Genomic DNA, 72,089 nt, shown 5'->3' with positions numbered 1-72,089 from the left:
GGTGTGGGATCAATGCCTGTTAGCCAGTTACTTTGATATCATACTTAAGTCAAAAGAAAGATAAAATATTAATTTCAAATGTAAAGCAGATGTCACAACTGCAAAAGTTTATGGAAACAAAAAATAAACTGCTTAATCTGCTGTTACCAAGATCAACATCTAAAATAAAAAATCTCTCTCATTCTCTACCATCAGTGTTTTGTAGGCACACTGGGTACCTCTAGATCCCATTGTTGTCCTATTAAATGCTTTAAGGAAACTAAGCAATTTTGGCATGAAGGGGAAGTGCCAGCATGGATATATAATTGCTTAATTGTCAGCTTACCCCTGATTCTACATTTGACCACTCTAAATTATTCTCTGCAACATAAAAACCCAGATACAGTTTGGGAGTAGCTCAATCCAGAAACTGATTCTAGCAGTCAGTCAGAAAAAGACTATCGGGTTCAACTCCCTACATAATCCTCCAGCAAAGTCTTCTAATAAGCTTGGTACCCTTTTTGCTTCCTAGGGAACACAACAGAAACCCTCCAGTTTCAGACTCCAATGATACAACAGTGATAGGCTGCCACATAGTCCTGAAGTTATTTTTGAGACTATGATTGAAAAAAAAAGGCACAGGATAATGATTATGTCTTAGGATCTTGGAGGAAATACATAGGATCCAGAAGAGACTCGAAGCCAAGTACTCTGTGATGTGAACATGGTTTATTTCTCTACAGGGCACTAGCCCTAAGCAGTGGGCACCTTTGTTAATCCATGCCATCTGGCCTCAGGGTCAAGCATTGGTCCCAGTCCTCTCCTATTTACCAACATAGATGTACCTGTCTCTTCACTGATTCCACCTCCTTGTATGCCCTTCTCACATATTGTGTCCCACTGTGTGAACCACCTTGTAGTATAGCATCCTGACTCCTACAGCCAATACTGTTTCTTCAGAGGTTTCCAGGGAAGACACTCAGATTCAGTCATCATGACCAAAAAATTACTTGCACTCAGTTATTCGAGAGATGATTTTCCTCCTGTTGATTCAGGAATAGACTCACCTTTTCAAGGATGGAAATGTCACCCTGCCAGAGTACATAGGTGTCATCTGTACTTGGCTGACCTTGACTTTGCATGGAGTAAAACATCAAAACATCTTCCTTTGTCGTGACTCTGTGTGTACATTTCAGTGTGAAGTGTCTCCATCTACTGAGCTCCTATTTCATATCATCCTGTAAATAGGATAATGTACTTTTTACACACATTTGCATGAGTTTACTACACCCCATTCATTATAAATTCTTGACTGACACAGGAAAAGATGATAATCTACCACTTTGAATGAAAATGTGTTTGAGGTTCTTTTTTTTACAAGAGGAGACAAAAAAGTTTGGCTTGGGTAGCTTAGCAAAATAAGAATTGAGATGAACAGAACTGTACGATAATTCAGGTTGGAAGGGATCTCTGGAGGTGGCTCAGTTCTACCCTCTTCTCAAAGGCAGACCTAAATTCAAAGTTAGATTAGATTATGCAGGTTTTTGGCCAGCTGAATTCAGAGTATCTCCAGGGACTGAAATTCCACTGTCACTCTGGACAACCTGGTCCAGTGCTTGGCTATTCTCCTGTGATTTATTTTTATTCTTCTTTTATCCAGTCAGAATTTCTTTGTAGCAATTTGCGCCTGTTGCCTCTCATCCTTATTTCTGACTGTCTTGAGGAAGACTCTGATTCTGTCTTCTCTATAAGTGCCTAGTAGTCCCCTAAACCTTATTTTCTGGCTTAACAAGCCCACATCTCTTAGCCTGTCCTCATATGTCACATGATCCATGTTGAACTTGAAGATACAGGATGTCCCTTTCTCTCCTCTGTTTTGATTTTTATAGAATCAGTTTTAGTATTTTTGGCTAGGGCAAAATTTTCCAATACTATCTTAATCAGTTCCTGTCTGCAGTGACCTCACCACTGTGGACAGGAGAGGTCTGAACATGTAGGGAACATTTGTGAAATCATTATTTGTTACAAGAATCATATATTCTAGCTGCAATTAATTCTAACCAAAAACATGTAAAAGTCCCCCAAGTTGTGGCATTCAGAGATAAACTAAAAAAAAAAAAAAAAAATATGGCTCCTAAGACTGCTGGATGCATTCAGGTCTTGCTTTCAAGACTTATCTGTACAAGCATAAAAAATGTACATTACAAAAAAAAAAAAACAAAACAAAACAAAACAGCTGTGACATCTCAGGTCAGTTCTAGAAGCTGATGCCTCACAGAAAGTCTCTGGCTTTGGCAATGATGTACACATAACCCTGAGAAGAGGAGAAAAGATTGCTGAGTGTTTCCTCCTGTCCTCTTGCAGAGATGAAGTAGTTTGCTCAGTTCACTCCTATGATCACTTTATATTTTCAGTAGTAATTATGAAAGGAAAAGAGAGAGATGAAAACTAATATCTGTGTCTAAAACCATGTATTATATCTGTGGTCCAGAATGAGCCACGTGCAGCCCATCGTTAGACAGACTATGAGGAAAAAAATACTACATTTCTTGCATTAATTCTATAGCCTGAAAAAATTATGTGAAATGGAGATTAAGAGATTAAAGTTCAAAAGCTCTTGCTGAAGTGGAGAGATACAGACAGAAAGAGTTCACTGGAATGGATTTCTGGCTCTTGGCAATTGCTATCCTCCTTTCTTGGGAAGCTCAACCTTTGCTAAGCGAAGAGTTAATGCAATGCTCTGTGTTACTGTGTTGAACATCCTCTAGCAGCGCATTTGGTTTGACATTAAAAGGAAAATAATTCAGCTAGTGAGCTGTAGAGCACTACTGCCTGCTATAAAATTCTGGCTATGCTTACTGTGTTCTCTTGACATTAGTGATCAGATCATAGAGAGCGTACTTTTTTTTACAAATAATTTATTTTTGAACTAACAGCATTAATGTTGTTAATATCTTTGGGCTGACTGCAGATATAATCATGTCTCTCTTCCATGCCTAAGGTAATCAACTAGAAATGAACCTTGGTGGGCAGGTTCTCAAGGGTGGCCATCATAATGGACCCCTGTCAGCAGCATGGATTTCAGGAGCATTTTTCATGCATATAACACTCTGTTGATATGGATTAGGTTGTACAGTTAGGGTCTATGAATTTTAGAGCCTCAGACATTGTCAGTAGGAAAAAAGCTTTTCTTTTTTCAAGCAAAAAGAATTCTGCTGGTGCGTTCTGAATAAAGCCCACTGAACCACCTTGTTAGCATCTCTTAATGACTTTCCTGCTTCTCTTGACTCCCACCATGAATACTTTTCCTAAAGAAAAAATGGATACAGCAGATATCTGCTTTACATTGATAAGAGAAAGATTAATTACACAGTAGACCCCCAGTATTTGAAAACCTGTGACCCAAACTTCTCCCTCTAAGAAGCTACTTCTTCCACTATTATCTTCCACTTTTGTATTGATTTGTACTTAGCTGCAAATCCTTGATGTCACCTAACTGATTCAGACAACCAGGATTTCATTGCAAAGCAATGATGCCCTAGTAGTCAATAACTTGTTAGAGTATTCTTTCTAGAGCTACATTAACAAAAGAAACATGAACTTGCTTCTCTAGTGTTATGGCACTGTTAAACTGTGCATACTCCCATGTTATATTGCATTAATTGACTTAGGAAAGCTAAAAAAAACCCTAACCAAAACAAAAACCCAGCCTAAGAACAGATTTGTGAAATAAATACTTAGAGTTATTCAGAAGACAAGATGAACTCCCAAAACATAATTATATTTTCATAGCTTGTTCAGCTTAAGCAGCAATTTGGTTTCAGTGGGACTTTAATTTATTCCTGAATTGTTTGCTCATCATTTGATATTAGATTGCCTGGTAATACATTATTCTCTGCTCTTTTCAAAATGTGAGGTTTCAGCTCAATATATACTGAAAGAAAGGGCTCTATCAACTGTATGTTCTCTTGTCACCAGGACCACTAAAAAAATGAAGAAATCTACAACACAACTAATCATGCCAGGCAGTAAGACAGTAAACTGTCTTTCCTCTGTTCTTGGGAGCAGCACCTTTTTCCAGCACTGTACCTACATTTTAAATCATAATAATTATTTTATTATTTATTTTCTCTCAAGTTCCAGCCACTGGCCGCTTCCTCATCACTGTTTTGTATTCTTGACTTCTTGTCTTACGGCATTTCTGAAGACAAGGCAGGAATAGAAACACAGTATTTGAGTTCACCAGTGACTAAAGCAACCTACTAGGTGCTCATTAAACAGAATAATTAAGGAAACCATTAACAAAACATTTGTAAGACTTGTTTTTGTAAATTATGTACTACAGATCTATTGACTAATATAGGCAGATTATTTAGATTATTTAGCTTGGAGAAGACTCTGTCCTCTCTTTTCCATGTGCATATGTTTCAGCTATAAACTTGTGCCAGGCTCTGTCAAGCTTTTCACCCACTTAAACTGTTCTTTATTTATTTTGCAAAGAACTAACTAAAAAAAATCAAGTGTTGTGTTGCCCTTTGCTCGGGAGTGTCAGTCCTCTAGCCACACCCTCGATGCTGTACATCCCGCCCAGCAGCACAGTTGATACTTAAAAAGTATTACAGAATGATAGAGGATGTTCACCCACTCATTTTCAAAATGCTTTGGGGAATAATGTGCTCCACTTGACAGGGCATTCCTGCTGAATGAAGCTTGAAGGAAATAATGTCAGCTCATGCTCTTTGTCTTTGTTAACAGTCCTGTGTTTTCCCTTAACATTAGCTGTGTACAAAGCTCAATACTGAAAGATGACTCTATGCTGATTTTCCAGACTGGCAAGCAGAAAATTGGCCAAATATATATTACTAAGCACTTGCTAGACAGTGTTAAGTACTAGCAGTTTAAAAAATTGTAAAGACAAAGAGGCACATCCATCTTCAACCAATGGATTTTCAAAGGATGATCTATTGCTGAAGAGTCTCACTAGCACTCAGCGTTACCCTTGAAGAAACTGCTTTACACCAGCACCATCATGAGTAGCTTCCAGCCCTGGCAGTCAGAGTGTGGATGGGGAAAGAGTGCACTGAGCCTCTCACTCATACGTATGTCAACATTATAGGTTTAATGAACTGCCTTGTCACAAATCCTCTGAGCATATCTGTCCTGTGGGAAGATCTGTTTGCAGGGCTTAAGTACAGAGCTTGTGATATATGCAAGAGCCTCGTCAACAGGGCTGTCCCACAACCACAGGCAAAGTCAAAGCTCTTTATCAACCCCTGCCTCCCATTCCCCTCCAGTAGCATCGGAGCTATCTGTGTTTCCATCACCCTTGGAATGAGAGGGAAGGATGGCCATTCTGGAGGGGGAAGAGAGGGCGACAGGCTTAAAACCTTTCATTCTTCCCTTTCCAGAAGCTGCAGATACTGCAGAAATAGAAGACCCTTCAGTCTGGAAAGGAGAAAGCTAAGGGGGATTTAAAAAAATCATGTAGGTGGTAGATAAATTGAACTGTTATTCACCAAAACCTGCAATACTGGATCTAGGGAAATTCACTGAAATAAGTGATAGAGCATTTAAAGCACATATAAGAAAGTACGTCTTTACACAATGGATAGTGAACTTATGTAATTTGTTGCCACAGGGGGCTGGGGGAGCACATGGTATCAGCAGCTTCAAAAGGAGCTGGACAAACTCATGTCCAGTGTGTTAATAGCCAGATACTAAAGAAAATGATCAAGGCTATATCCTGTGATACAATGAGTGTGGCCTATGGTGATGTGTGAGGGAATGAACTCCGAAGGTGGGAAGGCTCCTGTGCATTCCCTAAACAGCCTCTCCCTCTGCTGTGCTCAGAGTACAGAGTTAGTACTGCAAAACTGGTGTGATCTATTTCTCATGTTCATACCTAGAAGGACAGTAGCAACAGAGGGACCCAAAAGTCATGTCCCACACTTTGAAAGTATTGATATGAGATACAGTTTTCAGAATACATCTCACACCATATTGCTGAGATTCAATGAGGCTCAGTGCTGGTTCCTGCACTCGGGTCACAACAACCCCATGCAACACTACAAGCCTGGGGAAGAGTGGCTGGAAAGCTGCCTAGTGGAAAAGGATCTGGGGCTGTTGGTTGACAGCCAGCTGAATATGAGCCAGCAGTGTGCCAAGAAGGCCAACAGCACCCTGGCTTGTATCAGAAATAGTGTGGCCAGCAGGACTGGGGAAATGATTGTCCTCTGTACTCGGCACTGGTGAGGCCCCATCTCCAATACCGTGTTCAGGGTTTGGGCCCCTCAATACAAGAAAGACATTGAGGTGCTGGAGCATGTCCAAAGAAGAGCAATTAAGCTGGTGAAGGGTCTAGAGCACAAGTCTTATGGGGAGCAGCTGAGGGACCTGGGGTTGTTTAGCCTGGAGAAAAAGAAGCTGAGGGGAGACTTTATCACTCTCTACAACTACCTGAAAGGAGGTTGTAGTGAGGTGGGTGTTGGTCTCTTCTCCCAAGTAACAAGCAATAGGACAAGAGGAAATGGCCTCAAGTTGCACCAGGGGATGTTTAGAATGGATATTAGGAAAAATTCCTTCACCGTCAGGGTTGTCAAGCATTTGTACAGGCTGCTCAGGGAAGTGGTTGAGTCACCATCCCTGGAGGTATTTAAAAGACCAGCAGATGTGACACTTAGGGTTTAGTGGTGGACTTGACAGTTTTAGATTAACGGTTGGACTCGATGATCTTAAGGTTCTTTTCCAACCTAAATGATTCTGTGATTCTATGATACTGTAAGCAATGTCCATTCAAGACCAGGAGTCTCAGATAACTTCTGATTTATGCTCAGCAGCCAAGCACAGCTGTGACATCAGCTGTATTACAGTTTGGAAATGCACCTGTGGGGACTGACCCTACTCTCTTTAGACTGTGGAGACAAGTCTCTGTGCTTGATGAGGTTGCCTTAACAGCCACACAAACAGCCACAAATGATTGTGTTTACAAAGACTGTGAAGGGAAGATACGGCCAAGTCCTCGTCAGTCTAAGCATGAAGAACATCCTTCCTGGATGCTTCCCTTGGCTGCAAGAAAACTGTGAGTTAATGTGATACTTTAATACTATACAGCTCCGCTTTGTAAAATAGCTTTGAAACTATTCTGATTTACAGCAAGTAATCACATAGCTAATGATTTTTTCTTTTTAATTGAAGAGAATAAGCATAATCTAGTTATAACAACTTTAGAAGAATGTGACCAGTTTTTACACTAAAGCCAAACAGAATGACCCAGGTAATTATAGTTCTGGCAGCCTGTTATCAATTCTGAGGAAATTAATAGAATAACTGATACAGGACTGGTTTCTTTGTTTCATCGAGAATTAGAAGGGGGGAATATAATTAATACTAGCAAACAGGAGTTTACTGAAAATAGATTGAATCCTACTATCTTGATTTTCTCTTTTTTCCTAAATGAGATTTCATGTTTGATCTATAAAGGTAATACAATAAATAAAAAAATACATGACCTGGTATGTCACAACACTTTGAGAAATCATACACATCTAAACTGTACTGATATGTGTATGATATATAATAAAAGAAGGATAAATGGTTTAACTGACAGTGTCCTAATGTAGTCATAAATTTGAAATCACCAGTGACCTGGTGCTTCTTACAGGTCCCACAAGGTTCAACTGTGCGGCCCAGACTTGTAACAAAATTCTGATGCTAATGATGTTTGAAGATCAGACAAGAAAGTGTAAAAGCAACGAGTAACAAAGAGACTAAGGCAGACAGCAGTGTGGATTACTCTTCAAGTGTGTTGAACATGTGCTTCAGGACAGTTGGAGGGAAATTGTACATCCGTGGGACAAAAAATGTGGGCAATGCTTGAGAATGGGGAAATCTGTCCTGTTGGGCAGTGGCTGTGAAAAGAAGTGGTGGATTGAAGTTGCAAAGACGTGACTATGAAGTCTGACAGGGGTCAGTCATAACATGTGGTGCAAGCTGGTGAGAAACCTTGGGTATCATTGCTGCACCGCTTAGTCTCCCTTTCTTGATTTCTTAGATTTGTTTCTGTAGAAATAGCTTTTCTATAATGTGCTTTCGTCTGCTCACTCTCTGTGAAGTGTATCTCTTTTACCCTTAGCAGCCTCATCAGTGCTGGACTCTTTCTGGAGGAACACAGCACAAGTTTCTATGACAGACAGGATGAAATACTGTGCTGGTTTTGGCTGAGATAGAGTTAATTTTCTTCATACTAGCTGGTATAGGGCTACGGTTTGGATTTGTGTTGAAAACAGTGTTGATAATTCAGGGATGTTTTCATTATTGCCGAGCAGCGCTTACAGAGTTGGGGCCTTTTCTGCTTCTCACACCCTCCCACCAGCGAGTGGGCTGGGGGTGCACAGGGAGTTGGGAGGGGACACAGCCGGGACAGCTGAGCCCAACTGACCAGAGGGAGCTTCCATACCATATGACATCATATGGTCAGCATATAAAGCTGGGGGAAGAAGAAGGAAGGGGGACATGGTTGGAATTATGGCATTTTGTCTTCCCAAGTAACCATTATGTGTGATGCAGCCCTGGTGATGGCTGAGCCCCTGCCTGCCGATGGGAAGTGGTGAAGGGATTCCTTGTTTTGCTTTGTTTGTGCACACAGCTTTTCCTTTACCTATTAAACTGTCTTTATCTTAACCCACAAGTTTTCTCACTTGTACCCTTCCAATTCTCTCCCCCATACCACTGGGAGAGAGTGAGCGAGCGGCTGGGTGGGGCTTCGTTGCCAGCTGGGGTTAAACCACGACAAACACGTTCTGGGTGAGCCCATCTCTCTTCACTGAGAGAAGGCAAAATGCAGAAACTAGCTTAGACTAAACTCCTTCCTTTTAGAGAGCTAAAATTGAATAAAATGAATCCTGCCTGATAACTGGAATTTTAGACATACTTAGAGACCACAAATTCTTTTAAGTGTGAATGGTGATCAGACTATCTGTCACTGAAGTTGATTAAGCTTTCTTTCTAGTCAAGATAAAATGACAATACTTGTTAAAATGGTTTGAAGTGGTTGTCTGTGTTCCCTGGAGCTGTCTATGATCCTTCAGACCAAAAGAACTTCAAAATTGAAATGAATATACTTTAAACCACAAGCACCCACCATATGACATGAAGTGCAAAGATAATGTGTTACAGAAGCTAATATGCTGCAAATTATTTTCAAGGGCTTGAGTGAGTTCAGCAGCAGAAACAGGTAAATTAGAACAGTTTTAGAAATGCATTAAGGAAGTTTTGAATTGAGAAGCTAAGAGAACATTCAGACAGAATTCAGTGAAACAAATGTTGGTTATAATCAAAGCTATGTATCATAAAAGAGGAATTGCTGATACAATGCGAAGATATGTGTGATCATGTTTATTGTTCTAATTGGCTACATTTCAGTTAAATACCAGGAAATGATTGATCTCTCATCACAGGTGCTTTGTGAGTTTGGTTTTGGTACATCATAAGCAATTTTAACAGCTGGGTATAGTTATGACAATCCACTAACTGAAACAGCAATTTTCTTCAAATATTTCTGATTATATAAATTATCTCTATGGTTGGAGTATTGCTTTTCCTCAGGTATAGTGCAGATGCATAGACCAGATAATAAAAAATATCTTTCTTGCACTTTGAGTAAAATCTTGTTTCACTGAAGTTAATACATTATCTTCAGTGGAGGTGGATTTTAATCCACTATACTATTTCTGACCTTTTATTAACATTGAAATTTATAATTTTGTATTTTTAGAAATCATAATTTATGAAATTATGAACATTTTTATTATTTTTTTCTGATTTTTATGATCATTGAATGAAATATGAACACTGCATACAGTGGTAATACTTGCCTGTGCTTGTGGAGTGGAACCTATGTGTAGAGAAACTGAAGATCTCTCACAAGGGAATATTTATAGAGCTTGCTCAGGGTTTTTGAGAAAACTGTTAGTGTTAGAACACTTGTAAAACTCTTAGCAGGAATAGTCTGATTTCAGATGGTTCTAAATGTACTGAGAGGATATTTGAAATATTTAATTCCATTCCTTTCTCCTGAATAATCATTAATCTCAGAAGAAAAATTTATAACATAACATTAATGCCATAATTTTAGAACATCCATAGCTTGGAATGACTGACTTGTAAAATGGCAAACCTTAACATACATATAGTGATAAATACTGTGAAATTCTACTCATTTGGGCCTCAAACTTGACTGAGTTAATTCAGCCTCCATGTAGAGACTATGCTACAATGATATTGATAAATGTTAAATAACTACAGTGACATACAATTCAATTATGTCTTTAGATCCAGCCTCCTGCCATTCAGGGATCATAAAAGTAATGGCTAACTTAAAAACATATTTCCAATCAGAGTAATTCAGCATATTGAACTATTTGTACCACAAAATGAAGCAGTGAGTAAATTAATGGGAGGGCCTAGTGATAAAAGTGATTATTGGTAATAGGAAATAGCTATGGCAATCTGAATTCAAAACAAACCTGTACACTGAAAAAAACTCCCAAATCTCAGCAAGCAGAATGATGTGTTTTTCAGGCGGCCTTCAGAATCTGTTTGGTAAAATTTGTAGGCAGAAGTAAAACTAGCCTATATCATCTTCCTTAGACACAAGACATGGAACTGAAGAGGACAGAGAATACTAAAGAAAAGCTTGTTTGTTTTTTTGTTTTGTTTTGTTTCCCTAAAGGAAATAGTTAGACGTAGAGATACCAGGCCATGCAGCAGCATTTAGAATTTTAAATATTTCATAAATGTTTGTATCAGTTTATTATCCTATGCTCAGCTTAAAGGACGTTGGACCATTGAGGAACGTGTATCTTAAATGTATGGAGGCAATGTTGTTGAAAGTCTATGAGTCTGAAGAGGTTATAAATATAAATATGAGGAATGCCAATGTTGATATGTGTATTGAAAGCATATTACAGGCAATCATTCAGGAGTATGTATCATTTCATAGCTCATGAGAAGGAAGCAGGTGAGGATTTTTTCTTCAAAATAAGGCAACGTTTTAGGTGTTTAAAATAAAACCTCCAAGTCTTTTCCATATTTACCCCAGCTGGAGAAGAAACTAGTATGGGAAGTTCAGTTACAATGTGCATCTCCATGATAACAGCTGATTGAAACTTTTTGGTAGCACAGAAGTAAACTTTCTACAATCATTCCTCCATGCTCCCATTTAATGTAATTAATTTGGAAAGAAAGAAGAACAGTTTTCCCGAAGGAATTTCCTGACTGACAGCTGTTTTGCATAATCAGTGCAGAAACAGCAGTGGTGGAGCATACTCCAGCTATTACCTCCTAATGGACATTTATTTTGCTTTACTACTGTCTTCCTCAGCAAGATAGCTGGGGAGATTAAATTTAAATTCCTTCCCCTATACAATTAATTCTTTAGCTAAGCATGTATGTTACAGAACCTTTTGCTTTGGGGCAATAATGAACACCCAGTGCCCCGTCAGTCTGGGTATTCCCCTAGGTATTCCCCGAAAATATCAGCATCACGAACTGAGTATCAGTTCAAAAATCCTCCTTCCCAATGAGAAAATGATAACATCTTAGATACTATTAGCTTTGTGTAACTGTGAAGTAAAGAAAACACAAGGACCCAAATAATGTTTGTAAAATGATTTGTGAGCACTTAATGAGGGAAATTTTAATAATAATTCAAGCTTATTTGACTGAATTTGTGAGGTGAAATGGAAAAGCACTACAAAGAAAAAACAAATAATCATTTGACACTTTTCTGTGGCAAAGTGTTGTGAAGAAGGGGTGGAGAGTAGTAAATATGTAATAAATCCAATTTTTTATTCCTCCTGAATAATGTTTACCTAATTTGCGAGAGGAAAAGAATCACATCTTTTCCTCTTGCCTTATGTAATAGACAGGTGACTTGTGGAATGTGTCTCTAATATTACACGTTTGTTTTAAATGAAAAGCTGTGTATTTTTCTAATCTAAATTTGGAAAGAACCATCAACTTGGTAGTTCTTCCTGCACACTGCACATATAGATGTTCAACAGTAGGATGTGCTCCCAGGGTAGAAAAGTGCATAGTCTAAAATGCAAATTAAAGAGGGTTTACTGAGGAAGGAGAGCTCTTTGGGGATTTTAATATGGTAACTGAAGAGTATTTAAAGTGCAAAATCCCTAAAAAGATATTAAATATGATACTAACTGGTTTTTATATCCTATGCAACTACATTACCACTCAAAGAAACATGGAAGATGCACATTTTTCAGTCTGTTCTTTTTCTTCCAAACATTCATTGTTCACTCAACTTACACCCTGACTGTGGAATATCTGTCCATGTGTTTATTGCGCAGATGTCATTCACATTTGCTGAGAATGTAAGTATAAAATCCAAATTACCTATATGGCTTTCTCAGTTGTTAAATGTTTCATCTATTTTATTAACAATTGTGCACTTTAAATATTATTTTTTAATTACATCCTAGATTTATAGCACATACTATGGGATTCTTAAAAATCCTAGAATCTGTTCAAAGTTAAAAATAGCAATAGAAGCTGGCATTTTCTGTTGGGTTTCTTTGCTGTAGGCATTCTTCATTGAATATATGTTTGCTTTACAGTTTTGTTGCTTGAATTTTGTGATACAAATATGGTCTCATACATTCTTTATACGACCAGAGAGCATCACATGGGGGACATAACTTCGTACTCTCAAATTCCAGCTTGAATGGCATTTGCAGAGCATCCTACAGATTTTTAACAAACTATAGAACTAAAGTTAAAATTGCAGTTGAAAACAGACTACAAAGATCAAGTGTTCCAAAGAGCTTTCAAAGAGGAGGGTGTTGGTTTGTTGGTTGTTTTTTTTTATATTTTTTAGTGAATATTGGACTTTCTTTGCCTGTTTATATTTCTGTAGGAGTTCAACAACATTTGCATAATATACTATTTGTTTATACACAATCTGACAAATCTGGTAATTTGCAAACAGTGCATTTTGTTAATTATAGTAGGTGCTTTGGCTATTTATGTATTTGAGCAGCTTGAGCTAAATTGAGAGAATAAAACCAATGAGGCAGGAAAGTCCAATTAAAAGTACATTAATCAAATGCCCCCCAAATGCCTTTCCTCTCTAATACGTATTGTTGCACTTTATGTAGATTGCCTGTTTGATGTCAATTGTCCTTCTGTATCTAATGCTGTATCTTGTTCAGTCAGTGTGCAGTAATAAATGTGATTGTCAAGTGCCTGGTTTTGGATATTTCATTTTATATTTTTATAGATTTTATAGTTCATTTAAATTTTAAACTTGTCTTCTTTTTAAGATTAATTATAACCCAGAAACAAAGAGAAATGAGAAAATGACTACCATGTTAAGAAATGACTGTTTAAAACACAGACTGCTTTTGATCTACCATAGTTTCAGCAGACTATCTTCTGATCTGCACTGGCATAAGTAGAAGTAGACTCTGTTGGTTTTCACATAAAATTCAAAATAGAAAAGCACTTCAACAGAGCCCTTAAAATTTGTTCCCATGATATCTGATGAACAATATTAGCTTGACTCAGCTTCTAGTATAACACCATAAATCAAGAATAGGTCTGTGGAAGCCCGCACGAAAAGTTTATTTTGCTGTACTGATGCATCTCTCAATAAAAAAATGAGGACTTGCAGTTGTTCTGAAACACAAATTCCATAGTTAATTAGTCTGAGAGCTGAACACAGAATTCCAGTTCTTTGCTCCATCACAGCATCTTTATGTGATGTCAGGCAAGACTTTTAGGACCAGATCTCAAAAATATATAAAAAAGGGAAATTAAAACAAGATTAATACAGAATTTAGAGTCTGAATCTGTTCTGTCTAACCCTGGAAATACTTCAATCCTGTTACGCTTTTCAGTTCCTTATATGCCGAAGACACAGTCCTGTTTATTTTGAGAGCAGCCCTACATCAAACAAGGCTGAGCGGTTTGGTGTCTGCCCAACTGTAAGACCATCCAGGGAAGACAGTGTTTGTCCCTGGGGGGGTGTCTGGCAGGCACTGTCAGCACATACTGAAGGCATGCTGACAAGACGGGGCTCCCTACTGTGCTCACTATCGAAATGTAAAGCCTCCAGGAGCGTACTCAGGTGCTGCTATAGAGAAAGAAATAGAAGATTTTGAGAAAATGGTACATCAAGTTCAAATATCCGTACAGGGCTGGAAGCTCCTGAGGTGAGTGATTGGAGTTCAAGTTGTCTCAAGCTGGAGAGAGATCTGGAACCAGTGCTTGGTTTAGGTTTCTCACTGTTAGACGACTGTAAGAGGTGAGAGAAAAACATGTTCTTTGGGTGAAAGGGGTGTCGGAGTCTGCCTGCAGAGGGTGAGCTGTGGGTGTGTGCACCTGTGTGAGGCAGGGGAACCAGGGAAAGGGTGGGATTACAGCCACAGGTGCTGTACTCATCCTCTGCTGTACGCTAGTGCTACCTGGTGCTGCACTGAATGTGGCAGCTTTAGATAAGTTCCACCACGTTCATCCGTTGGATCCCTTTCTGAGCTACCTTGCCATGGACACATCTGCCTCCAGTTTCAGCTGAGTCAGTTGGAGAGGTTTCACTCCCTATCCCACTTCTCCCACCCTCATTCCCCTTTGCATGCCCCCTCAATACAAACACATGTCCCTTTCTCTCCCAACCTCTTCACACCTGAGGTTTCCATCCTCCCCAGCCTCCCAGCTGAGCTGCTTGTAAGCCATTCCTGATAACAAGAGTCAAGTCGGCAAAGACCTAATTAAATTCTGCTCAAGCCATCCCAGATAATTGCACTTAAGACAAATTGACGAGTGTTCATATGAGCAGGTCAGATTATAGATAGAAGATTTAAGGCATGAGGGCCCTGTAGGCAGCCCAGTCAGTGCTGAAAGAGTCCTTGTGGACAGGAGGAAGGAACTTCCAAATAAATTTTGGTAGAAGACTTGGAGGTTTTGCTTCACACAGGCATTAAACCTGGACTCATCTTTAGTGTCCCTGTAGCAACAGCCATTTTGCAGTCTGTTCACTATTTCTGTTCAAATGACTTACACAATTGTTTGCAATAGCTGAGCATTCAATAGCATGCAGTAATATTAACTATCGAATTTCCCTTTAGTAAGAGGATTTTCATGAGGAGAATTCTGACTTCTGAATTAAGTTAGAAGGGCTTCATCGTAAAATTTTATGTAACTAGTGATACAATTACCTTTGGTGGTTGCATTGCCATAGGATATTTGTAACTGGAGAAATAGCATCCCATGTTAAGCTAAGCCTTAACAGGGGAGGAAGAGGGTTTTCTGGAGTACATGTTCAGTATACATAATAGGTACCATTTCACAGAATTAAAAATGTGGCCTCCTGATCATTAGACATAAACCTTTTGACGTGCTTTTCCTAACTAACTTTAGCAGCTATCTTAGAAATAGTTCAGAGACTCTGATGTCCTTGTTTCCTGCTTACAGAGCATGGAAACTGGATAAGTCTAAGGAGAATAATAAAGCTTGAATAGCACCTTCAACTCAAAAAGCCCTTAAAACAACAATTACCAAAATCTGTGAAGAAATAACAAGATAAGATCATTACCAATGATTTTTTGATGAAATGAATTGATTATATGAAATTCTAAATAAAAACACAGGTATATTGTGTCCTTACTGCGGACTAAATAAAATATGCTCGGGTATATGATTGCCTTTTTCATTAGTAATGCTTCTCTACAATCTGGCATGTATTAAAACCCAGGAAAAAATGGTTGATACTACTTTATGCTTTTGGCTAATTTGTTTAAATTTGAAATATTGTACTGAACTGAAATTAAAACATATGTTCTGTGCATATGTTATGCAGGCTCAAAACATTATATATATGAAGTATTGCAGATAGATATTATTGTTATAAGTAAATGAAGATGCTTTAAAAAATGTATATCTGATTTCTTTCTAGGGATATGCAGACTAAGCAAATGTGCCTTGCCTCAGTGCTGCTTTTAAAGCAGACTCATAGAGAACCTTGAATCAAACATTTGATACAAACTTCTGACAGTGAGATATGTCATAGTAGCTTTTAAGTTTATTCTCTTATTGCCATGTCTTGAAAAAATAGCAAGAACACTGGCAAATGTTAAATATATATATCTATCTATTAGTCCATTCTGCCTCTAGCAAAACATAGAGCTTGTTACATATTTTTAAAGCACTATATCTATTCCTCCAGCATTCCAGCAAGGCAGTTTGATTTGTTGTTTTGCAGAAAGGGAAGACTGAGGGACCAAGAAGTTAGGAGGACTTGCCCAAAATCACAGAGTGGGTAAAATAATAGAATCAGAAAGCAAACAGAAAAAAACCTGACTTCTTATCTCCCACAGCAAATGAATAATTCTCTCCAGTGCTATCACTGAATTATAACAGAGAGTCTTACATTCTCAATTTTCTTACCTCCAATAGGATTCCCTCATTGTCCAGTAATATTTTGCTGCTTAATTAGTTCAGTGGTAATCAGAGCCAGGAACCCATTCCTTGGCCTATAAAATCCTCCTGTGTTTAAAATGAAATAAGAAAGAATCATTTAAATGAGAGAGAACCCAAAATCAAGGTTTCTCTCACCAGAAAAATAAACACTGTAGGAGGCAATTACTGATCAACACATGTGCCACATATGGCTGTAGGCTTCAGCTGTAGGGTTGATTTTTCTTGTCCAGGCATAAAAAATGGTACCTAAAACCAACATGAATTAAAGAAGTTAAAATAAAATTATCATCTCACAGAATAATTCACTTTCCACAGGATCTTCTGAACCTTGCAGTGTAGATCAGTGTTCTCAATGTGCTTGCAAACTTTATTCTCTGAATAGGCTCCTTGGCTACCATGCTACTTCACTGAACTCAGCTGTCCTGCTAAATAATATATCCTCCCACAATACATCCACTGTTTTATTTGGCATGTAGACCTGTGGGACTCATTCCTTTTCCAAAATCATAAGTTATGGGGTCATGTACTGATTATGGAGCATAGCCAAGGGTCTAAATACAGAGCAACTAAAATTACAGTTTCTGAGAACATATCAATAGGATCTAATTCCATTGCTTGATTCTTGACTGCCAGGTGGCTCCAGTCTATATTTAAATACAAAAAATAAAAGTTTCAAAGTGGACTAAGTATGGTTTTCACAGTCAGCCATTCTTTAAACCTTGGCCTGTGGAGGGCTGTATGTCCATGCTGGGGTCCTGGCTGTCTCTGCCACTGGCTGCATCCACCTTGTACCTGGCAGAACTTCCCTGGCAGCATTCTGAACTCCGGGCTATGACCCAGAACTAGGCATCTGTTCCTCTAGGCAGGCTTAATTCAGCTAAAGCCCTAGAAGCCTACTGCTGTGTCTGTTCCTGGGACAAGAAATATCAGCACTTTTTAAAGGAGGTCCCACTCTGCCTTCTCTCCTCATCTCAGACCATCTTTTCCCCCCCTCGTCTGGACCATGGCAATTGGGACAGCTGGAAAAACTATGGAGAAAACTCTGCCTGATCACATGGCAGACAACTGCACACTGGAGAACAGTAAACGTAAAAGCAACTGAGATTTCCTATAGAAGTAACAAGCATACTGGGTGTTTCTGCAAATAACTGATTTATTTTAGCTTTAAGCTCATCCTAGGAGTTTCTGTGCAGCAGTGTAAGGGAAACCACTGACAACCAGAGGTCCATATGTTCTATCCACATAGAAGTAGGGATTTAATTTTTAAAAATCTTAATCAAGTCTTTAAAGCCAAATATCTACTCTGTAAATTGATGGAAAGTATGTTTTTTTGGCCTAGGCTTGCATTAATTCAGAAGTTGGGCAGACAATTGTTCTTTTTCTTTTTTTTTTTTTTTTTTTTTTTTTTGTTTCACTATTCAAATTAACAGATGCACTTCCTATCATTTGGTACTTTTTCTGTCAGTAACACACAAATCTCATGGAAACATGCCAAAGATTTTCTTAGCAACCAAGCTTCTTGCCTGATATACACAATTAACTATAACAGTTTGTTAAAAGCTTAAAATAAACCTGTCATTTTTATTTAGAAATTCATATAGTGAAAGAAGATTAATTGGTAATGAATTTAGCACATTTTCAAAAGAATTTCTTTATTTTTATGGAGGCTGAGCACCCAAGGGATGTCATGGCAAAAGCAAGTGTTGCTGTAAAGGCAGATCTGCTGGGATCAGTCCAATGGTTGTGAGTTTAGATAAAGTAAAAGCACTCTCACCAATTGATGGTATTGGCTTCCCTATGAAAATGTAAATTGATTCATGCCTTGCTCGTGCATAATACTGCTGCAGAAAGTATCCTTCTCCACCAAGAAGTAGTAAATTGCATTATGAAAGATGGGATTTTGGCAAGGTGTTTCTAGTTCCAAAAGGGTAAACATTTTGGAGAAGAGTATGTGGACTCTGGGCACTACTTCCTAAGTCTCTGGAATGTGAAGACTAATCACATTTTCAGAAAACAGAAGTAGTTTTTATGTCTTCGCATTTGGATAAAGTAAAATAGAACAAAATATCTCAAGTTCTATCCTATTTCTAGAGAATCTTTTTATCTTTGCTGAGAGTAATCTCCACTGACTTCATGGTCTTTGAATTAGACCCAGGGTGCAGTCTGAGGGTATACAAAAAATAATTATTTTTAAAAGCAGTGTACATAACTGATATGAAAAGAAATAAAACAACAGTATCTGAGGTAAAGACTGACACTCACTTGAACTCAGCTTCTTAGAGGATTGTGTGGCATGCTTTTGTGACAAGCTAACTGTCCATTTATGTTGCAGCTATCAGAAGACTTAGAGACCTTTAAATCTCTCTGTAGGTATTAGATGGAGCTAGTATTTAAATACCTTCTTTCTCCAGCGGTCCTGAAAGTAGGTGTCCATGAGCAGAAATTTTTCTGGCACTGAGAAAAAAATAACTATTAAGTAGGAGAATAAGAAACAGAGGAACAAGAAAACTCAGCATTAAGCCTTATCAGCTGAAGACCTTAAGTAGCCCTTTATTCAGGTCTTTTAAATAGTTTATGGACAATGGCAGCTTTAGTGATCTCATAGGAAGAATGACTTCTCCAGTAAACCTGTTTGTTGAAATTTAATGATATGCCTCCAAGTACAGTTCTCCTGATTTGTGCCTGCTGTCAGCAAGTACAATACATCATAACAACTCTTCTCGTCACAAGTGACCCACAAGATGTAACGCAAACAGCTGCAGTATAGTAATGTGGAATGATCTAAATGGCTGTGATAAAGCTTACAGCAAGTTAGACATTCTTAAAGCTCTGTAAAACTGTGCAAACCAGTAAACAAAAAATTAGAAAAAGATTAATTCTTGGTTTAGCAGGTTTTATAGCAAAAAGTTATTAGAAAAGTAAATATCACATGTAACTGAAGACAAGGAATACTTCAGGTACCTGGAGCTGAGTGGCTTGAGCTATGCCCCACTGCAATCATTAGGGACCCGTGAAATCATAATGGTGCTAAATGTTAGCATGGAGAATCATATTTGCCTGTATTATGGCATGGTAATAAAACGCAATGACCAGTACCAATCATCCCTGTTATTCACTTCTGCTGCCAGGGGATGGGAAAAAGGCTTCCACAGCCATTTTGACAAACACACTGGCATGCCTCAGTGCACTGCACTTTTGCCTGATGCTGTTTCTAACCTTCAGACCTCTGTTGCAGAGGTATAAAATGACATTGAAATAACAGAGTCTTTTTTGTTAAGATTTGGTTTATGCGTACATTTCTGAAGTAGTATTGTAGAAAATGGTCTTGTAGGTAAGGAATATATTTTCAGCTCCCAGTCTCCCAGAACAGAGAAGGCCATCATTTCTTACAGATCTGATACGTATATAGGGAAAATGCTTCTGCAGGAATCGAGAGAAAGGTCTAACTTTTTACTCCATGTGATATTTACTGGCTGTCTGAAATAAGACTAGTTTTCTGCAATAAAAACAGTGTTTATGGTAGAAAAAGAAGATAATTCAAACTAAGCCATGCCACCCCTGCAGCCAAACACTTTTAAAGCTGGGGAAGAAGTCTCTTTTATGCACAGTGCAGTAGTTCAGTTCGCATTAATTTCAATTAGAAGTTGATGAAGTTCTTCAGTTTATTACGCTGTCATTTGCACTACATTTTCAAATTGCAGCAAGACATTAAATATTCTCATAGGTTGCAGCTGCTCACAGGGGATTTTATGCAGTGCAAGACACGTAATGAAACCCAAGTCGTTATTATTATTAATTATTTGTATTACTTTTTTCGTAGGAGTTGTGGTCATGGATCAAGACCTCATTGCATGATGCACAAAGCCAGAACAAAAAGGCCATTACTCCCTTAATTGTTACAGATCTGAGGTTGTTAGTGGCATTGCTTGGCTTAGGAGCCTGAATTAGAATTTTCACTTTTCAAAACCTGGGCAATGCTACCCGACAAGTCAATTGGGTTGTCTGTTAAGTGTTCAAACTGCCCTCAAAACCTCTGTTAGTAATCAGTGCTGTCCAAGCAGCCATCCTCACTCATCTGACCCTGGAGGAAATTCTCAGGCTGAGGCAAATCCGTTACCCACAGCAGCGCCAGTGCCCTGGTGCTCCTCTGCCCGGCCTCCCACAGCCAAACCCGTCCTGGAGAGCAATGAGCACCTCCCAGCCCTGACTGGTCCATGTCAGTTCCTTGCACAGATGTTTTGTAAGTGGTAAGAAAACTGTGAGATAACTTGTTGCCTGTAACAGCTTCAGGAAGAAAGGACTGTCACATTTGGCACTTGTCTGTGACTTCTCTCCCAGCTTCACTGTGGAGGATCTGAGAGTCCTTCCACTCACATCAAGCAGCTGTCCTGGGACAAAAGGACACTACTGGCCCTCCATGGTCTGAAGTGGATGCTAGGAGGCAAGATTAATGCAAAAGTCACCCTCCAGATGAATTGGCTAGGGCACAGCTAATTTGAAGCCAGGGAAAAGGATGCTGCAGGGGTGCGAGAGCCTGGGCAGCAGTTCTGGATAAGTGGTGGATAGTGAAACTGCATCTCCTAAAAGCTAAGCCACTAATAAATATATTTGATACATATGATGTTTGACATGTCTATATCTATTTATGCAAGTTACACGTAGAGTCTGAAGATGAGAGATGTGACTTGAGGCATATCGCCAGTTCTAGGGCCCTGACTGCTGGCAGCATGGGGTGGCCAGCGTGGTCTTCCCCCCACAAAGAAAGGAGGCCAGGAGAAGACTTGGCTGAGGTCAGTCTTAGTCATTCTGGGACCTGATAATTATCCAAGACACGTCAGCAAGATAGGCCTGGACTGAACAGAGGATAGAGGTCCAGAAGAAAGTTAAAACACCTCTGTCACCTGCATAGAGGTATTTGCTGGTAATTGTACAAGGGCTCAACCAGCAGCTGCACACAGAGAGAAAAGATAAGAGAGTGGAGCTCCGTTGGAGCATCCCAGAGAGAGAAGTGGGTGAGGAGGATGGCCTGAAAATTATGTTAAGGTTTTTGAGAAATAGGGGAAGCAGGAAGGAAGAAGTCTGGAAGCTAGGGGAGAACAAGAAGGTATCTCTCTGTAGAAGGAAGCATTTGTTCTGCAATGAGAGTTGCCTCATTTGGGTGCTGCAGGTGCTAAACCAGCTTGCAGGTATTTGTGCCTGACCTGAGTATATGACTCTCCCTTTTCTCAGTGGATCTGGAGGGGTGCTGGTTTGTCCTTGTCCTTACAGACTGGTTCTGCCAGCAGAGCACATTCCAGATGGTAATTGCCCTTAGGACAAAGCATATATGGAATGGGGTCAGGGAAGAACAAAACAGTAGGAAAAAACTCAACTCATTTCAGCAGAGGCTGTGCCCTTAGGCTATATATAGACAGCATACTTCTTAAATGAGAGAAAAAAAAAGGTGTGCAGAAAACAGTTGCCAAAACCATAGTAGCTTGCTGCCAGCCACCCACAGCCCGAAAGAGAATACCTCCCTGGAGTAATTTTAACAAGCACTGTATGTACACAAAAAGATGCTCATACTTCTAGAAACACTCACCAACAACTCCTAAATTTCTGATTTCCAAAGGATGTCAGTTACTCTCAACACTGGATGACCTGGAGTGCACACAATCTTCTAAGCCCCAATATTGAAGAGGAACCTCAGTGAAGGACCTCAAAAAAGATGTGGAATTCTTTAAAGGTTTCCTGTTAAGAGAATCAGAAATTAAGCAGTTTTTCTGAGATGAGACCTCTCAGAAGCATTTCTGAAAGTGGAAACTCCAGATTTTCTAGGGTATAGATGGATGATGATGATGAATTTATTGAACCCTCAAATACAGGAAAAAGAAGCTGTCTTGATGGTTAACAGAGAAACGTAGCCAAGTAGTAACACTGACAGGACTGGTACTGGGATAGGTGGATATATAATAGCAATATGTATTTGGGCTTATAACTTCCTAGACATTTTTGTCCAAAGCTTGTCATCCCAGACAGCAAGAAAGGGGGGGGGGAGGGAAAAAAAAAAAAAAAAAAAAGATCTATCCTAACCTCCTAACCTGCAGTACCAAGGCCATTTTTGACTAAGGAACCTCAAAAGCTGAGTAGTTTCAATAGGGCATGAAGAATCATGCTGAGCTTGAAGAACCACATAGAAATCATTGTTTAATTATTAGAGAATCACAACAGCTAAGTTAAGACATTGCCATGGAGGAAATCTGAGATCACTTGAACACCCCATCAATCCAAGCAAAGGGTTCATATTCCTTCCTCACCCACTGAAAAAAAAAAAAAAAAAAAAGGTTTAGGTAAGAAGTGATGTCAGGAAAAGTGTTTTGTTTTTTTTTTCATTTCATAGTGGAATTAAGCCAGAAAAAAAAGCCAACAGTTCTAAGGACAATAATACATAAAGTGGGATTTTTGCAGTACAGACTTATCTCCAAAACTCCATCTTAAGTAGTAAAGTGGAGAAAGAAACCAGAAGTTTCAAATGAGCCATTCTGGTCTCTGCAGAGGTGCCGGCCGTGGAGCTGTCAGTGCCAGCGGGGTGAGCAGTCCAGCACCCCTGTCAAGGGGAGCCTTCCGCAGCCCCTCGGTGGCATGCCCGTGTGCCGCGGCAGGCTCGCCTCGTTTATCCTCCACTGGCTGCACGTGCTCTTCCCTTGGCGAGGATAAGTGCTGCCTGCCCGGGGGACACCTCTGCGGGAGAGGTCAGACCTCCCCGGCTGCTGGGCCAGCTGCAGGGCTGGCGGTCAGGAAGGGACGTGGCCCAGCGATTCCCCCAAAAGGAGAGCTGCAGTCCAGGCAGGTGAATAAATGGAAGTCCAGCTCGTCAACCTCATGTGCCATGAAAACGGGTAAGTGAATGAAAGGAAACAAAACTCTCAGCACTGCTCTGAGCATGAGCTGTGCTCCCAGTGTTAAGAACATTAAGGCTACGTTTGAGTCATGAATTTTCCATGTTTTTTTTTTTCTGTTGGAAGGAGTCAGCTATCAAAGATATAGTGTTGGTTTTTTTTTTTTCCCCAAATATTATAGTTCTAATAACAATTTTGTTGTGAAGTTCTTATCAGAATACCAGCAATGCCTCCCCTGGCAATATTCAACAGCTGTGGTCCCTCTGCCACTCTCCAACAAATTCTCCTCACCTGTCCGGGCTGTTCCACATAGTATAAATGAAATATCAACCAACCAGAGGGAGAAATCTGTTCTTTACTTGACTTGGGAGGTAATGGATTCAGGTCAGAGTCCTAGACCAATGCCACTTGGGGCTGTTTGTTTAATGCAAGGGTTACAAAGGGCTAGTAGACATGACGCAGGAGGTTGGAGATGTGCACCCTTGTAAAGCTGGGCAGCCAGGCAGGCAACCTATGGCATTTCACAGCCCCATATGTAGGTGACTCCATCAAGCACCTGATCAACACAGTTCAGCTGACATGGTATGAGGCACCAACTTCAGATCTGAACAGGCTCCACTGATACTCATCAGCTGAAGAAGCTCAGACATCTGATGTGCTTTTATAACTTACAGCCAGATACCTAAACTTAGGTTTATTAATCTGTACCCGTCTCCCGCTCCTTTTCCACAGAGCTGCCATGTGAGCATTGCAGAGGACGCACCAAATTCTCATCCCGGGTGGGGGCTGCGGAGTCTGAATTCATGTCTCATACGCTGAGACACGTCCACCTCTCTTGCCCTGTGTGAATCCCGGAAAAGTCTTGGGTTTGTCCCAGGGCACAGCAGTAGAGCTTTTGAAATCTGAAATAATTTTGCAGCAAAGGAAAACTGTTTCCTACCCATCTCTACCTCTGGTCTTATCAGGTGTCTGAGACATTTCTACGTGAAAGGAAAACCTCACTGTGGGTTGATGAGAAAAGTGATGAGATTCCAACTGCTTTCTCAGATAAACAAATGGGGTCTTGCCAGAATTGACAAAATAAGTCTCAAGAGAGCCAACTGACCTTCCTACTCTGTAAACAGCAACAAAGGATGCTGAGGACAGAGATGAGCAGCAGTCACCTAAAATTAATGAAGAAAGAAGAGTATGTGTCATGGTTTGAGCTCAGAGGGCAACTGAGCACCACAGAGCTGCTTGCTCCCACTTCCCCCCCAGTGCTGAGAAGGAAAAAATAAACACAGGCTCAGGATTTGAGTTAAGGACAGGGAAGGATAAATCACCCATTATGGTCATGGGCAAAAGATAGATTTGTTAGGGGAAGAAAAAAAGGAACAGAAATTTAATACAGTCACTAACAACAACAACACTTGACAGACAGAGTAGGACAGTGAGAAGCATTGCCACATCTTGAAAACACCTTCCCTCCATCCCTCACTTCTTCTCGGGCTCAGCTCTGCTCCCGATATCTCTACCTCCTCCCCCAGAGGCACAGGGGCAGGGAATGGGGGGGTGCAGTTAGTGCTGCCACTTCTTCCATCTTCGGTGGGGGGAGCTTCTGGAACTTCTTCCCCCTGCTCCAGCATGGTCCCCCTCTCACAGGAGACAGTCCTCCACAAACTTCCTCCCACATGAGTCCCTCCCACGGGCTGCAGCCCTTCCCGAGTTGCTCTGGCGTGGGACCCCCTTGCACGCTGCAATCCTCCCAGCACCGAACTACAACAGCGGGGGCTGCTTCTTCCCACAGGGTCCCGGCCTCCTTAAGTGGTCATTTGGGGCCCCCCACAGGCCATAAATCTGTGTCTGTTCCACCGTAGACCTCCATGGGTGGCGGGGAGGCTGCCCTGCCGTCTCACCACAGGGTACAGTGGGGGACTCTGATCCTGCACACCTATCCTCCTTTCCCCTCTTTCATCCTCTGACCTTGGTGTTCACGTACATGTTGCAACTCCTCACAAGTCCAACTGCTCCTTCCAGGTCGCTTCTTAAATATGTTATTACAGAGGCAGAGATAATTAGCTCGGCCTTGGTGCAGAGGTGGGGTCGACTTGCAGCTGGGGGAGTGTGTTAGGTTTCTGTGGTGGGGTTTTTGGTAGCAGGGGAGGGGGCTACAGCTGTGGCCCCTGTGAGAAGCTTCTCGAGGCTCCCCCAGCTCCAAGTCAGACCCATCTCTGGCCAGGGCCGAGCCAAATGGCAACGGTGGCTGTGCCTTGGTGGGAATGTATTTAAGAAGGGGAACCTGAGACGGGGCTGGGGCTTGTGGGGAGGAGTTGGGAGAAGGACACCTGTGGGAACACCCAGGTCAGTGGGAGGAAGGATGAGGATGTGGGGAGAGGTGTGCCGAAGCAGAGACCCCTGTATCCTGTGGTGAGATGGCAGGGCCACCCACCCTGCCACCTGTGGAGGTCCACATTGGAGTAGAGGCCAATGAAATCTGAGGAGAAAGCCACTCCAGGACAAGTGTCTGAGTTTAAAGTAGGCCGGGACTCTGAGGGGAGAGGCAGCCCCCACTGTTGTGGTTCGGCACCGGGAGGACTGCAACACGTAGGGGTGACCCTGGCCAGATCAGCGTGGGAATGGCTGCATCCCGTGGGGTGGACTCACTGTGGAAAAGGTTCACGGAGGACTGTCTGCAGTGAGAGGGGAGCCCCGTGGAGCAGGGGAGGAATGTGCAGCGTTCCCCCCACCTCCCGAGAAGGAAGGAGCAGCGAGCTGGCTGTAACCCCCATCCCCTGCCCCCTGTGCCACTGGGGGAGGAAGGACAGAGATGGGGAGCAGAGCTGAGCCCAGGGAGAAGGGAAGGGTGGGGGGGTGTGTTTTGGATGTGGTGGTTCTTCTCACTGTCCCACCTTGTCTATTAAGTGTTGTCTTTGTTAGCATTTGAACTAGTGATGTTCTTCCTTTTTCTTCTCCTAAGTCTGTCTTCTGCCTGTGATGGATGAGCCACCCTTCCCTGTCCATACCCGTATATCCTGGGCAGTTTTGCCTCATTTTCTCCTTCCTATTCCTGCGAGGGGAAGGCTGCGTGGTGCTTGGTTGCCCTCTGGGCTCAAACCACGACAGAGAGCTTTGAGAAGCTTCTCACAGGGGCCACTACTGTAGCCCCCTCCCCTGCAACCAAAACCCAAGACAATATGTCAAAAAACCCAGGACAGTATGTCAAGGTGGAGAAGCATCAGTGTGAAAGCACAGCGGCAGTGACCAAACCCACAAGATGGGGAGAAGCAAAGAGAATTAATTCTCTCATCACTAAAGGCTGCTCACTTGAAATAGATGGACTCAGTATACAAAAACGTATTACCTTGTCTGTTCTGGAGACTTCTCTCACTTTTTTGAGTCTGATTACAGAAAAATACTTTTGTAATCTTGTTCTGTCACAAACTAAAAAGAAGGCAATATGCTGATTTATGCCAACGGCAACTACCTTTTGACATACATTTTTTGGCATTTGAAACTGCATTTAATAAGAGAAGCAGAAAGAAGAAAACCCAGCTACATACAAGAATGTAAAAGGCATTAAAAGGATTACAAAAGTAACCATTCTTCTGTCAATATCAGGTCTAGGAGATATAACAGAAGAGCAGATATGGGACTTCATTATTAAGCAAGTGGAAGCAGAGACATGCAATCAATATAAATAAGAAAATAAGAAAACCAGATTTTTTCCAAAGCAACTCAGTACCTTTTTGGCTGTGTCACAGATTTGATTGATAAATACATAAATGCCAATCTAATATATGGAATACATGTATATATAGGAAATTTCAATTATTATAGATTATACTTCTGTTGAATCATCTCTAAAACGGTAGATGATAAAAATAGTTAACTGACCAATCTCAAACATAAGCATACCTAGGGAATCCTCACTAAGGAAGCCCATTTTCACTGTGTTGCCATGTCTCTTCACATTATTTAACTTTCATCAGTGAACTCGGAGGAAATATAATACTGCTGATAAAGTTTGCACACAAAGCAAAAATGGGAAGATTGTTAAATAACAAAAAGGACCGGTCTTCCCTCCAGCAGATGCAATAAACTGAGCACAAGCAAGCAAACAGAATTAATTTACAGTGAAGTCAAATGGTTACATACTTGGAAAAAGAACATTTGTGCTGACGGGAGCAGAGATTACTCCCTGGGGAAAAGAAGTTGAGAAGTCACAGTAGATGGTGAGCTAATCATGAAGCTTCATTGCAAGGTGATGGCTTAAACGGTTAACACAACCTTTAAATGTGTAAGGGATGGCACACTGAGTAAGAGCAGTGGTTTCTATGAGCTTGGTATTTAACACCAGTTACTTGAAAAATAACATTTCTGGCCTCAACACGCACAATGGGAAATTGCCCCTCATCGTATCAGTCCTTTGTCCTCATGTTAGCTAGCTGTGAAAGGCAGTTAGCCTGTGAAGCTGAAAAATGTTGGGGACTGTGGCTGTATGTTGGAGGTAATACTTTTATCTATAGTCCCATCAGTTATCAGCAATACATTAGACAACAAATTACCTTATGATATATCCGAGTAACGGTCATAAAATTTTAATATAGCTCTTAATCAAGCTATCAGCTTTTCAGAGCTGCAGCCACATTTTCATTAGTGTTTTGAGCAAACTGCTATAATCAATAATAAATAATAATTATTAAGAGATGAGGCACAGATCATATGGCTGAGTCCTAGTTCCCTTACCTTTGAAGCTGCTCACATCAATTTCAACTCAAAATAATATCTAATAATGATTCTAGCAGACACTTGCACCAATTTACCTCTGCCTGACAAACTCCTGAGGAGAGGGCACCCTACAAAGTTGGAGGTTGTAAGGACAGTAAAGGGGCTACAGAGCCGCTGTTTCCAGAGGAGATAAGGGGACCGTGACTTGTTTAGCATCACAAAGCAAAGCAAAAGTATTTCCTTTCAGAAATATCTTAGAGCCAGTGAAGAACCAGAAAAATACCATCAGGGTAATTTTGAAAATCAGAGGCTTTCTTCTCACTAAAGCAGTGAGAATAGATTTCTAGAAGGAATCATGGGGCACAAAAGCCAACTTATGTTAAGACTGAGCCAAATCAGCTTAAGTCAAGGATTATATGGCGTTTTTTGTGCAGGACTGGGTTTCATGATGAAGAGGTCCCTTCCACTTCTCTGCTGTTATGCTGAAATAGAGGCCGGGGGCTAGGGGTGGGTGCATCCGAACTTTGTAAGAAAATTACATGAAGGTTATAAAATGGAATAAAACCAGTCTTTGGAAAAAAGTGGAAGTGGTTTAGGAGGCTGGAGTGCTATGGGGTTTTGCATGGCTGCAGTGGGGCACAGTGTCAGGATTGAGGTGAACTGGAGAACACCTAAAATGGGAAGGAGCGAGAGAAATAGAAGGCATGAAAAGATAAAAAAAGATTCAACATTGGCACTGCTTTAAAGCAATGGACTTCCTGAAGGTACAACCATACTGATCAGACATTTATTTTCCATTATAAAAGTCAGAAGTCACCCTAACAATACAACAATGCTTGAAGAAAGTTGAACCCTCAGGACAGCGTACAGCATATTGTGCAATGTTTTCATTCAGGCAGTAGGTAAATCATATAGAGTAAATGGCGGGTGACTGCAATAGAAGTCTCTTGACCATCACTTTCACGATTGATGGGAAAGCCTGTGGTTTGAGCAAACAGAGGTCTGATGGTGTGCCATTTGAAAGAGGTGGAGGGGAAGAAGCCATATGTCAGGTACACAGGATGTTACTGGCAGTGTAGAGGAAAATGAGAAGTCGACTTTATTTTTCAGAAATAAGATGCTTTTACATTATAAAAAAATAAATCACACCAGTGGCTCCACACAAACTATGGGCATACAAAAAACTCCAGCAAGCCCTGGTACTGGGCCCAGACAAACAAACACTAGCATGAGCTGAAACCAAGTACCACAGTGACAGCAGTGACTGAGAGCAGTAGCCAGGATTGATCACTGTCCATATCCTTCAGGAAAGGCTACAAGGAACAGGACAAGCTTTGTGTCCAAGGTGTGATCTTTCCTATGGCACCTCAAGCCAAGCATTTTGCATTTGAGGGCCTTTCTGATAACTCCCAAAGATCAATCCTCCTTGGATGTATTTAGTTCTGCTATAACTACTTTTATACCCCTGTCTTACCCAACATCCTTTAGCAACCATTCTAGAATTTCATTAAACTTTGCACAAAAAAAGCAGTTACTTTCATTTGATTTAAATACATTGCACTAATGTTATTGCCACAGGTCTGATAATACTGTCACCACCCATCATGTCATTCACTGCTTTATAACTTCTGTGGTACCCCCCACTCCGTCCCAGACATTTTTATTTTTCCCCATGCTGAAGAGTCTCATCGGTTGACTGCTCTCTCTTCACTGAGGGCTTCTTAACAACAAAGGAGTTGTGGGACAATATTCAGAGTACAAGGACTAAATTGTCTTTGATATAAGATACAACTCTGTTGCTGTATTAACTACAGTCTGACCTTAAATATTGAAAACATAGTTGATTTCTTACTTTCCAGGGAGGTAGATGACTGTGTTTTGGAATAGTAAGTCTAGCTTAAAATTCAGGCAGAACCCGTTATGGGCAGTGACAGAGGAAAAATTTCATAATTTTGCATCAGTGATTATAGACCATCCAGTGGCAGCTTTGACAGTAACTGGCCTTCAAAAGAGAAAGATGAGAAGCGCATGCCTTTTGGAGAAAACCTCTCTTAGGCTGAAGCAGGTGAAGTGCTGCTGTTTTTGGAACAAGCCTCCAGAAAGAGGTGAGCCAAGAGTGTACTTGTAAGAAGAGAAGTAACCTCATCTGCTGCCAAAAGCCTCTCTCACAACTGTGATGAGGATGCAGCCCTGGACTTGACCTCTTTTCAGCTTTAGAATTATCTATGCTGCTTTGCAGTAGAAAAGTGAATTGGGAGACTTCAAGGTATCTGGGGTTCCAAGTACTTTCCTCTTATGCTATAGGTGAGCCCATGGCAGGGAGCTGCACTGAAAGGGGAAGATGTCTTGTGCCATGAGCAATGAGTCAGCACAAGCACCAACTCCAGGCTCAGGTTTACTTTGTGTCTGTGGTCACCTTCTTTGCTAGTTTTGATTTTTGGCAGCAGGGAGACTGCTTATCTCATGAAGAATCATGATGAGCTGCAAGCTAGTGAGATAAACCCCAAGATATCACATATAGCATCCCTGGTCTACCCACATATTGCTGCAGCCTGCCAGGCTCGTCACACAGACCTGTGGCCTGGATGCCCAGGAGTGTTTCAGGACCTACTGTCCACTGCTTTCCACGTAGATGGGTACCTGAGTGCTCTTGAACTTGGTTTAAGAGTGAACTGTTTTACAAATGGTTTTGAAACAGAGCAGATGAAAACATCTTAGATCAATAGGTAACTGATTTCCTTCAAATTTGGGTTGCACTTCACTTGAATGATCTCAACTCTGAGGTGTCTCAGACCCTTGAACTATGAGAGAAAGAAAATCTCAGAAAGGGTTACAAATACTTGTAAGTTAACTAGAACCCCTCTGAGACACATCACTGTTCTCACCTTTTAGAAGAGAGAGGAACAAAGTTACAAAGAACTTGTGGTTACACAGAGATGGTCATGGGCCCCACTGGCTCCCAGATGAACTGAAATTAAAACACAGCACTCCAAATCTGAAACTGGACCAAATGGGTATAGTTACTGAGTGGCTGAGCCTTCCTTAAGGTTCCAGGGAGCCAGACATTCTCAGCAGCTCTGGAAGAGTCAGATTCTGTGTACTCGTTCTCCTCCTGTAAGGTGGAGATACAGATAATATATACTTATTTAATTGGATTGAACTTAATTGGATAATTCCTCTCTTATTTAGAAAAAATACAGAATTCAGTGTAATGGCCCAAACCCTGAAACTCGTTGTCATTTTAATGGAGACTGGAAGAACTGTTTTTTTGAGCAAATCTGAAATCATGAATTGTCACCTTCTGTCATGAAAATGAAGATATTAAACAAAAAAATTAAAAGATGAAACATGCATTTGGAACTTCTATTATTTTATCATGCATTTTTATTTCTTAAATATACTTTCTACTTATTTTTCTTTGAGGACTCTACCTTCTATCTTTCAAGGTTTTCTCCACAGCCATAGGAAAAAACCAACCCTTTCTCTTTTTTTTTTTTTTAAATCAAAACTAAAAATCTCATGGGATTTGCAGACACTCAGAAGCCCTGAAATGAAATGCAATTCCCTGAGGTTTAGGATCACAGAGATGTAAACAGGTCTGCCATAGAGGACTACCCAAATAAACTAGAAGTTTGGCAGAACTAATTTTCTTCCAACTTGGTTCTGCTGATTTAACTAGGAAAAAAAAAGACATTTTATAACATTCTGGAAGAGATTTCATGTTTTCAATGTGTTGCAAGAGTGAGGTTACTAAGCTTTTGGGGATTGAGGCATAACAGTGAGTTCCACTAACACAAGATAGATTTATGTTGAGTTTCCTGAATATCAGGTCCATCCAGGAGGTTTAATCTGCTGGGTGTTATGAAAATCACCTGTGGCAGGGATGGAAGAAGAGATAAGTGATGGGTTGGTGAGATTCATAGGATTACATACCTAGGGATGGCTGCTGGGCTGCCTTCCAGCTATTGCTGCTACCTTATGAGTGCTTCATGGTGCTTGCAAAAACCCTTTGCAAGCCATCAAAGGATGGCTTTTACACCTTCATTTGAGCTTTTCTTCTTCCTTCAACCCAGTCCTCCAACTCTGCCTTTGTCAGTCAGCCTGCTCCTGGTGTAGGCTACAGGTACCTTTTAAGCCAGTGAAGAAGACAACGTTATAAGCACGATCAAAGGTTTGGTTCAGAGGCTGCAAATGTGCTGAACAGTCCCCAGTCATCTGCAGTGTTAGGGCTCGCTGCAGCTCTTGCCGTTAATTAACTGCTTAAGCATAAAACATAAACTCACATTACCAGGACCATGTTGATGCAATTGCACAGAAGAGTGTATGAGCGATCATAATAAGGAGTGAGAGAGAAGGTAAGCATCTGAATGACCATTTTGTTGGATGTTTCTTCATCTCCATGAAATTACAATAATTATCTGGATAAATGAAATGCATCCTTTTGAGGGTTCAATTCTAAAATTAAGCTCATTTTTTGTTGCAGAGCAGACATTTATTGACACAATTATCCTGCTTATATCACTGTGGACTTCCCTTGAACCGTGCATTGCCTCAAGCTGGGAGACTATGGTAGGCAGTTTCTATACTTCCCTGATCTCTGTCCTCTGCTTCTTCATTAAAAAATAAGCAGAAAAATAGATTAAGAAATCTAAAAGCAACTTTCTTAATTCTAGAAAGTAACTCATGTCACCCATCAACCTCCTAAAGCTGCACCCTTTCAGCATCACTTCATCAGGCAGGATGACTGAATAACCACATCCTGCTCAGCTTGGCTACAGCATACAAAAAAAGGACAGTGAGAGTGAGAGAGAGAGATGTGGAGTGATACATCCGGCTGCAGAAACATAATTTCTGCTGGAAAACAGGTAAAGACGTAGGGAAGGGGAATCCAGCATATCTCTGTAGATCCAGTCATACAGGATGGGAGAACATGCATCTCTGAGACTACACAGTGGAAGTGAAGGCTTATGTGTATGCTGGCCTCTATGGCTTGAGGCTGAGCCTTACAGTCCTCTTAAACCCTGCATCCTGGAGTGTATGTTCCTTCCAGCATTTTGCTTGGTGACTAAGAAAAGCATCCCAGCCAAGTCTATTGCAAGGCGTATTTTATGTCAAATATTTGCGTACAGTAGAAAATGTGCATTGGCCCACAAAATCCCAAATATTTAAAGCAAAAAATACTCAAATGGACTTCAGATGTCCAGATGTGGACAACAAGCCTCATTAACAGCAAGTACAGACATTTACGGAGACTTCAGGGAAGTCAATGGTGCCCTCTAAAGGAAACTCATGTGATACACAGGAGCTCTTGACACGACAGCTGTTGTACCCTCTTCCCATACAGCCATTGAATAATCCATGAACTATTTCTGAGCAATAATGTAAATAACCAATAAGATGACAAAATATGGAGTCCTTCTCGAATCTCTTCTGAATTTGAGAAAGACAGCCTGTGCAAAGTTCAAGTTTTTTCAAACATTTATTGTCTACAGTACAAAGGCATCCTCATCCCAAAACGTATGTAAGTGCTGTTGGGAGCAAGACCTCAGATCATGGCTCTGAAAAGAAAGATACATCGAACTAGCAGGACAGTCTGCACAAGTGAAAGTGGGACATGATATATTTCATAAAACTTTATTCTGAGCTAAATAACACAAAACAGCAGCAGGTACAGAGGGCAATTACAAGAGCTATTTGGGAATGAAGTGTGTGAATAAACAAGCACCAGAGAGGAACTAGAGCTCTGTAAGCAGTGTTTTGTCTCAGCCTTAGCCAACAGGAATCTGCAATTACTATGCTATTCACTTAGAAAACTCAACATACTCTCAGGAAATACGAAGTACCTTGAACAATAACACATACTTTGTTTCAGATTTCCAGTTAAGCTCTGTCTGATTGCACCAGCCAAAGAACATCACTTGGCCAAATCAGGAAAAGAGCTATTGATCTCCAATGTACTGATGTGCAGATCTTATACATGGGTATACATTATTTCAGGACAACAGCCTGCTGCCCAGGAAGATTAATCTTGCATTGAATTCAACAGGCAACTGCAATGCTTTGCTGCTCAGAAAGTCAGGACAATTATTCCCGGGTTTTATGGTTGCTACTTATTAAAATGAGAATTTACTTGATTAGGTTTTGGAGAGTATAATTTATAACTGGGAAGAACACAAAAATATTAATATTGCTTAGAATTAAATATTTCCAGAGACTGTTGTAAATGTTGCTCATGTTTTAACTGTGCTTTTTTTTCTCTGAATTGCAGGTATAGTATCATGAGGATGCTGTGATTTATTAGTTAAAGCAAAGTTACATCCTTTGCTTTAAACAGCTACATCCATGTGCCAGCGAAAGTGGTGCATACACTAGAAACAAACAAACAAAAAAATCAAAGGAACATGATTTTTAGAAGACGTTAGAATATTTCTGGGAACATTTTCATTCTAGATTTATACATTTCTTCAACAGAAGAAATTAAATGCTGCAGCTCATTCCCAGATGGAAGATTGGTTGAATGCCTTTTTCATTAGAATACCTGGGATTTGGGTAGAGGATGCCTATACACACATGAAATGGGGGCACTGCCTTATGAGTGAGAATGTGGAAATTTCTAGTCTAACTTCCAACACCAACCAGTGTGACTCGGAGAAGGCCTTTTGTACCCCTCATTTCCTCAGGGTTTCCACGTGGGTGGTGTGAGGCCAATAGGTTTAGAGAGCACGTTGAGACCAAAATGCCTCTGAAACCCAAGTGCTGTTGCTGTTATTCTACACGATGGATTATGAGACAAGGAAAACTGCGTACCAAGCAAACAAACGCTTGCTAGTTAAGTAAGAATTACTCCCCAGGGCTCGGGTGCTTAGTTCACACACACAGTTTAAGGCTTAGTTTTGCGCTCGTTTTGACTGAGAATTCAAAGCCAGAGTTAGCTTTACAGCAAGAGGAAGGTCAGGTATGGGAGTTCAGTTTGTGCCCTTTGCCAATCCAAACACGATTTCTTCATTCTGAGTACTAGTAATTAACTGATCTCTAGTGAATTACAGCACCTGGGTTATCCATCCTTGCTACCATGAGAATTATTAAGCAGCAAACTGTGAAGCTAATAGCTCATTAGAAGCTTTGCAAAACACAGCAGCACACAGCCTGAGTCCCACAGACTCCCAATATACTGCAAATAATAGCAATGGAACTAAGAAGACTGGTATAAAGGGAGAATGACTGGGAAGGTCTGGGATGAGGGAGCAGCAAGAGGATCAGCAGAAGGGCTGTAAGAGGCACCCATATTAACAGGTCATCAAGATCCTAGCACAGCAGCGCAGCTTTTCAGGTTACTTGGAATAGAAGGGGTGGCCTATATCCAGACTAAAATAACGATTTAAGCCATTGAGGGGCGATGGTGGGAAGATAAAGAACAGGCTGGAGCCCTTGGCAGCTCAGAGGAGGTGAGGAAGGACAGTGAGAAAATCCTAATGACTTGCAGAGGTGGGAGAGGACAGAAAAATCACGGGCAGCCCCTAAAGGGCACAAAAGGCACTTCCCAAGACAGCCACTCTCCCCAGCCAAAGCAATGACCAGATGTAAGGAAGACTTCAGAGAAGGCAAGCCTTGCTCTCCGGGTCTCCCTAAGCACCCCTGACTGGCCCAACTGGATACAAGTGCCTCGGTGCCTGGCCACTGGGCAGACTGCTTGAGTGCATGCATCTTAGTGCTCATATGCGGGTCTGTGAGTATAAGTGAAATCAGTTTCAAAATAAGATCACCTCCCCTTTCTATGAGTTCATTCCTACCTCTTGCAACATGACTTCTACCCATAGGTGAGAAAAAACAGAGCACAACATGGCTGGTAGGGAGCTCCAGTGTGAGGAAAGAAACCGTGGAAGAGAAGAGGAGATAAAGACAATTTAGGGAGAAGGTAACCGGTGCTTAGAAGGCAAAAAGCAGAAGCCTGTTGGGACAGAATAAATGATGGTACATCAATAGGAAAGACACAGTGGAAGTAGCAAGAGGAGTTTATGAAAGTTAGAGGGAAAGAGAAGAAAGAGGGTTGTGGGATAGGGGGAGATTCACAGAAATGACAGCAAAAAGGTCCTGAAGACAAAATTCGAACAAAAGGTTTCAGGAAACAGGAAGATGGAGAAAAAGGGGTATTGGAAGGATGAATATGCATGGCACAGCTATTGTAGAGACAGAGGGATGAGTTAGGATTTGTGTCCTGAATACAATGCTGTCATATTCAAGAACAGATAGACACACAGGAGGTGTCTGAGGCAACTTTGCGCAAGGAGCACGAAGGAGCTTTGTGCAAAGGATTTCTGCTGTGAGAGAGCATTAATACCAGTGGGACTTGGTAAGGATGACAGAACTGTAGAATAGCTTCTGTTGGAACCTTGGTGGGTCATATGGTCCAATCCCGTGCTCAGAGCAGGGAAAGGAAATAGTCCATAGGAGATGAAAATTTCCCTTGCATCTTCACAGATACAATGTTAAACCTTAGCTATACACCAGAAATGCATATCCAAAGTCAAACCTTCCCTTGGTTCTCCATGGCTGATGAGCCCCTCTGGAAGCAGTGCTCATCTTACAGATTACTGGAATTGCTACTATAATTACTCTGGATACTTTGCCATGGAGTACAGGTTTTTTGCGTATCAAAAGCAAGCAAAACCCACACATAACAATCAACCTGTAGCCTGCTCTAAACACACATGCACATCTGATGCCCAGTTGATGCCAGCACAAAACAAAGATAGGAAAAAATATTCCTCATGCAAACTGGGTTGGTGGTTAATCATGTGAATCGTACCTTTTAGAGAGGTATCCTAGCAACTCCCCAGCAGCCACAAGTCCCGGCTGACAGTGCACACTGATGCAATTGTTCTCCTGCAGACATCAAAACTTTGCAGCTAATCAAAGAGATAATTCGAAACAGGAGACCATGTTAAATTTGATCCAACAAAAGGGAATTTTATAAATGAGCAATGTCACCCGGAGCATCTCTTATGCTTAATGTTGTCATCTCAGAACAAGAGTAGGTCAGGCTTAGTGAAGCCATGCAACTCTGGGAACAAAACCTCTCTTCCTACAATTGGCAGCATGATTCTCCTGAAGGCACTCACTTTTGCCATGTCAATTTTTGCTGGTCTCCAGTTTAGAGCACTATGCAGAATTTATTACTATTTTCTTGAATAGTAAAGGCTCACCCAAAGTGCTCTAGAGCACAAGTACCAGCAAAAGCCCTGCTGATGCTCTTGTAGTTGTTTGCCCCAAGATGTTTCTCTAATCGAAGCCCTATTCTTAACATGCCAGACCATATATTATTTCACATGTCCTGACAGTGCAAATAGGCTCTGGGCTAGATGTATTAGACCTTCTGTCTCAGCACCAGCAATGAACCTGAGGCTACCAAGTACCCCAAGCACATCCTCTCCGAGCATCCCCATTTTGGAAGCATTACTGATTTGCAATTCACCTCTTCAGCCATTTCCCTTTTCTTAAGAAGAAACAGAAGAAACTTGTGCTTTGCACAAGTCCAGGTGGATGATGTCAGTTGCTCTTCCCTTGTCCACCAGCGCTGTAGCCCCATCATAGGCCACCAAACTTGTCAGGCACAATTTGCCCTCAGTGAAGCCATGCTGGCTGTCACCAATCACCTCCTCATTTTCCATGTGCCCTAGCATAGTTTCCAGAAGGATCTGCTCTATGATCTTGCCAGGCACAGAGGTGAGACTGACTGGCCTGTAGTTCCCCGAGTCTTCCCTTTTCGCTGCTTATAAATGGGAGCTCTGTTTACCCTTTTCCAGTCAGCAGGAACTTCACTGGACTGCCATGACTTCTCAAATACGATGGATAGTGGCTTAGCCACTTCATCCACCGGTTCCCTCAGGACCTGCTGATGCATTTCAGCAGGTCCCATGGACTTGTGAACCTTCAGGTTCCTTAGATGGTTCCTACAGTGGGCAGTTCTTCCCTCTCCCAGTTCCCACCTTTACCTTACACATCTTGGATGGTGTGGCTGGAGCACTTGCCGATGGTCTGAGGCAAAAAAGTTGTTGAGTACCTGTCTTCTCTGTATCCCAAGCGACCAAGACTCTCATTTCCTTCCAGAGAGGGCCCACATTTTCCCAAGTCTTCCTTTTATCACTAAGGTAAGTTTTTTTGGTTGCCCTTCATGTTCCTGGGCAGATTTAATTCTATCAGGGCTTTGGCCTTACTAAACTGATCCCTGGCTGCTTAGTTTCTATTCCTCCCAGGCTACCTGTCCTTGCTTCTACCCTCTATAGGCTTCCTTTTTATGCCTGAGTTTGTCCAGGAGTGTCTTGTTCATCCATGCAGGCCTCCTGGTGTTCTTACCTGAATTCCTCTTTGTCGGGATGCATCGCTCCTGAGCTTGGAGGAGGTGATCCTTGAATACTAACTAGCTTCCTTAGGCCCCTCTTCCCTCCAGGGGTTTATCCCATGCTACTCTGCCAAGCAGATCCCTGAAAAGGCCAAAGTCTGCTCTCCTGAGATCCAGGGTAGTGAGCTTGTTGTGCACCCTCCTTGCTGCCCTAGGGATCTTGAACTCCACCATTTCATGGTCACTACAGCCAAGGCTGCCCTTGAGCCTCTCCCTGAATATTCCACTAAACAGCTAATCAAGCTTTAATGATCTTTCCTTGTCAGAATGGAGGAGTTTCTCCCATCGCCTTTGGTGGTTCAGAAGGAAAGCAAAACACAACAGATGTAATAGCCACATGACGTGAACACCTAACAAAGAGAGTCCACAACTGGACATAGACATCAAATCATATACAAATCATCATCAAAGCATTTGTGACCTACTTTTTACCACAGAAGATGGGTTCTTCTGCAGTCAATCAAGTGCTATTAAACACTGTCAGCACTAAAAGCTACATGTAGGCTATCTGGACACAGTAGTTGAGACGAGAGGTCAAGAGGACTACAGGGGATCAACGTTCCAAATTGTAAAGTCCACAGACCCTTCTTTTAAGACCTTGCAAAAGTTGCTTCCAGTCAGTAGGAAACTTACTCAAGAGCAGAAACACTGCTTACAGATGTTAGAAGGACCCAAAGTTTTCCTCCCACAAACAGAAGATTTCCTCTCAAAGTGCTGGCTTTATACATTTTAACTGTAAGGATATTTGCATAAAATTAACTCTAAAACTGGAAAGCGCAGCAAGAAAAAGAGAATAAGCTGTAGAGATAGAGCAATGAGGGGAAAAAGGAAACTATAGCTGTGATACTGTTCTGAGCAGATGAATTTATTTTCGCCTTCCTAATGCAGATATACCTTTTTTTTTTTTTGTGCAAGTTACCACAGTGTTTGCTTCGGGAAGAGTCTGGTAACAGGATGTGAACATTTGTGAACTTAAGAAGGGGCTGATACTATGAAATGGCTTAGAATCTATACATTTGTAATTGAAACAGCAGGGCACATCAGTTCAGCATGATAGTTAAGAGTTTGCCAGATGTTAATGGGCTGACTTGCAAAGAAACAAAGAACAACTCTCCATACACAACATGATCCTTAATAACTACAGTAACTACATCATTGTTTCATGCCTTAGCATCCTCAACCACAGGAAAAAAAAATAAACTACCCATCCCAGCAATACCTTTAGGAGCAAAGCGCTGCCTTCTAGAAGGGTAGCAGTCACCCACAAAGAGGACAAGAAAGTTAAGACAAATAACCATCCACTCACAAACACCCACAGTGTTTACCCACAGACTTCCTCCTCTTACACCACAGTATTCCCCAAAAGAATTCATCACAGAAGAGTAACACAGACGGTGAAATCCAGTGTAGCTGGTCAGAAGTGTCCTGATATTCTGACCACCTGCAAACAAAATGAACCAGCTCTATTCTCTAATATTATAATCAATATAACTGGGACTGTAAGCAAGCAGGTGAGTTGCTCTTCACTGCAGGGTGCCTAGTAAAAACGGTCCCACACACTGGGTCTGGATCTGTGATTAATTTTCTTTCTGAATATGGGAGCAAACAAAGTTATTGCATGATGCAGACACCAGCCTTTCTTTTCAGAAGAGCCACTGTGTTCAGAGAAATCTTGGCTCAAAGCATCTTGAAATCATGAGAATCCTTCTCCGTCTTTTAGTATGTTCTGAATCAGGCTCATAGAGAGCATATCAGAGAAGCATTTCAAAACCTGTCATTTTAGTAAGGAATGACCTTCAGTTTATTTTCTGGAGTACCTCTGCTAAATCCTTCACTGCCTACCTTTTAAATTTTTATACATGGCACCATGCAGCAAATAACAGCACTAGCAATGCTGGTACCAACCCTCCCTCCCCGCCCGGTATCAATAACATGATATAAAAAGTCAGAACTTTGTGTTAAAGATGATCTACACACAAAAATTTTAGTCAATTCATTTAATAAAACCATTTTGTTAAAAAAAATGACTTAGTAATGATTGGCATTTTACATAAAAAATTGAGAAATTACAAAAAATGGCCTTATATAATAAATATAACCTGAATATATGAGAAGAGTTAGACAAATGTGGTAGTAAGGTCTACAGAAAACCTATGCAGAAAAGAGATCAGCTGTTCCTGAGTTAATAGTGTTTCTGTTGATGTTCTTCTGAGATAACATGATTGAAGTGTAGAATATTCTTTCTACCTGAGCCTCTGTGCTAAGTACATCTCTTCGATCCATGTCATGACACTGATGTTACATATGACTTCTCCTGACACAGTTAAGAGGCTCTCTGAACGCCTGAGAAAGAAAGAAAATATCTGAGGCCTAAAAGAAATAATCCAAAAGAGAAGCAGTGTATTGTGAGCAGCCTACAGGTGAAAATACCCTACCACTTCCTATGCTGGCTTGCCAGAGATGCTCATCTAGTAGCTGCCCTGAATGCCAGGGCTGCCACATAAAAGCTTGCCACCTTCTTAGCCAACTCATTCTGCAATAAATAATAACTCTCCCTTGTGCAAAGTATAATTTTACTTAACAGACCATTACACATCAGTAATTCTCAAAAATGTAGAGAGCGATGGCGAGAGAGGGTGAGAGCAAGCAAAGGGCAAGAGCGAGAGAGAGAGGGACGGATGGAGGGGGAAGCAAGCGAGCGCACGAGGGAGCAGGAGTGAGAATGCAGGGTGCACGAGAGCGCCCGAGCAAAGGGCACAAGTGAGTGTAAGCCCCTGGAAGCCCTCCCATTCCTACGGCATCCCGCCCAGCCCTGCGCCACCGAGCCTCTCGGACCCCGAGCCGCAGCTGCACAAGTCAGATGGTGCCACGTGGCAACAGTGACAGCGGGTCTGGAGCCCAAGGTGGGGCAAAAGTGTCTCCTCTGATTGACTGAAGCAGCCAGCCAGCACCTATCTCATCTATCAAAGCCCCTCGGGACAACTTCTCTGTCTTTCTGCCAGAAGAGCCACTGCTGGATCTCCAAGGTCTGTATTTGGATATTACATTTTAGAAGAAATTTCCTGCATATAGGTTAGGCTGTTCTGTCAAAGTGCATCTTTCCTCTTTACATATACCCATTTATTTAAATTATTCCTTCATAAGGTTATACAATAGATATGAAATGTTTCAAACCTGTATCTAATAAATATTACATGAAAATATTTTTTCAGTATTTACATATGAAACATACAAAAATATGATCACTGTAAGATTACTTCTTCGATTTCATCTTCTAAAGAACCAAGGGTCTCAACTCCTGGCTTGCTTGTAGTGTGTTGCAAACGGTGTCTGCTTAGGTTTCTTACTTCACCGAAAATATCATTGTCCTCTTTTACTTTGACTTTACTGTTTTTGCCAACAAGAAGAGTACTGCTGGAGTCCCAATCTATATCAAAAGGTGTCGTATCGTTATTTTTAGGAAGAAGGATGGTACTGGCACCACTTCCAAAGAGTTGTTCCATTAAATTGATCTTCTTTTCTTTCTTACTATTGAAATCTGCATTTTCCTTAACATTTTCTTCCAAATTGTCACTTTTTTGAGTAAGCCAACTTGGTCTCCCTGTTCCTTTCCCAAAGGAAGGTACATAACTACCAAATGTTAACTCACTACTTAAATCTATGGTTCTTAGATTTTGTTGCTTCTGCTCTTGTGCTCTTGTGGCATCATCCTGGCTGTCATCTACAAGAAATCCATTAGTAACCTTCCCAGGAATCTCAAAGAATTTATTAATTTTTTCTTTTTTCTCCAGGGAATCAGATTTTCTTGCGGTATTTAGGAGTGGTGTTTGGGAAGCAGGTTTCATGTTCACTACACTTTGAGTTTCTCTATCGATTTCTTGCATTTTAGCAAGCAGGAACTCTCTTTTTCGCCGCTCTTCCAGCATTTCAGTGCTTTCTCTCTCTACTTCATGTTTGTGGATTTCCATCTCCATCTTTGTTTTCTCTTCTTTATCCAATAAAAAGCTGCTTTCCTTTTTCATTTTGTCATATTCTTCCCTTTCCCACTCTGCAGGAAATGTTTAAATATTATTTAAAATGTTTTAGTTTCAAAATGCCTTTAAAAGAGTATTTTGAAAATAATGCAAGCAAAAGCCATTGATTTTTTAATATGCTCTTCTATGCATAATGCGGTTTTCCTACTGCAAAAATAAATTCTTCAAAAATTACAACTAAATTCACACCAGGTTCTCTGCCAAGATATAAATGTTCACTGTCAACTTCCAAAGGGATTAGGACATTATCCACATTTTAGAATTTTCAGAGGAATTTCATTTCTGCTAATTGCCTTTCCATTTCCTGGATTTGAATGAAAATGAATACATCACCAATTTTAATAGTTCTGACTTGCACAGTACTTCATTTTTCTTTGTCAGCACCACTGGTGTTTGGATTGTTCTGGGATATATGTTTAAGGCTTTTTTCCTTAAAGGGTACTACTCCTGTGAAGCTATCATGCCACAAACTCACAGGAGTCATTACCAGTTTCAAGTAGCGAATGCTTTAAATATACTGATTCTGCTGCATCCCAAAAACACCTTTACACAAGTGTTCTGTGCATCACCACATGAACTCAGAGGGTCAGTGCAAATACTACATGTCAGTCCCTTTATAGCTGTGCAAAGGTGCAAAACAGTAATAAAAGTCTAGATAGAACCTGCAAATACTTAAGTGTACAAGAAAAAGGAAGTTCCTCAAATATTTCTCTCTCAAAAATATTTTGCTATCAAGACAACAGACATGTATTTGGCCAAGCATTGAATATGACTACCTGGCTGCTTCAACATACTGGCATTCCCCCTGAACATTTTATTCAAACTTCTGACTGATGTTTTTACGAAGTTCCATGTTATCTATTGTACTTCAGATCAAACTTACAGAAATAACTGCAATAGTTTGGTTAATATATTTTATATATATTTTTTTCAATAGCAATTCATTATACCAAGTTAAGCAAGGAGCTATGTTTCTGTATATAATGTGGGGAAATTATCAGCTTATACTGTAAGATACTTAACAGAGCAGATTCTTGGCTTACATAAGTTGTGCACTGATGCCAGTGACGGTAGATTTTACACAAAATTTATCTCTGAAAGCAGCTATAGATTTTTAGAACTCTTCCTTGTCATCTAGAATAAGTGTTATTGTTCATTAATTATAATCACTGAAAGAGTATTTTAACATGAAAGGATACGGTCCATCTAAAATACTTTAGATTAAGAGACTTATGAATTAATGTAAGTCATTAAGATGTTATGAAAACCAAATTAATATTTTCTGGCTTGTATCAGAAATAGTGTGGCCATCGGGACTAGGGAAGTGATTGTCCCTCTGTACTCTGCACTGGTGATGCCCCAACTCCAATACCGTGTTCAGGGTTTGGGCCCCTCACTACAAGAAAGACACTGAGGGGCTGGAGCATGTCCAGAGAAGGGCAACGAAGCTGGTGAAGAGTCCAGAGCACAAGTTTTGTGGGGAGCAGCTGAGGGACCTGGTGTTGTTTAGCCTTGGGAAAATGAGGCTCAGGGGAGACCTTACCGCTCTCTACAACTACCTGAAAGGAGGTTGTAGTGAGGTGGGTGTTGGTCTCTTCTCCCAAGTAACAAGCAATAGGACAAGAGGAAATGGCCTCAAGTTGCACCAAGGGATGTTTAGATTGGATATTAGGAAAAATTTCTTCACCGAAAGCGTTATCAAGCATTGAAACAGGCTGTCCAAGAAAGCTGTGGAGTCACCATCCCTGGAGGTATTTAAAAGATGTGTAGATGCAGTGCTTAGTGTGGACTTGGCAGTGCTAGGTTAACAGTTGGACTTGATGATCTTAAAGGTCTTTTCCAATCCAAATGATTCTATGATTCCAATAAAAAAGCAATATTAAAATATAATGACAGAAACTGACATTTCTGAAATAGCCACACCAAATTATTCAGATAACCACAAGTGAAAAAAACTAAAATTTCAAATTATACGAGTGAAGTAGATATGCACTGAAAAAACAGGCCATATTAGGGAAGGCAGATTTGTTCTACAATAGTAAAAATCTACTGCCTACCTCAATCACATCTAGCAAGTCAAAGATAACATCAGCATTTACCTGCTAGGTCATCCTTGTTTTGTAAAGCAAAATCTCTCAGGCTTCAATACTTTTTCATGGACAACATTTTTTGCTGCTGCATACTTAATCACAGCTGAGTACAGGGCACAGATTATTCTATATCCTGTACTTCTTTACGATTCTCTTTGCATAATATAACCGAAAATAATTTTCCACTATAGTGATCTCTGCAAAATCATTTCACTCTTCTCACAAGAAACTAGCAGCCTTCCTTGATTAGTATTCTATCGTGTATTTTCCAGCCTTCAGCTGCCCATTTCCTTACCATCATGTAGTTTTTGAACTCTCTCATCTAAAGCCTGTATTTCCTGAAAACGACTCAGTTTCTCTTCCCTTTCCCTGTCTTGGTCTTGTCTTCGGAGGTCTGCTTGCTCTTTCCATTTTTTGTCTTGAGTTTCTTTTTCCTGAAACAGATTGATACAAAACAGAACTGATGGGGAAGAGTAATCAATAAAACAAACAAAACCATATGAACCACATAATTCTGAAATCACATTCTTGCTGCTAAACGTAAAAATGAGCAAGTCATCTAAACCAATCCAGCTTTGACAATCCAGGGATTTGGCCCTAAAAATCTCTAACATAGTTTTATGCACCTGAAAAGAAAATCAACTCTATTCTGTATTACACATCTCAGGAAAGCTGCAGCTCCAATTCCATAAAGCAAAATTATTACCGTGTTAGTGTAGTTCTCTTTACAAGTCCAAAGTTGTCTTTTTCAAGGACTTTAATAGAAGGCTAGACCTCACCACGTTATTCTTTTAACAAACAAGCAATTAGTTACCCTCTATTTCTACTATCTGATCTTTTTACTCAAGTGAGTGGGTTATAGATTCAGATAGTGTCACAGTACTACTTAAAGTTATGGAGTATTGAAGTAACAAACAGTGAAAGAGGAAGGTTTAATCTTGGCTGAAAAATTCAGCTAGTGAGTATACATACAAAGGAAAAGAAAAAAAGGAAAGAACCTGCAGAAAATATATTAATATCAGCAGTAACAATCACTAACAGAAAAGTAGTGGCTATGGAGTGAGGAGAAAGCCAATGTAATCCAATATGTGGATGCTAACTTTGTAGCTTGTGCTTATTTTAGAGCAAAATCAGATTCTAAATTAAAAGAGAAATAAGAGAAACTTTGCTACTTAATGAACAAAGAAAATATGACTATTAGCCAAAACAACTTCAAATATTTTCCTTTAATGTACAAGATTATCATTATTATATTTTTAAAAAAACCATAAACCCTTCATAAGACATGGTGGCCAAGTATTTAAAATGCTTGACTTAGAAAACTGATGAAAGCACAGACTTTCCACATCTAATCTACGTTACTTAAAGCAGCAGCCATACACGAACTAGAGAGGTTTGTAAGGTAACATCTAGTTGGCCTCCATGAGCTGCACTTGTACCAACTGTGCAGTAACTCACACACCAAAGTATATGCTGGAAGAATGCATACAGTAAGCTACATCTATACTTACAGAAAGGATTTTGGAAGAGAGAACATATGAACAAAACAGCCATAAGAAAGCTTCAGTCCTACCAGGCAAGACCATCATCAGAGCATTATTTCTGACAAATAGTCCTAGCCTTATGTAATCAGAATTTGTACAGTTTGTACCATAATACGTGTCACTCTGATTTGTAATACCTTACAAATCTCTGATTTTAGCCTGAGGTCACAGTATTAGCAATACTTTTAATGGTGCTATTTTATAATAAAAAGGGAAATGGAAAAATAAAAAAATCCAACCATATTCACACAAAGCTGGAAAAATGACAGAAGAAATACCAGCACTATGACAATACGAGGAAGTGTTAGATTTATGCATTGTGAAATAAATCTGGAAAGTAAAAGAAACCATAATTAAGACCAAAGCAGCCAGCACTTACAACAGATTGTTCAAATAAGCATTAGAAATAAAAAAAAGGGGAGAAAACCAAAATGAAGTCTTAAAAACTTCAAAGAAATGGCAGTGGCAGAAAAAAGAAACACATTGAGCTAATGGTTATTAGTAAGACATAGAATATGATGAACTACGTGACAAAAACAGAGTATGTTATTTCTGGAAGGAAACAGTTTCTCTTAAAGATCAGAATGTTTTCTAAATTATATTTTCTAGATATTTATATCTGTATATTTACACATATTTTCTAAAATATAAGCATTTCATTAAACATTCAGTCTCATAGGTGAGTTATCTGAAGTTATCTCAAATTTTTATGGAACTCACTATTTTAGGAAGAATCCCTTCTTTCTTGCTTACTGTGTCACCACAGGCAAGTTCTGATTCTGGAAGAAATTCTACTGGTGAGAAGTATCCGCTGGTCTGTACACCTTTTGTGAGCTGGGCTCCTTTTTTAATATTTTCATTGTTTGCTGGAGAAAGTACAAACTAATTAAATAATGTTTTCACTTGAAAATATCCCACTATATACCTATCTCTCATTTTTTTGATGATTTGCAGGAAACATAAAAGACTGTATTGAAGCCAATGGGAGTGGAAAGTATTGACAAATTTCAGAGTTGTTTTCAGCATCTGTAAAAGCTAATTAAAAAAAACTGCAGGCAAAAATTCTACTGAAAAAAAAATAATAATAAAAAAAAACCCCTTAAAGCTACTTATAAAGTCATTACAGTATACTGAATATTTGTTTAAAAATCCCCACAAAGTATCTCACTCATTTTACTGCTTGCCACAGAAGCTACATGCAGAGAAGCAAACCCATAAAACTAAAATTTATTTGCATCTTCGAAACACATGCACTTATCTCTATGGAATGACATTTTAAAAAAATCTGAACCTGAAATGGAATAATAGTAGAGCATCTATAATAAAATGAGTAGCAGACAAACTGATTGAAATGCTGACATTAAATATTTAAAACAGTCCCATCAATTGCAGCTGCTTCTGACAAGTAGATTCTACCGATCCAGTGAAGATACAGGCACACATATATACACACATATTTGTGTGGGTAGCAGAAGACCTGAGGCTGCCTTGTCACTGGAAGAAATCACTGCACTGACACTTTTAGAAGATTATGTTCTGGGACATAGGTACTCTTTGAGGAAAAAAAGAGTGCAGCTTATCTGGCAGACAGTAAATCTGAATTAGGAAAAAATAAATAAAAAACATCACTGAAGTGTTCATAACAGTGAAGTTAAATATTTTTAAATCTGTAATTTACTGTCATGTAGACATTATATATGATGTATTAGAGAATTTACTAAACAATCTTCCCCCTCCTCCTTCACCCAGGAATATATGGTATGAAAGGAGTTAATGCTGTTTGAAGTTCTGGGTTTTGGTTCTGTTGCAGTTACAAAACAGTCAAACAAACAAGGGGCCCTCCTTTGTAACAAGTGCTGTGTTGAAAGCAGTGCAAAAAATTAAATGTTCCTGAACAAGCAGTGGTAGGGTCAAACACTGAATGTCATGAATGTTACAACCCTAGCAGAGTAATTTAAAAGCGTCACTCTTAACTTTTCTGCCTTTATAGCTTTATATGTTACCTCTTTTTCTTTGTATAATATCCAAGTCTTTTCTTGGTGATAGCTTCAACATACGATTAGCATAAATATTTTTTGCTTCAAGTTCTCTTTCTTTTTCCTGTGAATGAAAGAGGTAGGTATAACAATGAGTTACTAATATTTCATTTACTGGTCATTAGCAAATCTGTAAATTACATTGAAAATACATGCTGTAGATAGAATAAAGTAATCAATAATTACATCCAAGGTTTTAAGTAGAACAATCACATTCCTAACTTGGCTTATGCTATAAGAAAGCAGATAGAACCTTCCCCCTAGAAAACTCATTAGCAAAATATTCAGAAAAAAAAATAAAAAAAAAAAGCATTGCTGAAGCAAAAATCAAACTAAATGCCAATGTTTCCATAAACATGAGTAAGACTTACAATGTACGTATAGACTGAACAAACGAATTTTTAGTAAAGAGTTAAACTTTTCAGTGCTAGCAATGTTACTTGTCACAGGGCATGTCAGTACCATGGAGCAGAGGCCCACTGCATCACAGAGGTAGAAACATACTCTCATTACATTTATTGAATACAGAAGTGAACAGTGACTTATCAGAAATCATCTGATAATGAAAATATTTTCAAAATATTAAACTCTCCACTAACAAATCAGGCTTAAAACACTCTAAACAAGTAAGTTTTTGAGCTACTGGTGCTGCTACTTGCTTGAGAGCTAGTAAGGCGGTAAACTGGTGCATCTCCATTATATAAGTATGTTTGAGACTTAGGGTTTCAAGGAAATTCTCCTAGAAACCAAGTACTTCAGCTCAAGTAATTTCTTTTTTTTCCTAAAGATGAACTGACTAGGTAGAACATAACAGTATTTTCAGTCCTTAAATTTAGAATGTGGGCAACAACAGGGTGGGGAGATGCAAATAAATCTTTGCACAAATTTAGCAACACACGTGGTGGATATCACAAATACATGAAATTAATCTTTACACAAACCTACTGTAATGCAAGTACATTAGTAACAAAGTACTGTATATGCCTGCAGATTTAATTTTAAATTCAAGCCTTCAAAACCTAATTTTCCAGTAGATCTTGTGGTTTAATCTCAGTGCTTGGCTATGCACCTGATCTTGCCTTCCTGAACTAGTGCTAACAATAATGATTAACGTAGAGACATTCCTATTATAAATGCTGTAGGATCAGAGCACAGAACATTTCAGGAAAAGAACTCACATGTGGTGTATAATTAAGTACACAGAGAGTGCAGTCACTGGTAAACTATTCAAACCTGATTAAAGATAGTTCTAAAGATAAAATGCCAGAACATGTTTAGCAATTTGGACGGCTTCACATTTTACCTTCAGCTTCTGATTTAGTTGATGAAGCTCTTCTTGGAGAATTCTGTTTTCTTCCTGAGCCTCACACATCTTTTTTTTCTTTGAATGTAACTCTCGTTGAAAACTGCTACCACTTAATTCAAGATTTTTTTCCAGATCCTTCCATTAAAACAAAATAATAATTTTTTAGTATCTGAGGTACAATTTTTGTAGTCAAATTACTTAAATAAAGTGACAGTAAACCAGCATCTTGGGAGTCAGATACCAGCTCCACCGCTGCTGTAACTCTGAATACATTTAAACCCTTAATCCTAACTTTGAGGGGGCAGACAGAGCACCTGCAGATGCTGCAGCTCATCCTTTGGGAGTATTGAGAGGTGATTTGAGGACATAATGGGAACACACACTACTTTCTGCGAGGCTCTTGGCACAGTGGACCTCCAGATCTCAAAGACAAATCTCAAACTGATGGTTAAGACACAGAATACCTCCTTGAAAAAGCAAGATTAGAAGGAAGAAGACAAGAAATATTTTTTAATCTTTCTGCTGGAAACAAATTTGTGACTGTGATTTCAGTTACTCGTCTTGCTATAGCTGTTTTAAGCGAATCTGTGATGATGAGCAAAAGAACAAAAGTAGAAGAAACTTCCTTACTTTTTAGAGCATGATTCATTTTAACATTATCCAGTACTATAAATGCTGAAATACCTGATCACAAAACTAAAGATGCCAGATGGTGCCACTACAGGGCGAGGTGATTTGGGTAACTCAGCAGTTTATATCCTGGTATTTTGGGATTTATTTTGTGAAAGCTTAGTTTCCAGCTTAATCCTTTGGATTTCCAGATCTATTATCTCTGTAATGTAATTTAGGTTTAATTACTCATATAGACACCAAACTTTAACACCATGTTAATGACCAGCATAATTTCAGCTAAAAGTAGTATTGTATACAACTACCAACAGTTTAATAGTGTTAACACAATTATTTTTAAATGAGTTTTTAGACACGTTTACAATGTAGACATGTTTAGAAAAACGTCAATGTTTTTGCTGAACAAAATTAAAATGTATTGCACAAAATTCTTAAAATGGACACCTGTAAAATATTCTAAAGCTCATTTCAGTATTAAAAAAAATGCTGTAATTTTGTTCAGCTCAGCTTTCAGATGTGCAGAATAGTGGACAATCATTGTACAAATGCAGTTCACAAAACTGAAAAACAATTACTATATATATATTTTTTAGAATTTTAGTATACAGATCCTGAAACACCCAGAAAATTTTTTAACAAATGCTTCCTCTGCAAAAGGATAAATCAGATTGCAGAAACTTGTACTATAGCTGCATGCATTTCTGAAATATTACTAGTTATAAAAACACTTAAAAGCACAAGTCCACAATATATATTCTGACAAAATACACAATTTGTAAACAGAAATTTGAATGTACAGCTGCCAAGTATGTAAATATATAATCACCTTGGAAATAATTTACTTGATGCTATTTATGTGTTAAAAAAAAAAAAAAAAAGTAATTATTTCCTATTTGCTCTACAACTGTGAAAAAATGCAATTCATAAGGCTCATTATGGTAAGAAATATCTGTACCAGAATTTCTTACAAAAAGGAATTAATCTCACCTTAATTCTTCTTTCACTGTCCTCTAGCCTACTCTCTGCATAGGCTAGTTTCTTTGTCAGGTCATCTCTTTCAGCAAGGTGCTTATCTGCAGACAGCTTTTTCAGTTTCTGCAAGACAGTTTTTGTTCTGTACAGTTCACCTTCCGAATCTTTCAGCCGTCTCTCTGTTGCACGTTCTCTCTCTTGAGATTTTCGAAGGCGCTCCCTTAATATTCTAATCTCATTGCTGTGCCGAGCAAGGAGCTGAGAGATTTCATTTTCTGTATCTTCAAACTTATTCAAGGCTTTCTCCTGCCTGTGCTGAAGCCTCTTCAGTGCCCTGTTTTCCTTCTGCAGCTCATCTAGTTTGATGTGGAGTTCAGTCAGTTCATTTCGGAGCTCATTGATTTTCAGCAGCCTGGCAGAAAGAACTCTTTTTGTAACAAGATCTATATCTTTTGCAGGAGAATCCCTAGTGAGGCTCTGAGAACGGAAACCCCACTGCGTCCCTCTTTTGCTTGGTGCATATTTGGAACCCAGTTTCTTTGTGGCTAAGAGAGGAAAAATAAAAAGCATGTTTACTATAAGACAATTCAGTTTGTCTATTCAGACATCCTTCTTGAAATAAAGCTCTGCCTGAAACAATTTTACAATACTTATCAGAGATTGCAGCTTTCAAACCAGATAACAAAAGACATAAACATAGTAGACTTATGCTCCTTTTGATAGACAAAAAAAAATGGAGATTTATGTTTGTGATGTACTGTGAGAGGTAGTATTTGCAGCCACCAATATAGGACCATTGTAAAGTAATAATTTGCAAATCTTATCAGAAATAAGTCATATTTTGTTAATATTTGATTATGTTTATTAAAATGTTTTAGAAATACTGTACTCTTATGCATACAATATTATCAAATGTTTTTTAAATGGCAACAATTAGCTGAGCATTAGCTAGTTATGTATTATGCGAGATGTAATTCCGTCAGACAAATGCAGTAGTATTTTCAAATCCAGCTGCCATGCTTACAGACAAAACAGCAGATTTCAAAGGCTCAATGCAAAAAGCCTCCAAAGCAAAATTATAAATCCCATGAAAATTCAGTCCTCCCCTGAATAATTTATTCTTGCATCGCAAGTTATTTTCCACACACTGTCCTTATTTGATTACTGGTATGCATCACTTGCATTCCTATTTGGTATTATTACTTTATGATCATCCCCATAGATAAAAGCTAAGCTCATAATCCACCAAAAAGATCTCTTAAAAGAACTGAATATATAGAGAGTACATAAATCATTAAGGTATATCAGTGTTCAGAAGAAACATACTGAGCAGCAGCTTAATTCAGGCTTGAAAGCTGGGATACAGCAATAGTGCAGTTACCTATACACAGACAGTGAGTACGTGTGACAGCAAATTCTTCCTCTCCTTTGATGCTATTCGACAGAGAATATTTTAGAGCAAAAATAAAAGCTTCAAAATATTTTCCTATAATTTCCTCTAAACATATTGCCAAAATATTAATTTTCTGCTTGATGCTCATTTTTTCCACAGCTTGGGCAAACAAAAGAAGTTTGGGTTTTTTGTTGTTTTTGTTTGTTTGTTTTTTCCTTTACAAAGAATACTTATGTCACATTCAGGTGTGAAAAGCTTATCTAATACATGCACTGCAGGAAGATGCCACTCCTATTGCCAGCTAAGGGCATTCTCATTAACCCTAGACTTGTAGTCCCTTCAAGAATTTCTCCACATTTAGGGCAGAACAGAAAATTCTAATATCGTGTTTGCACTTTTGACCATAGAGTTAAATTAGGGAATAAGTGTCTTTCAAGAACAACATGACGTTCACAATACCTTTATTTAATAATTATGTTCGATTCTGTCTACGTAATCAAAGAACTAGTCATTCATTTGCACCCCTACAAATTAAATAGCACAGTGGAATTGCAGTCTGTTTCCCAGAGAGCTAACCCACCACTGCCATGGAGAAGATGCCACTTCTGAACACAGAAGAGCTTGGCAAAACACCAGTTGCACCAGGACAGCAACACTGCCAAGGATCTGAAGAGATACACTCCCTGGGCAGCTTCAACATTTACGGTCAGATCTTCTGGCACACTCTAGGTCTTAATGTTGACCAAATAGTTCACACGGTATCAAGTACTTATGAATGAAACAGAACACTTGCTTGAGAAAGGCAGGATATACTCTGACTTCACCAGAAGATGTGTGCAATTATTTAGAACAAGCTGTCAAGGTGAGGCAAAGAGGCTTCGCATGCCTCCTTCAGCCCAGGACCTGTGTAACCGTTCTCTCCCTTTGTGTAGGGATGTTCACTTCCACAAAATCTCAACCAAGAAAGCGGCTTATGTAGGTGAGGTGTGTGCGTGAGGGAGCTCGAAGTCGAGCTATTTCATCTCAAATTGGAGATATTTTACCCTCAAGGAAGGGCCAGGAAAAACTTTCTTTTGAATTTCCACATGCACTTAACTTTCATCAAACACATTTTCTCCTCTCTTGCCACATTAGCGGTCTTCCTTTTGTTTGTTTTTTAAGTACCCAGTATTACACTGTAAAGGTTAGTCAACTAGACATACACAAGACACAGATCTTTAGGGGTATTCTGTCAGAGAAATTTTAACAATTGCCTCTCTTTTACTGACTGCATAGTAAGGACTTGCCTTGAGTCCTTGACATTGAGTAATTTTGTCAAATGCAAAAAGACAGAATCAGCATGATTCAACAAAACACTAGTATAAGAGCTACACTGACCTGTTAAGAAAAATATGAATAATTCTGAAAATCACCAAAAATCCTCCTTACACAGGAACAGGTTAATTTCAGTTTTCAATGGAGCAGTTCCAGTCTACCCGACATCTGTAGCACAATTCATATGAACCTTATTTGCAGATTCTCACAATAGTAGTTCTCCACTTTTATTTCAGCTTTCAAAGATAATTAACTCTTTAGAGCAGTTACAAAGCAACAATTTCTGTTATCTACCTACCTTGGTAGTGCACAAGGCTATTTGAAATTTGTGTTTTGTGATCTCTTTTTTCTTGTCTTGTAGACGGATAGCTTAGTGTTGGCGACTGGCCAGATGAATGAGATGCATTATCTTCATCTGAATAATAGGAGTCACTATTTTTATTCCCATCTGATTTCCTGTCGTGTTCAGAATCTGGGCTCCTTACTCTTTCTCCCATTTTTCGGATTTAACCGCTTTCCAGATTTTTCTCAAAGACTGTTCGTTTTGACACAAAGAACCTTTCAGTTGTTACAATGGCAGCAGCTGGATTATTTCCTTGGATTTATCATCTTCATCTCCAACGCATGAGATCTTTGCAGTTCAGTTCAGCAAGCAGTAGTTATCATTCAGAATGCATTTTTTCTGTAATAATTTAGAGAGAAGAAAAAAGTGAAAATGGTTTTGCTGTTAAGAAAGGTAAAATACCTGTAAAATTATTCAGGATTCTGATAACCTTATGCCATGTGCTGTACTACATTAGTCTTATTATTTATACTAAATGTGACAGGCACGACTCTAGGAATGCTACTATTACTACACTCAGTAGTTTGAGGTATTTCATCCTCAAAAGAGAAATCAGAAAATTAACACAGCTAAATCTAGAATAAGAAATTACCCTCAGGTTAAGAGAGAGGGGAAAAGAAGCATTTTGAAAACAAAACAGAAGACAAATGAAAGCTTGATGCTATTCAGGAAAAAAAAAATTAAACTTTTTAACCAAATAAATTAACAGCTTACTAATGTGACTAGAATTGAGGTATCTGCAGAATTTGACTAAATCTTCCATATCTCAATTTCTGACGCTCTGATGATGTTAAATAATGGGCTTGAAAATCAGTTGTCCCATTTGTCTGGAGGACATTCTGTCCCTAACCACTAATGAGATTGTACCTGTGTATCACAGTCTTTGCCCCAGAACGTACTCTTGTACCCTATGGCATCTAGTGTTTCATGCCTTTGGGAACTGGCAGCAGCACACACATTTGTGTCATGTGCTTTATAGGAAAATGCAAATATAGCCTTTTGGGGTTTTTATATCTGATAAGAGTGACCACACTGCTGGTATGTGGTAAACATTATATCTGCAGCAGGTACAAAACGAGAAGGGCTGCTCCTGCAGCCTGGTTTATGATGTAAACTGAAAAATCCCCTAATCTCAAGGTAAAATCACCTTATTTTGCATTTTTTGAGATAATTCCTGAGAATATAACAGAGCAAATATATGCAAAATCCTGACCTTCTCAGTCAAAAGAATTTTCTCATCAGTTTAGGAAGTATTTTACTGGCTACACTCTGCCTCCCATGTCTTTTGTCTCTCTCATCACTCTTCACAGCTCTCAAGCTTATTCCACCATCTACCTCCCTTCAATCCAACTTCAGGACATCAGGCCCCTAATGGGTGAATAAATTGGACTTGCATCAGAGCCCATCAGTTCTGCCTGTTGAATGACATAAGCTCCTAGCCCATTTCTAAACAGTGAAGCAAACTACCCACAAAAAAACTGAGCAGCTTTCAATCAAAACTCCTCTACACTGCAGGGCATCCAACATTCCTGTAAACGAGCTGTAAATTTTTCACTGCATTATTTCCCAATAATGCTTCTCGGCCTTCTATTCCACTGTCTGTATATACAGAACTGCACAGCCAAGCAGAACAGAAATGTCAGCTGCCAAGACAGTTTTCATTACAAATTCAAGCTTTCTGGCCCCGTTCACTGTTAGCACAACTCTGTCTCCAGTGACTGGAATTCATTTGCCCTCATAATCTATACAGAAGGAATTACAGGAATAGATAACCCAACAGATTTCTAAACTGGGAAGCTGCTGGGAAATTAATATCGAATTATTTGGAAGAGAGTTTTTTTCTTTACTTAACTTTCCAAAATAATGTTTTTTAAGCACCTAAGTATTTTCAAAGTGGTCCAAATAAATTACATGCTTAAAACTTACTTCAGAGCATTCTGATAGAAATCTAAAATTACACTTCCAAGCTCAGAAAGATCTTGAGATGCTTGAGCTCACTTGTCCTAGAGATTGCTAAACACATGCTGGAAGATATCAGTTATTGTGAACATTCAAACGATCAGTAATGACTGTTCTTTCCTCTTCTGAAATAATGCAATTAAAAATATTTTGAAAGTATATACCTAACCATAATTGTATTATCTTGCTTAAGTGTAATGAAGACCCTCAGATATGTTCATGAGTGCAAAACTAAGATCATGTAAGATATTAAAACATATCAGGGTGCAAGCCTACTCCCAAAAGCTCCACTCTTAAGTCCTGGCCTCACAAAGATCTGTGCAGAATCTATGTTATTTTGCTACTTGAAGAGAACACAAAGCCCCAGCTGAAACACAGGCAGAGTTTTGGGGACAACCTGTTCTCTAGAGGGTGCACGGGCAAGACTGCATCAGTTCTGTCTTCACAGGACAGGTCTCAGGGAATGCAAAAAATAAAAAATACACCAATATATTTATATTAAAATAATAAAATAATATAAATTATAAAAATAGTACTCTGGAGAGCTATAACACTTCATATTATTAGAGTCATCCTGACTGAAAAAAATTAAACACAGTAGTTGCATTTGCAAGCCACACAAAGTGTGGTGCTGTCAATGAAGCCAAAGGCTTAATTTCCAGATAACAATAGGTGTCACAAAACTCTCATACTTTGTCTGAACTAATCTTGGGTGCCTGGAGCTTTGCTATAGCTTCTTTGGCTGCAACAAAATTAGTTAACAACCAGGTAACTTATCTGATTTGTTTCAGTTTTTTGCTCAGCTTTGTACAATGGTCTAGCACATACTGTTACATTATATTTATAAATAACAGACAGCTATAACAAGTAGTTACTCTGTGCAGAGCGAACTATCTACAACCCTTGCAAAAGCTCAACGTAGAGGAGTACAGGCATGGGGTGACTGCAAGGGTGAAAGCACAAACACAGGACACTACTGGAGGCCCTAAGCTATAACAGCTCACCTGTTCTCAATTACTGGTCACCAACTGGATGCAGTCTTGGGAGCTGGGTAAAACCAGTTTTATAGGAAACACATAGAACAAAGAACAAGTACTCAGCATATGTAAAACACACCACATGTAGTAAATTCAGATGTAATGAGGAATCATGAATCAAAGAATAGAACACAACAGAACAGAACAAAGATCAAAGCACTCAGTGTATTAACAAGCATAAAAAAATGATCCCAAATGGACCCAAGGCAAGGAGGAAGAAACCATCACAGTCCTCCTCCTGCCAGGGAAGGATTTGGGATGCCGATGACCTGCTGTAAAGACTTCTCCTCCCTGATGTAGCCAGTCAAGTCCCAGAGGGAGAGTGGGTGGGTTAAGGTAACACCGGAGAAAGGGTTTGGTGATACTTTGTGCCTGTATCACCGTAACCATATACGACTTGAACTGTTAGTATCTGGACTAATACTAAGTCTTTGATTAGACTGTTAAGATTTTAATTAGACTAACAATCAAGTGTTGGCTCTGCATCTGTGTTCCCTGTTTTGCACGTAACAACATGCTGAACAAAACAAACTAGCAGGAATTCAAGCAATGTAGCCTGTTGCTCAGATGCAAGTCTGTCCCAGGGCCACACGTGACAGCCAGGAGCCCTGGATTCCCCGAGTGGGCACATCAGTGTTAGAGGCACCACCACATCTAGAGTTGTTAACCTAGCCCTGTGTGAAGGCAGGGACTACTCTATGGGGCAAATATCTTCAGCAGTGCAGCTATAAACCAAGAGACACCCCAGTTTTGTCTGCCTTCAAGACACAGAAGAACAGAAAGAAATCATCATGCACAGAGTTCTTCTTGAGAAGAAAACACATATGAATGAAAACAAATGGGACTGCATTTAGAGAAAACATAAATGCCTACAGTTCAATCATCAAGATGTCTAATTATATATATAAAACAAGAACACTCACTTTCACTTACTGATTTAAAGCTGATCAGTTATTTTATAGTCCCACAAGTGTTCACTGAAGAGGCAATAATCTTTTTGAAGAATGCTTTTCATAACTCAGTGTACTTAAAACAGACAAAGAACTGGAGGATTAGAATTACCCATCACTTCCATACTGGATATTCCCCAATTTTGAGAATATTTTGCTAAGTACCATTCTGACATACAGTAATATAAATGAACAGTAATTTTCGATGTGTTCTGGAAGTACTTTGAAAAGCAATGGACTGAAAACAAATTGAAAAAGGTGAACCAATAAAAGCTCTCTTGAGGAATCGCCAAAAATATTATCTGAATCTTCAAGTGGTTTTCAGTTTTATAGATTGGTAACACCATATTTTCCATATAAAACAAGAAACATTCGTCTGTCAAGTCTTGCCAAATTCAATTTTCCACCAGTTTATAATGTAATTTGATTAACATAAAGAATGCATGATTTATCTTAAGAATGGATGAATCACTAGGATATTTGAGTTTTACTTCAGTTAGCCTAAGGACTGTCTAATTAAGAAATGCTTTGGTTCATTGACTTTTCAATTGTTACCAACTAGTTTGAGTTGATTATAAAATAAGTTCATCTTGCGTGAATAAGATCCACAAAAATATCTATTTTCCCCTGGTACATTTAATACATTTGTGAGGAATGAAACATTGTGGGTTGGCAGTGGGTCTAAGCTCATCACCACCACCAAAAGGCCAAACCACTCCCCCAAAAAGCTCCACACATGCTTTTAGAAAGCTAATGCATCAAGATCAGATCAATATAGCATGGCTGAAGTAAATCTAGGACTCTTACAAACTTTACAAACAGTTTTGGTTTCCAGAATTTCATATTCCTTCACTTCAGCAACTTCTACTATTGCTATTTTAATTTACATATTTTATATTGAAAATATGATTATTATTACAAAAAGGTCAAGCTCCAGGTCACTGTGAAGGATGGACGTGGCAGACAAAATAGAAAACACAAAACAGCTGCAGTGGTGACAGAATACTGTATCTCTATCACTCCTAAGTAAATCACAGAAATAGAAATTGAACTATGAGATTACACGTATTAAGAGAAAAGAAAATAACTCAGTTATTCTTCACACACATCCCACCCAGATCTTAGCTCCGTAATGCAAAACTCACAAAACTTTTAAAGTCCTTTTCAATCTTAATACCCCTCCAAGACCAGAAGAGGCAAGATGCTTTCACTGGTCACCATATGACACTTCCAGAGTACAAATGCTGACCTCTAACGGTCCGCTCAGTTTTTCCACCTATTCCGAGAGGAGAGTGAAAGAGACAGCTTCAAACAAGTATCAAAGCACCAATCCACATTATTAAAGTGCTGAATTTATGAACAAAGACTAACTTCAAGATAAATTCGTCTTCCTCCGCCCATCTTTTTCACCTCCAAATAACGTAGTTTTTCCAGAAAACAGAGAAGCAAAAGAATTTATTTGTATCACATCACAACATACTCACTGGCAAGGCTTTAGTGAATTTAGCAAGTATTTTATTAGGGATGCTTTCTGCAGCTGCTGACTTATCAGTATGCATTTCTTCTAGGTTTACCAGCTTTTGGTGAAGTAAAATGCTACATGGGCTTAAAAGCCAATGTTAAATCTATCTGCCTCAGTGACAGTAATACTTGGTGTTGCTTTCACCTGCGGATCTCAAAATGAAAAAGTTGCTACAAGTCTCAGGCCAGAGATGAGGAAACGGTAGTCCAAATAAGTAATAAGCAGGCCAGTCCTACAACCAGGAGAAAAGATTGCTTCTAAATAAATCCTCCACCAAGGAGGCCCATGCCGCCACTCCTATCTCCACCTACTCCTCCGGGGTGTGCAGACTTACCTACTGCAGCTCAGCCACTCCTGAAAGCAGATCTCCAGTTCCCAAAGCGTAAGCAAGCGATGTTCCTTCACTCGGGAGAAGTTCTTCAAGAACAGATCGAATATTATTTTTCATTAACGCTTTTGAAAACCCGTGAAAAGTACGTTTTAAGCGCTGCCACTCAACCCTACCCTGAACGACCCCCGCGCTGCTTTTCGGCAGGCCTGCTGCCTGAAACCCGTCGGTGCTCAGGACGAACCCGTTCCGTTCCTCCGCCGCCTCAACGCGGCCGCCGGGAGCCCCGGGGACCTGACCCGGGACTGAGCCGCTCAGCCCGGCCCACCGCAACACGGGGGGGGTAAGACACCCCCCCGCTCCGGGGGGCTAAGCCTAAACCTAGGCCTAGGCCTAGGCCTGCTCCCAACCCCCCGGCCCCCCCGGAACACCCCCTCACACACCCCGCGATGCCGCCGCCGCCGCCGCCGGACCCCAGCCCGGTGTCCGCCCGGTGCCCGCCCGCCGGACGCGCCGGCCGTTGCCGCGCTACGCTTAAAGGGGCCGCCGCGCCGCGCCGGGGCTACTGACAGCGGCTGCCCGAGCAACAGGGCGGAGGAGGGAGGCGGGCTCTCCGCACCAGCCATTGGCCACCCGCCCTGCCAAACTCCGCGGCGCGCGCCGACCTCCGGCGGCTGATTGGTAGGAGCGGCTGGCGGCGGCCGGAGGGGGGAGAACCGCTCTCCCCATTGGCGGGAGGCTACATACCGGCTGCTGATTGGCTGAGGCGGTGCAGGGGGTAGGGCCTAGGGCGGCAGGCTCCGGGTCCCTGCCCTGACGCCGCCATCTTGGTTCTGTGGGGTTGAGTTGCGTGTTATAGCCGGAGGCGTGAAGTGCGAGATCAGAGAGGCGCGGGGAGCAGGGGGGGAGAGGCAGTATTCCGCCTCTGCGCCAGCACCCATCGCGTGGTAACGGAGCCATCCTCCTCCTGACCCCTCTAGGGAGCGGGGTCGAGGGAATCCTTGCGTGGCCTCGGGCGCTTACCGACGTCTGGGGTGTTAAAATGAGGTTTTTGGGTCAGAGCAACGTTTGGGAGTAGTGGCTGATCAGAGATGAGAGCCAAAGGGGGGAAAAATACCCTTTGCTTTAATATTTAAATAGGACAGGAAGCTAGATGAATAACCAGTGTATGGCAGGTTTTATGCATATATACATTTATCTGTGTATCTCTGTATGCTCTGATACAATTTAAAAGCAAAACACCCCTAAGCCTGGAGTAAAGAAAAAAAGAGGAATAGAATCAAGTTATAAAATGCCCCAGAACTTAAAGCAAAATGGATTATAGAGACAAAAAGATAAAAGTACCGCCTGAAGCTAGCAAATAAGCTTAAATTCAAAGGCAGGCCCAATTTAACAAGGCTGTTGTGGTTTATCCCACAGAGAAATAAGAGGGTTTCTAAACCTTGGCTTTGATGATTCAAAGTTCCTGCTATGTTGTTTTTTTTATTGTTTTGTTGTTTTTTTTTTTTTTTTTTTCCTAGTGCTAACCATTAATAACGAATGTAGTCAAGCAAACTTGTGGAGAGAGGAAGGGAAAAAGACACAATTGGCAGATCTTCCTTGCCTCACTTAACTTACTGATGGAATATGTTATGATAGCACATATGGCATAATTTGGGTAGAGTAGCATAAAACAGAACATTTCATATGAAAATTATAACCTCCCTGCACAGGAAGGCATAAACGGGACATTCTTGAGAGGGAGACAGATTTGTGCTTGCACAGTTCTGAATGTTCAGAATTAATGCTCATTGATCACTAAATGCAAATAAAAAAACTAGAGCAAACAGGAGAAAGTACCAGTTTTGTTAACCAACATAATGTTTTCAGGCAAAACCCCCTCACCTTCTTCACAATAGAATACAAGATAATATATGAGAAAATACAGTTTTAATGCACTTGAAATTAAAAGATTGCCATCCCCCCAGAATATAAATGTTAGAAGGAAAAATGGTATCCATTTAAATGGAAAAAAAATAAAAAAAATATGAAAGTCAGAATTGAGAGATTCTCAAGATGATGCATTGTGCACAAGAACTCCAAATATGCTTAATTAAATGTCATGAAAATGGAATTTAATATGTAGGCTACAATGCAGTCATAAGCATGTCAGCAGAAACTGTAAAAGCAGAGATGGAAATAGGTATTTCAAACGCATGAAAGCACCTGGGAGGCATAGGCCTGACATGGAGTCTCCCAAGCTGAATGGTGCTTTTAATTTTTTGATCCTAAAATCCTAGAAAACAGGCATGAAGCATGCAAAAAAACAACCACCAGTCCTTGAATTTCCTAATTGTGATTGTCTCCCTAATTGCACTTAGTATTTTTGCTATATTTGCACTACTATTACGCAACTGGTTTAAAAAGACAGTAAAAACTCACGGATCATTTTTTAAATTCATCCTCCTGTGGCTTTGTATAGCTCACCCTTGTGCTAAACAGCTAAAGCATATAACTCATCACAGCAACGCTGGCAGAGAATCATTGATGTCCTTCAAAAAGATCCAGGGAAATGCGGAATAACAAAGACAGAATAATTTTATTGCTTGCAACTGGAGGAAACGTATTGCTTGTATCTGGCAGCAGGCCAGGCCAGAATCTGAAATGCTGTTGCTGCTGTAAACAGGATGAAAGGGATTCATAATCCATCTCCATGCCCACTGTAGCTAGGAAAATTATAAGCAGAAAAAGCAATTAAAAAAGAACAAGAGAAAGCATTAAAAAATGTTGAAGAGACTTTTTAGTGTTGATAATGTACAGACTAATTGTCATGACTAACCATTTGGGGCTTGGTTATCAACTTAATCACCATTTACTGAATATAGGTAATATAAATATTGAATTTAGGCAGTATGTATATTTAATACAGGTATTGAATTATACTGAATACAGGCCTCTTGCTTAGAACAAATGACATCTCATTAGACTTTTCCATCAACTGCTCTACCCAGTATAATGCTAACATACTCAAATCAGCTGCTGTACTGGAATAGATTCAGATATTGTGCAATATTGTCATAGGGATTAATTGATGGAAGTTTGGTAATCTAAAACCTACAAATAATGTATTTCAGGTATTGTCATCTATGTAACTGGTGATGCAGCGCATGTAAATGGTGTGGTATTTCAGATTCCCTTGGACAGGACAAGTACATGAATCACATGAGCAAGAAATAATGTTTTGCAGTTTTCTTCTGTCTGTGTAAAGCAAATCTGATGTCTTAACTGCTTGCTTAGATGGGAAGGTCATTGAAACGGAGTATTTCATTCAAGAGCTGGAGGGGGAAGTAGAAGGCTTGAAAGGAGCAGCCCTAGAACAGCCCTAGCCTCAGAGCTTAACTGAGCGAGGGCTGCTTCAGAAAGGAGGGTGGAAACCTTCAAAAACTAAGTCAGGTCACAGTGTCACAGTTTGATATTCCCAGAAGTGCCAACGGGGATAAAGCCCCCCTGGCTTATTCAGATGAGTGGAACCCGTGCTCATTTAATTGTTATACATAAATATCGATGGGAAGTCCCTGATGCGTAGAGAAAGTGCTATTGATTTCCACTGCACTGTAGCAATGGCTGTGGCATACAGGGCAGGAGCTATTACAATGACTGTATCTAATGTGATGGATCAAGCAGATTCCTTGAATTGCCAGAGCAAAAATGGCATTCAGGTTTGGAAAGAGAAAATCTTCATGGTGTTGCTTTGAATACCATCACTTCTTGGAGAAGTGGGGACTTAACGCACGGTGATAGAAACGAGGGAGCCAAAGCGACATGCTGCTTGCTTTAACCAGGAGTACAGCATGACATGAAACTTGGCTGTGAGATTCAGACTTAGACACTCAGTTTCTGCAGAAGATCAAAGGCTGGTGAAAACCATCAGATTGAGTGTGAAATACCAAGGAAGATTCATTTTGGCTCCTTCAGCCTTCACATTTTCTGAAGCTTTCCCTCAGAATAGGCTATATGATACTGCCTTGCACATCGGAACAGATGCATAAACATTTATATACATCCTTCTACATATACATCAGGGGTGGTATCTTGCATCTGCACTTGCAGAAAAGCTCTGTTCAAAATGCAGGAATTTATACTAAAGAGATTTAGGCTGAAAGCAGCTCCGCAGATCTGGGTAGCCAAGAGTGCCGGTTCAGACTGCTGTTTCCAGTAGCAATATTTGCTCTCTCCCTCTCCCCTGCTATAAGGGTGGCCTGCAATGTGACTAAGATCTCTGAATTAGAGCATGAGTAGGGATGTAGTTAGGGTCCAGCTGAAAGTTTTTTCCTTAAGATATGTTGGAATATCCTCCTGCATACAAGATACATTGTGTGTGAGCACATACTTCCCTTGTTCTCAATTATCTGTGGTCATAGTATATATTAAATTGTAATGCAAATAAACTTAAATGTCAGTCTGTTTCAATGCTATAAATATTCAGAGTCTCCTTGTACTTTTTAATGCATTTGTCAAAATAAGCGGTGGTTTTGTTGGAGGCTGGCTGCTTTTCTTACTGCATGCTCACCTACCTTGAGAAACGAGAAGCCCAAGATCACTTTCAAAGCTTGTCTGTCTCCCATGCCCCGGACTCTGAAGTGACCTGGAATCTTCACTGTTTCTTTTCTCAAGTGCTCCTGAGTCATCTGCTGAAAAGTGGCCACTCACCTTTTACAATTTAATGTTATAATTCTTTGAAAGAACGTCTATTGGTGTCACTTCTCATACTATGACTAGTTGCAACCCCCTCAAGGGGATTTTTTTGAGCATTCTCTGACTGCGGTGGCATTGGAGCTGCTACAGCGTTCCTGACACCCCTTTTGTGTCTCTGGCAGGCAGCGGAGAATGGGCTTCTGTGAACTCAGCTGAACTTGAAGATGTATAAAAGAAGCACGTTGGGCATTGTTCATGGGGAATTGTTTTTAACAATACAGTTTTCCAAGGCTGTGAAATGCTGAAATATTAAAGGGAAAATATAGTGCAATGAAAGAAACATTTGCATATACTTCACACCACTAGTTGATTTCAGAGATTTTACAGATTGGTCAATTCTTTGTGTTAGAATACCTGCTTGGATTATGAGGTCACAGCTGCCTTGTGGAGAAATACTAGGTGAATAACAAAAGTGGTTGCTGGTGTATCACAGGAATATAATTTACAATGTGATGAATTAACACATAATAAAATAAGATGCTCTGTTACTACAATATGAAGCTTTAACTGCTCATGGATGTATGTGTGTTTTAACAAGGTCCCAAATTCAGACAATGTAATTATTGCTTATGGGCTAACAACAAGTATTTTATAAGCAATTTAAATAACAAAAAAGCCCAGTAAAGCCTGGGAGGGTGAAGAATATGCTGAGGAAACAAGTACTGAGTTGAATTATATATAAAAAAAAATGTTATTTGAAAGAGACATTTCAGTTAAGGGCATCTTTCTCCAGAAGACCTATGCTACGGGGAGGCAAAATTCACCCAGATTGTTCAGGATCTGGCATTTTTATGTCAAATGCTGCATTTGTTCTTAGAAAGTTTTAGTAGTGTTTTTCCAGAAAATCACTTTTTGAAGGACAAATGTGGTACCTGTGGACTTATTTCTGCTGCTTTTGCATAACCTACAATTTCATATTCACAATATGTGTATTGGTTTTTGACAAAAAAAAAAAAAATAATGCAGTGGCCAAATAATTCTGACATATTCTTTAATCAAAAGCAGTGTGTGTTGCTTCTGAACATTCATCTCTTTTGGCTTTAAAATGTATTTATATTGCCAGGATTGAAAATTAATTTTGTTAATTTTTGTGTCCGTAGAGTTTAGTGATATAAATTATGTTATAGAGAAATAAGGTCAAATGTATTTTTGAAACCAGTAAAGAGAATGGATGTTATATCAAAACAAATTTGGCCTCAGCGTTGACTGAGACTGCTTTGGAAACATTTTTATTGTCCCAGATACACAAGTGTCATATAGGGATGAGGAAGAATCTTCCTCTTAAAAAAATGTTCATTCAAAATATAAACACATCTTGATTATTAGTGTTGGACTCAGGAAGAGACCCAGGCAACTCACACCACTTCTAGGCACCTGATTGTGTCATCAGAAGTTGTAAATTATTTTCCTAATGCAAAATGGAACGCTTCCAGCAAGGGGGGAGAAGTGCCAACATCTCAGCCCCCAGTCTTGCGTATCGCAGACTTTAGGCAAGTAGGAGATAGGGATTTGTTCCCACTCCGTTAGAGGAGGGAGTCGAAACTTGGGTCCTCAGATTTCTGGCTGCACCTGCCAAGCCAAGCTGGTTGGGGGCGTGTAGGCAGACCGAAGTTACCCCGGAGGTGCGTCCCGAGCTGCCCGTCACTGCGCGGCCGAGACGCCTTTGGGCAGAACCCATGCCTTGGGAGCTCTGGGCATCACTGGTTAGGACAGCAACTTGGAGACAGCATTCTTGACTGAAGTACCTTAATTTGATAAAATCCTACTTAGGGTATATCTGAGCCTTTACAGCTTGAAGTGTATAAACTCTTGCAGTGTATGCATCAGCTTACTGGAATTCTCTTTACTGGAATTAAATAACGTTAAACCAACATCCTTGCCATCTTCTCAGGATTTGCAGTAATTTAACTTTTTGGGGGCAAGAAAAAAGCTAGGATATTCCATTATTCATGTCCATACTGTGCTTCAAGGATGCTTTGATTGATGAAGACTACTTTCTGGATGTTTTTTCCCTTTCTGTTTTTATAACCGGAACTGTCAATCCTCTCCTATGACCTAGTAAATAATGAGATCAATCACTCTGTAGTTGACAGAAAAGCAAGTACAGTGACTGAACCAACCCTGGACTGCAGGAGAGCAAACAGGGTGGGGATATTTCAGATAGTTGAAGAAAAATCCTGGGCCTGCTAAGACAGGTTGAAGGACTGCACAAGGCATGTTTACAGAGGCTAATGTTACGCTCGAGAGGAGAGTCCTCTGGGCAACCCATGTCTTCAGTAAAAATGGAGAAACACCCATTCTAGCAAAGCGGGTGAAGTAGGCTTTACTCCCATTTGCTTTATCTGTTTCTGGCCACCACACGGGGAACCTTCTGGTAGCCCAGCACAGTGACATGAACCACCTCCCTGCTGGATGCACCATCTGAAATGTGGTGAGCCAGCTACTAGAAGGTGGGAGAAAGCGGTGGCGGGGAATGCTTCCTCAGGAAAGGACTGGATCTGGGGCTGTGGGTTTCACCTGTACCACAGGGCAGATTCTGCTCCTTCCTTTCAGGCTCATGAGTTTACTGCAGCTCTAGAGCTGGAGAAAGGGTCAGCTGTTTGTAACTGGGGCTTTAAATCCATTTTAGTTAAAGTGAAAAAAAAAAAAAGAGGTATTGATCATTGGGGGTTTAATCCAGTTCATTCAACAGCTACTACCAGGAAATACCAGTTTGGAAAGTGACATTATATCTTCCTGTGCTACAAGTGAAACGTTGTCAGCTGAAATAAGGTAGGCATTTCTAGAGTCCATGCTCGAAGAAAGGTGTTGAAAAACTAAAAAGACTTCACAAACACATTTCAAGAATCACCGGAGGTCCATAAAACTCGATATTACAGGGAGAGACACCCAAGAGAAGATTTAATACAAAAAAAGGTTGAGAGATCATTTGATAGCAAGTTCTGTTGTTCCTCATGGCAGATGGCTTTTAGTCTAGCAGTAAAAATGTGCAATGAACCTTAGTGGTTACAAGTTGGAACTAGTTCCAGGCAAGAAAGTGCACATTTTTAACAGTGAGAACAAGTGCTTCTACTCAGATGAACTAAGCCGAAGAGACGTGGGATTTTTAAGTTGTGAGTGCCTCCAGCTGCCTGCTCTGCCCTGCTGCTGCAGGTGACTGCTCTTACAAGAGCCTGCAGAAGGAGGTGAGGGGCTGCATCTCAGGCACTCCAGACTAAATCTGGTAGTTTTAGGCAAATTCATCTTCACTGGTGACTGAAGCTGCTCTTCCAGGGAAGATGGAATTGTATCACATTAAATTATCATAGCCGTGTTTGCCAGAACTGGTGGGTTGTGTCCTCATTACGCCGTAAGAACGACCTGTAAGGCCTGGCTCACCGTGACAACCTGTCACGCAGGTTGGAATAGTTCTCAAAAGCAGGATGCTGAAATTAGCTAGCTCTGTAGTTTTAACTCAATCCTAGCTCCAAGGTCATTTCCAGTCTGGACCAGCCTCTCTGTGACAAGGATAGCTGGGTACCTGTGCTGGGGAGATAAGTAGGTACTGGTTGCTTGAATATATCGGAGAACTAAGGGTGTGCTAGGGTACATCATGCGTGATGTATGAGCATTAACATGAGCCAGCAATGTACCCCTGCGGCAAAGGCACCCGGGGCTGCAGGAGGAGAGCGCTGCGGCAGGTCAGGAGAGGTGACCTTCCCACGGCTCAGTGCTGGTGGGGCGTACGGGGGGCACTGGGACCGGTTCTGGGCTCCCCAGTACAGGAGAAGCATGGACATACTGGAGTGGGTCCAGTGAAGGCCCATGAAGGCAGTGGAGGGCTTGAGGCATCTGACAGACGAGGAAAGGCTGAGCAAATTGGGACTGCTTGGCCTGGAGAAGGCTCGGGGGGGGTCTCATCAACGCCTGTAAATACCTGATGGGAGGGAGTACAGGAAAAGGAACCAGACTCTTCTCGGTGGTGCCTGTAGACAGGACAAGAAGCAATGGGCACACTTTGAAATACAGGAAATTCCATTTAAACATAAGAAAACACTTTACTGTGCAGGAGGTTGTAGAGTCTCCATCCTTGGAGATACTCAAAACCTGAGTGGACATCGTCCTGGGTAACCTACTCTGGCTGAGCCTGCTCGAGCAGGTGGGGGTTGGACCAGATGATCTCCAGAGGTCCCTGCGACCACAGCCATTCAGTGATTCTGCGATACCAGAATCATATTACACGCGAGGAGTTCTGGGGCTGATGACACTGGTCCTAATAAGATACTTTCTCATTTGAATTCTCATGTATGCAGTGTTCTGATTAGGACTTTTCCCCATGTCATCAGCACCCAACTGCTGTTGATTATAACCCCTCTTCTTCTGATGGGGCTCTTTCTCCATGTCCTACTGCATTTTAGGACTCAGCCTCAGATCTAGAAATTTGATAATGTTTTTGGTACTTAGGTGCATGAGCTTACATTCGGGTTCATATCTGCATTAAAGAAACTGGACAATTTTTTATCTCAATAAATGATCAGTCAGTCTGTATAACAGAACTGTTGCCTTTGTTGTTTTCCACATTAGCATTGCGTGTCATATTGCAAATTTAACGTGCAGTAATGCTGTTTTCATCAAGGGCGTTGATAAACATATTGAAAAAATTCATGCCAGACAAGATCCCTCTAAAAACTCACAAAATATATAATCCCTTGGAATGAAAACACTTCAACTATAGTATATTTAATATGTGTTACATTGATTTTGTTTAGTTATTTTTAAATGCAAGATTATGTCATGTGTTTGGTAAAGACACTATTTCAACCACAATCTCCATTATCACTGTAATGCTTAATCTCATTAAAACAGTATCAAATTAGTTTGACAGTCTGAATTCCTGGGAAACCATGTCGACTGACATTAATAAATCTGTAATCCGTTAATTCTTTCATTAGTATCCTGTATCAGCATTTCTATTAGTTTGCTTGGTGGCACTTGCTAGCTAAAGCTGCCTGTAGTTACCCAAGCGATTATATTTATTGTCTGAAAATATTGGTTCAGCATTAACTTTTTCTACACGAAGTCTGAAATTCAAATTACTGAATTCCCACTGCCAAGTAGCCCGACAGCAGAAGCAGGGGGTTGCCGCACAGACCACCTGGTCTTCAGTTTCTTAACCCTCCTCCACCTGCTTCAAGGCGACGGACGGGTTTGTGTTGCTCCCGCTCCCCGGTGGCCGGTCCCGGCGGAGCGGAGCGGGGCGCGGAGCGGGGCGCGGAACGGGGCGCGGAGCGGGGCGCGGAGCGGAGCGGGGCGCGGAGCGGGGCGCGGAACGGGGCGCGGAACGGGGCGCGGAACGGGGCGCGGAGCGGGGCGCGGAACGGGGCGCGGAGCGGGCGCAGTAGCGCTGCGATGCTCTAGGTGGGGCTTCAGCACCGGCAGAGGCAGCGAGCTGGCCTGCCCACCTCTGTTCGAGTAAAACCTGCCCTTAAGGGCGATGGAGGGATTTGGAACAGCTTCGGCCCGTCTTTAAACTCGTCCTTGTGCCTTAATTGCCTTTTTACACTGGCTTGCTTGCTGGGCTGTTTCCTTTCATCGTGCTTAACGAGAAAACTTTTTTGTCCGCTGCTGTTTATCTTCCCTTAAAATTCAGATGCGTGTGGCAACCAGCCAGTGTGCATGGAGGAGTTTTGCACAGCACTGCGAGGTTGTAGACTTATTAGTAGAAAATACATCCACAAGTTTTCTAAACTATTTTTAACACCTCAACCTCGCATCTTACTGCACTAGCGGGGAACGGCATCACCTGGGTCCGGCGCTGAGGTCTCTGCAGGCAGAAGGAGAGCTGGCCCAGCACGTGATTTCGGGTCTGGGTTATAGGCTGGGACTCTGTGTCTGCAACTGTGAACTGAACCATGCTGGGAGCCTCTGGGTGGCACAGCTACCAGTTGCTGTGGTCCGCCCACTTCCACGCCTTTAAATCCTTTAGTCTCCATGGGACATGTAAAGATGGAGGCTTGCTAAGGTGGGTGAAAACCTCCAGACTCAGAAGTTTGTGATCAACAGTAAAAAGTCCAGCTGGCTGCTGAGGACTAGAGACATCCCTCGGGGATGGATACTGGAGCCAGTATTGTTTAATGTCTTTATTATGGAGCTGGGGTTGAAGCTTGTTAGGGCTTCGGGTAGATACTCCCATTCCTGAGGTTTGGTTGCTGGGCATGGGGCTAGCTCCATGCCTGTGCAGCCAAGAGGGACCTCTGGGGATTGGGGGGGGGAGGGCTCTCAAACATGCTGTGGAGGGGTTGCAGCCAGGGCCGACGCTTGCCATCAGGAGCTGCTTTCAGCTGCGTGTCTTGCGCCGAGGACACTGACCTGCAGATGGGACCTCTCAGCTCATCCGCAGGCAGCCCCGTGGCTGTGGACCAGCCTGGTGACCGCAGGGTCTGGGCTGACCCCTGTGACCACCCCAGCCCAGCCCTGCTGGCTTTGCAGGCGCCGTGGGGCTGGCCTCAGCCAGCGAGACCCTGCGGGCCCCGCCGTCACCCTCGGGGATGGAGTCGCCCCATGAGACAGAGCCCACTGGGCAAGTATGGGCCAAGAAGCAGCTCTCCCGAAAAAGCCCTCGGATCCTGATGGACAACAGGTTGAACGTGAGTCAGCGATGCACCCTGGGATCCCCAGTACCAGAAAAACATTTAAAACCTGGAGTGAGTCTGTAAGGGACCACCAACCTAGTGAGGGGCTGGAGCACAGAGTGTTTGAGGAGAGGCTGAGGCCGGTGGGTTTGCTCAGCCTGGAGAAGAGGCACTTGAGGGACAACTTACTGCTGTCTACAGATACTTGCTGGGAGGAGGGCGTGGAGAGGATTGATCCAGACTCTGCCCCAAGGTGCCCAGTGGAAGGACAAGAGGCAGCAGGACACATTGCAATGTGGGGAATTCTGACCAGATGTTAGGAAAAAATTGTTCACCACGGGGGTGGTCAAACACTGGAGCAGGCTGCCCAGAGAGGTCATGGAATCTTTCGTCCTTGGAGATACTCAAAACTTGACCAGACACAGCCCTGAGCAACCCAATCTAGTTGCCCCTACTTGGAAAAGATTGCCTGACTGATGACTTCCAGGAATCCCTTCCAAACTGTATTAGTCCGTGAGTTTGTGATTCTGAAGTTGTGTAGCTGTATCCAAACCAGCAGTGCACCCTGGCCCGTGCTGCCTCCCAAACCGTGCACGGGGATTGCTGGGGAGAGCACTAGCTGGCTAGGGGGAAAGCCATGGCACTGGCCACCGTCACAACTTAACACTGAAGGAGACAGTGTCTGGAATGGTTTAAGTAAATCAACACAGCTTCCAAATATAGAAACATAAAATATAAATATGGAAAATAAACCCACTGCTTTATTTCGATGCAAATGTGGTTAGCTTGTTCATTCCATTCATTTCACTTATGGCAATAGTTACAAATGTAA

At 40.7% G+C, this 72,089-nt stretch overlaps 1 protein-coding gene across 4 annotated transcripts; it reads right to left on the bottom strand.

Moving 5' to 3' along the window:
- Positions 1–40,487: 40,487 nt before the first annotated feature.
- Positions 40,488–60,515, bottom strand: LCA5 (lebercilin LCA5). 4 transcript variants are annotated; one of them, XM_042803569.1, is made up of 10 exons: positions 60,356–60,515; positions 59,919–60,001; positions 57,080–57,122; positions 54,072–54,455; positions 51,082–51,611; positions 49,462–49,599; positions 48,126–48,222; positions 46,843–46,988; positions 44,874–45,012; positions 40,488–42,502 (listed from the first exon to the last, which is right to left on the bottom strand). In XM_042803569.1, exons 4-10 carry the CDS (start codon positions 54,268–54,270, stop codon positions 41,697–41,699), a joined length of 2,055 nt encoding a protein of 684 aa, XP_042659503.1. In that variant the 5' UTR covers positions 54,271–54,455; positions 57,080–57,122; positions 59,919–60,001; positions 60,356–60,515; the 3' UTR covers positions 40,488–41,696. The 4 variants fall into 4 exon arrangements, with proteins under 4 accessions (XP_042659503.1, XP_042659505.1, XP_042659504.1 ...); XM_042803571.1 differs by lacking the exon at positions 57,080–57,122 and having other exon boundaries at positions 40,488–40,797; positions 41,687–42,502; XM_042803570.1 differs by lacking the exon at positions 57,080–57,122 and having other exon boundaries at positions 59,915–60,001.
- Positions 60,516–72,089: the final 11,574 nt, after the last annotated feature.

The sequence above is a fragment of the Tyto alba genome, unplaced genomic scaffold (genome assembly GCF_018691265.1).
Source record: "Tyto alba isolate M040663 unplaced genomic scaffold, T.alba_DEE_v4.0 Super-Scaffold_40, whole genome shotgun sequence".
NCBI lineage: Eukaryota > Metazoa > Chordata > Aves > Strigiformes > Tytonidae > Tyto > Tyto alba.
The sequence above is the reverse complement of the archived record's forward strand: the minus strand, read 5'-3'. Positions and strand labels throughout refer to the sequence as shown.

Excerpts from the sequence above, each read along its gene's own strand:
- LCA5 (XM_042803570.1), bottom strand. The coding sequence starts at position 54,270 with ATGGGAGAAAGAGTAAGGAGCCCAGATTCTGAACACGACAGGAAATCA. Across the intron at positions 51,612-54,071 it reads TAGCCTTGTGCACTACCAAG|CCACAAAGAAACTGGGTTCC; the intron begins GTAGGTAGATAA and ends TTCCTCTCTTAG. Across the intron at positions 46,989-48,125 it reads TATTATACAAAGAAAAAGAG|CAAACAATGAAAATATTAAA; the intron begins GTAACATATAAA and ends TACTTTCTCCAG.